This window comes from Cricetulus griseus, chromosome 3, assembly GCF_003668045.3.
Source record: "Cricetulus griseus strain 17A/GY chromosome 3, alternate assembly CriGri-PICRH-1.0, whole genome shotgun sequence".
NCBI classification, from domain to species: Eukaryota; Metazoa; Chordata; class Mammalia; order Rodentia; family Cricetidae; genus Cricetulus; species Cricetulus griseus.
Window position 1 is genome coordinate 74174989 of NC_048596.1, and position 68774 is coordinate 74243762.

General features: G+C 45.9%; 4 protein-coding genes and 1 pseudogene across 18 annotated transcripts; 4 read left to right on the forward strand and 1 right to left on the reverse strand.

The window, feature by feature from the left end:
- Positions 1-4568: 4568 nt before the first annotated feature.
- On the forward strand, positions 4569-5131 carry LOC113831636 (annotated as a pseudogene).
- A 9488-nt stretch (positions 5132-14619) lies between these two features.
- Positions 14620-19585, forward strand: Il27 (interleukin 27). Its single transcript, XM_027404665.2, has 5 exons — positions 14620-14650; positions 16187-16347; positions 16435-16533; positions 17681-17839; positions 19282-19585. The coding sequence occupies exons 1-5, from the start codon at positions 14620-14622 to the stop codon at positions 19534-19536; spliced, it is 705 nt and encodes a 234-aa protein (XP_027260466.1). The 3' UTR covers positions 19537-19585.
- On the reverse strand, positions 18508-23951 carry Apobr (apolipoprotein B receptor). Of its 4 annotated transcripts, XR_004769085.1 has the most exons (6): positions 23792-23951; positions 21006-23498; positions 20657-20922; positions 20461-20571; positions 19109-19306; positions 18508-18636 (listed from the first exon to the last, which is right to left on the reverse strand). XR_004769085.1 is itself a non-coding variant. In XM_035442217.1 (5 exons), the coding sequence occupies exons 1-4, from the start codon at positions 23846-23848 to the stop codon at positions 20502-20504; spliced, it is 2886 nt and encodes a 961-aa protein (XP_035298108.1). In that variant the 5' UTR covers positions 23849-23951; the 3' UTR covers positions 18508-19306; positions 20461-20501. The 4 variants fall into 4 exon arrangements, 3 of the variants coding, with proteins under 3 accessions (XP_035298108.1, XP_035298109.1, XP_035298107.1); XM_035442217.1 differs by having other exon boundaries at positions 18508-19306; XM_035442218.1 differs by lacking the exons at positions 18508-18636; positions 19109-19306 and adding an exon at positions 19709-20379.
- Positions 23945-39222, forward strand: Cln3 (CLN3 lysosomal/endosomal transmembrane protein, battenin). Of its 10 annotated transcripts, XM_035442219.1 has the most exons (18): positions 23945-24048; positions 24511-24665; positions 25323-25522; positions 25702-25802; positions 25948-26029; positions 26932-27028; positions 27790-27861; positions 28390-28469; positions 28574-28659; positions 29332-29404; positions 29490-29633; positions 31440-31552; positions 33140-33186; positions 33264-33332; positions 33419-33474; positions 33567-33660; positions 38668-38808; positions 38894-39222. In XM_035442219.1, the coding sequence occupies exons 4-18, from the start codon at positions 25757-25759 to the stop codon at positions 39011-39013; spliced, it is 1320 nt and encodes a 439-aa protein (XP_035298110.1). In that variant the 5' UTR covers positions 23945-24048; positions 24511-24665; positions 25323-25522; positions 25702-25756; the 3' UTR covers positions 39014-39222. The 10 variants fall into 10 exon arrangements, 9 of the variants coding, with proteins under 9 accessions (XP_035298110.1, XP_027260463.1, XP_035298112.1 ...); XM_027404662.2 differs by lacking the exon at positions 24511-24665 and having other exon boundaries at positions 23961-24048; XM_035442221.1 differs by lacking the exon at positions 24511-24665 and having other exon boundaries at positions 24047-24063.
- Positions 39223-40785: 1563 nt separating this feature from the next.
- Positions 40786-60680, forward strand: LOC100754077 (eukaryotic translation initiation factor 3 subunit C). 3 transcript variants are annotated; one of them, XM_027404666.2, is made up of 21 exons: positions 40786-40930; positions 41062-41202; positions 43026-43091; positions 43197-43386; positions 44009-44134; positions 44456-44510; positions 44603-44721; positions 45084-45211; positions 47280-47439; positions 47573-47676; positions 48347-48488; positions 48863-48988; positions 49096-49189; positions 49486-49676; positions 49922-50146; positions 51551-51914; positions 59656-59815; positions 59909-59974; positions 60061-60148; positions 60247-60409; positions 60511-60680. In XM_027404666.2, the coding sequence occupies exons 2-21, from the start codon at positions 41102-41104 to the stop codon at positions 60591-60593; spliced, it is 2751 nt and encodes a 916-aa protein (XP_027260467.1). In that variant the 5' UTR covers positions 40786-40930; positions 41062-41101; the 3' UTR covers positions 60594-60680. The 3 variants fall into 3 exon arrangements, with proteins under 3 accessions (XP_027260467.1, XP_027260468.1, XP_027260469.1); XM_027404667.2 differs by having other exon boundaries at positions 47576-47676; XM_027404668.2 differs by having other exon boundaries at positions 44603-44709.
- Positions 60681-68774: the final 8094 nt, after the last annotated feature.

Sequence of the window (68774 nt, forward strand, 5' to 3'; positions counted from 1 at the left end):
CAATACAATGAGATCCCTCACTTAAGAATAGTGAAAACAAACAAACAAGAACAGAGAAAAATTATTTTTTAGTTTTCTAGTGCTGGGAATTAAACCACATATATTTATGGGTTAGGAGTCCGGGCATGGCTTAGATGTGTGGTTCCAGTTCTCAAGCCCTCACAATCTCACAAACCTGCCAACAGGGTTCTGGGAGGTGGCTGAGTCAGTTTAAGGCTCACACCTGGAGCAAGATCTGCTTCCTCACTTGCAAGTGGCAGGCCTTCATCCCCATTGACTATGATCAGGCATCATTGGTTTTGGTTTTGATCTTTTTAAGTTTATTTATTTTTATTCTCTGTGTTTGAGTGGTTTGCCTGCATGTATGTATGTGTACCATGTGTATGCCTGCTGCCCTCAGAGGCCAGAAGATGGCATATAATCCCCTGGAGCTAGAGTTACAGTCAGTTGTGAGCTGTCTGTCACGTGGGTGCTGGGAACCAAACCCAGGTCCTCTACAAGAGCAGCACGTACTCTTAACTGCTGAGCTATCTCTCCAGCCCCAACTAATCAGTTCTTAATTCATTTTGTTTTGCTATTAAAACAAAACAAAAAGCCGAGAGATGGTGGCACATGCCTTTAATCCCAACACTCCTGAGGCAGAGGCAGGTGGATCTGTGAGTTCGAGGCCAGCCAGGTCTACATAGCGAATGAGTTCTAGGATAGCCAGGGCTACACAGAGAAAGCCTGTCTCAAAAACAAAGACAAAAAATAAACGAAAAGCCCTTTTTTGGTTTTCAGGTAAAAGAAAAGAGGATTATTTAACTCTTGATGACTAATGGCTGAGATATCCCACAGTAGGGTATCAATATCTGGTGGACAACCTCTAGTTGTGTAACAACATGAAAGTTGACATTGTGTGAGACAGACAGAGCCCCCACATGGTAAGAGAGGAGTGAAGGGATGAGGTGTAGCAGGCTCCTTCTTCCTCCTTCTTTTAAGACATTATCTCACTGTGCAGCCCAGGCCACCATTGACTTCACCTTAATCTCCATGCGGGGCTTGCAGGCACCAGACCTGCCTGGCTCACTATTGTGTAACAATTACCCTTGCAAGAGAGTCTTCGTTCTTGAAGAACCATCATGTGTGCCTTATTCTGTTTCTTAGAAGTAAGTCACTAAGTCTAGCCTGCTCCTGTCACTGTCTGCAAAGCACAGCAGTGAGGATGTGCAGTGGGCAGAGAGGATTGCAGCATAGGCCACATCAAGGCCCTTGTCACAGGAATAACTACTGGATAAAGGATGCAAATAGCCTGACTTCTGAGATGCCACCAATTGGTGCTCAAATGGTGTGGGGAAAAAGAGAGAGGGAGCCACCATGCCACTATTTGAACAGGCATGAGTCTGAAATAAATGACCTCTGACACAAAAGCAATGACTAGTAAGCCAATGAACTTTGAGCGGATAGCTGGCCAGCACAGGACACAGCAGGCATTTGGGCCCCTCTATGACACTCTGGCCATTTTTGAAGTTTGTGCACTGCAACTCACATAAACAGACAATTTAGAATAGAGTGTACGGAGTGTTGGGCTATGAAAAGTGAACCTAGTTTGTGCTGAGCACAAGGGTAATTATAGATAAAACCAGATACTACTTTCCTCATACCTCTGCCTCCTGAGTACTGGAATTATAGGTATGAGCTACCATAGCAGTTGGTCATTTAATTTAAGGGATTCCCATGAAGTAGAGACCTTGCCCAGTCTAGGTCAAGGCCAATCCAGAAGTAGGCCAATCCACAGCCTCTCAAATTACACAGTGGTCCCAGCACTACTTACAGACTTCTTATAAACTTAGAAATTGTTTCTGCAGATGTTCCTTCATTCTGAGGCAGAATAGAGAGACTAGGAAACTGTGGGGTCGTAGGAAGGAAAAGATTGTAGCCTCCTGCCAGCTGAAAATTAAGTATTCTATTAACATTAGTTGTGAAAGCTGTTGGCATAGGGAACAATATAGGTCGACAAGATGGCTCAGTAGGCAAAGGTGCTTGCTGTCATGCCTAGTGACCTGAGTTTGGTTTCCAGAACCTATGGGATGTAAGGAGAAAACTGATCTCTGTAACTTGTCCTCTGATGGACATATGTGCCCCACCCATAGATAGATAAATAGATAGATAGATAGATAGATAGATAGATAGATAGATAGATAGACAGGCAGGCAGACAGACAGACAGACAGACAGACAGACAGACAGACAGACAGATAGATAGATAGAAAAATAGCAGACACTAGTTAAAATAGTAGGATGGATTTTGTTTGTTTCCACAGTACTGGGGCTTAAACTCAGAACCTTAGAGATTCCAGGGAAATGGTTTATAACTTAGCCACATCTCAGTCCTGATAGGAACAGCTCTGAATCAATAAGAAACTATTGCAATACAGAAAATATTCCAATATGAACGGAATTCAACTCTGGTTTCTTCAGAGGAGAATGAGGGGACTGAGAAGAGGTAATAGTGAGCTCCAATTCAAAAACTAGAAAGGAAGTATTGGTTCATGTGAAACCCATTGGGGTTTGGTTAAATGGTGGTTATAAAGCTAGGTTCCTTCAAGGCTGGGAGACAGGGCACTGTCTTCAGACTGTAGACAAACGGTATTGCCCTCATGTCCAGACAAGGTCTCCTTATGTATCTCAGAATATCCTTGAACTTGTAATCCTACTGCTGGATTAATAGGAATGTACATAGATGTACCTGATGAATGTACTTGACTCCAACAAGACAGGCAGATAGATAAAATATAGGTGCCTATATCACACACACACACACACACACACACACACACACACACACACTTGAATTTTTGAATCAAACTCTTACATGTAACCAAGGTGAACTTGGAACTAGGCTTCCTCCTGTCCCAGCTTCCTGGGTGCTAGCATCACAGGTGGGTGCCTCCATGCTCAGCAACAGTAAATTCTTTTGGCTGTCTTGAGTTTTCCGGGGCAGGTACTGTAAGTAGAGATAGGGTAATCCTAAGGATCATAACTTGAGCTATTAGAAACTTAATGTTTGCTCAAATCTTTTCAAGTTTGGGTTCTAGTGGAGAAAGGACTCAGAGGTGTATGTCTCAAATTTTGACACAGACCTGAGCCCTGGTTTAGGCCATCCAGGCTCTTTCCTCCCATCTGAGGTCAAAGGCTCAGAGGTCAGGGAGTCTTCTCCTCCTCTGAGTGGCTCCGTCTTCTCACTGAACTCCAGGTCTGTGCCCTCTTTGTTCAACATGGCCTATTTTAGGGTGTTTTGTGTCCACATCTTCCCTTTTGAATGAAGAAAAAAAAAAGCTTTTTTTCCCTTTTCTTTTGTTTTTTTCCAAGACATATTTCTCTGTGTAGCTTTGGAGCCTGTCCTAGAACTTGATCTGTAGATCAGGCTGTCCTTGGAACTCAAAGAGAGCCACCTGCCTCTGCCTCCTGAGTGTTGAGATTAAAGTTGTGCTCCACCACTGCCTGGCTTAGAAAAAAAAACTATATTAGAATTGGTTTGTGGCTTCTACTGGAGTGGGCAGGGCCTGCTCTGCCCTCTTCCTCCAGTAACAAATGGTTTTCTGGAATCAGACCAGAAGGATGGCATGAGGCCACTGAAGTCCTAACTAACCAGTCCTGGATGGGGGGGGGGGTCAGTGACCAATGTTATCTGTGCCATGTGCTTTGGCCAACGTTATGACCATGATAACCAAGAGCTGCTTAGCATAGTCAATCTGAGCAATGAGTTTGGGAAAGTTACTGGCTCTGGATACCCAGCTGACTTCATGGCTCAGAGCCAGTCTATCCACAAGACCTGCAGATCTAGTGTGATCCAGGAGCTCTGTGTTCTGAGTGTGTGCATGTGTGAGAGTGTGTGTGTGTGTGTGTGTGTGTGTGTGTGTGTGTGTGTGTGTAGGAGGTGCAGAGGGGAAGATTAATGTAACTCCCTTCCCGATGGCCTGGCCCTCTTTTGCTCATCTCTTCACTCCTGGTATTTCCTGTGAAAGCATTTATGCCTTTATTTGACCAGAAGAGCAGTAGCAGAATGAGAGGGGAGGTTAAAAGAGTCCTGCCTGGTGCAGAATGAATGGGTCCCTAGGTGCTGGGAGACTTCAAGGCTCCCACAGTCTGCTTTGCCCATATTGTGTTTCTCAGTCCCCTGTATGCTCTGTCTTCTGCAGACCAGCACAGTCATGACAACCACATCTTCAGGGATGAGGGAACATGAGTGGGTCTTTTTTTGTTTGTTTGTTTTGTTTTGTTTTTCGAGACACGGTTTCTTTATATTGTTTTTGAGCCTGTCCTGGAACTCGCTCTGTAGACCAGGCTGGTCTCGAACTCACAGAGATCCACCTGCCTCTGCCTCCCGAGTGCTGGGGTTAAAGGCGTGAGCCAACAACGCCCGGACAAGTGGATCTTGCTGCTGGGCCATGGAGTGGGGTGACAGGGTGAGTAAGGGTCATGTGTTTTCAGAATAAATACAAAAAGGATCAACATGGACACCTAACAACATTGTTTAAATTTTTTTTTTTTTTTTTTTTTTTTTTTTTTTTTGGCCCGAAGACTTGAGGATTAACCAGCCTCAGACTTTCAGGTTCGAAAACCGCGGCCTCTGCTCTGGGTCCCCGAGACCATGCATGGATCGGGTCTCCCAGCTCATTCCTTCTCGGTTCCTGACACTCGGCTCATCTGGTGGTTGTCATCACTTTATTCTGGTCCCGGAAAAGCAACATCCAGGCTTGCCTGCCTCTCAAGTTCAGTCCCGAGGAATATGAGAAGCAGGACATCCAGCTGTTGGCAGCGCTCTGTCTCACGATGGGCCTCTTTGTGGCGGAACTGGCGGGCTTCCTCTCAGGAGTTTCCATGTTCAACGGCACCCAGCCTCCTCTGTATCCTTTCTGCCTGCCCAGCATTCCACCCTTTGCACTTCTTCAGACCTTAAGGGCACAAGCCTCTGCCTAGGTAGCAAACCTAATCTCTCTAGCGCCTTCTCAGCTGTCACTGAAACAGCATTATTCATCGCTGTCTTTGCGCTGAAAAAGAAATCTTTCTGATGATGACCCGGACGTGGGGACCAAGGCTGAAAAGTGATGAGCTTCCTCCTGTTGGTGGAAGAAGAAAGATATAGGCTTCAGTTTTCTCTCTCCTTACTCTTGTGCCCCTCCCAACTGCTTCTAAGCAGAGGGTGGCAGTGTTCTCAAATCTTGGATTATAATTTTATTAGAGCATTGTAATAAAATATACTTTATAATATGAAACAAATACTTGTTTGGTTTATTGGTATTTTTGAAACGGTATCTTGCTACACAGCCCAGGCTGGCCTCAAACTCATGTCAATTTTAGTGCTTTGGCCTCCTAAGTGCTGAGATTATAGGCATGAGTCATTATAGCCTGCAAGGTTATAGAAGCCAGGTGTGGTAGAGCATGCCTTTAATTCCAGAATTCAGGAGGCAGAGGCAGGCAGATTTCTGAGTTCCTGGTCTACAAAATGAATTCTAGGACAGCCAGTGCTGTTACACAGAGAAACCCTGTCTTGAAAAAAAAAATTACCACATAGGAACCAGAGAGATGGCTCAGTGGTTAAGAGCACTTACTGCTCTTGCAGAGGTCATAGTTTCATTTCCCAGCACCTACATGGTGGCTTGCAGCCATCTGTTACTCCAGTTCTAGAGGATCCAATGCCCTTTATGGACATCAAACACCCGAATAAATCTAACCAAAAAAAAAAAAAAGTAACTTGGCTGGAGAGGCGGTTCAGTGGTTAAGAGCACTTGTCTTCCAGAGTCAAACCTAGGTCTTCTGAAACAGCAACTACCACTGAGCCATCTCTCGAGTCCCATGGATTGGAAATCTTGACTCTCAACTGGCAAGATGATTCAAACAGATTTCTGGGCTTTTTTCCCCTGTGTTGCTTTAATGTTTTCTTTCTGTCCTAAGTTAACAAAGTCAGATTGCCTGGGTTAGATCCCAAAGCTACCACTTGTTAGCTCTGTGAGATTGAGAAGGTCTTTCTGAGCCTTAATATCCTCTTCCATATAAAATGAATATAAATAATAGTGCCAGAAACATAGTAATATTGGGGGGTCGTTAAATGAGGATAAAGTTGAAGTGTATGGCATGTATAAGTATTATAGTTCAGGTGAGAAAGTTATAGACCACCAAGAATATAAAGCCAAGTAGACTCTTTTATTAGTTACCAACAAAAGCAGGCTCTTGCCCTAAAGAACTCTCAACACTAATGCTCAGAAGTACAGAGATTTTTAGCAGCAAAGCTCACATTTGCACCATGTCAGGTGTAGATCCGGGAAACCTGGTAACATTTGGGTTGACTATAACTTCAGCAACTATTTTGGTTATCATCTGGGCCATGGTCAGGGTCATGAAAAGTCCCGAATGGGATGTGAGTGTGTTACCAAGGTGGATATGACTGTTCAGGGGGTTTAGAGATTGAAAATTGCCTGAGCAGACACAAAAATGGAGCCAGGGTAAGATCATGATGTCTTAGTCACTGTTCTGTTGCTGTAAAGGGACAGACACCATGACCAAGGCAACTCTTATAAAGGAAGCATTTGATTGGGGACTCGCTTACAGTTTCAGAGAGTTAGTCCATGATCATCATGATGGGGGCATGGCAGGATCGTGGTGATGCTTGGAGAAGTAGCTGAGAATTACATACTGGCCCAGAGAGAGAGAGAGAGAGAGAGAGAGAGAGAGAGAGAGAGAGAGAGAGAGAGAGAGAGAGGAGATGCTGGGGGCTGGTTGTGACTTTTGAAATCTTGTGTCACCCCCCAGTGACACATTTCCTCCAACAAGGACACGCCTCCTAATTCTTCTTAGATAGTGCCACTCCCTGATGACCAAACATTCAAATATATGAGGCTGTGTGGGAGCCATTCTTATTCAAACCACCACACAGAACAAGATGCAAACCTTGGTCACTTCATAAGCATTCAACTATATTGTAGTTATATAGTCCACTGAATTTATCATAAGAATCACTAAGGCTGGGACTGTCATTTGGTGGTAGACTGCTTACCCAGTCCAAGACCCTGGATTCAACCCCTAGAACATCAAAAATAAAATAATAGGTAAAATTTAAAAAAAAAAAGTAGAGCAATGACTGGGCCATACGTAATTGGTATTCCATAAATATTTCTATCTCCCTACCTGTCTGTGTAGCCACCCTATCTTCTGCCTCAATGCTGGGGATCATACCCCTAGACTTTATTTTTTATTCTTTCTCTTTTTTGGATAGGGTAAAGGTGGCTGAGACAGGATCTTGCCTTGTAGCACAGGCTAGCCTCAGCCTCCCAGGAGCTGGGGATAGGCATGTAGAACCATGCTCAGCTCTAAGCATTTGTTTTGTTTTTTTGTTTTTTTATTTTTTCACTTCCTGGCCAGTTGACAGGTTTTGACTTGTTTATCAAATAGGTTGAGCATTCCTAACTCAAAAATATGAAATCTAAATGTTCCCAGATCCTGAAGGTAGGTGTGTATGTGTGTGTGTGTGTGTGTGTGTGTGTGTGTGTTTGCATGTAAATGTGGGGCATGAGGAAGCACCCCACACCACAGTTCTCTTCTTCCATATGTATCCTGAGGATGAATTCCAAGTTGTCAGGCTTGATATCAGGTGCCTTAACCCACTTAGTCTTTTCTTTTCTTTTTTTTTTTTTTTTGACATTTATTTATGTGTGTGTCCTCAGAGGCCAAAGAGGGTTGTATGATTCCTTGGAGTTGCTCCAAACAAGGTCCTCTATTTAAAGCAGTAAGCATTCTCCACCACTGAGCCATCTCTATAGCTCCCAAACTCCCAAGCCATCTTTTTTTAAGTCTTCTTTTTTCATGGCATGGTTTCGCTGTGTAGTCTTGGCTGTCCTGGAATTCACTTTGTAGACCAAGTTGGTCTACTCACAGAGATTTGTCTGCCTTGGCCTCCTTAGTGCTGGGATTAAAACATGTGCCACCATTGCCCAAAGCTTTTTCGTCCCATTCTGAGTCAAAGTTTCTCTTTGTAGTCCTAGCTGTCCTGGAATGAAGAGACCCAGCAGCCTCTGCCTCTCAGGTGCTGGGATTAAATGCATGCACCACAACTGCCAGGGTTTTGGTTTTTCAAGAAAGGGTTTCTCTGTGTAGTCCTGACTGTCCTGAATTCTCTCTGGACCCAGCTGGCCTTAAACTCTTCCTCCTGGATGCTGGGATTAAAGGTGTGTGCCACCATCACCCAGCAAAAAAAATCTTTTTTATTGTTTTTATGTGTATTGGGTGGGTGTTTTGTCTGCATGTATGTCCATGTACCATGTGCATGCCTGGTATGTGTCAGAGAGGTCAGAGGAAGGCAAAGGATCATCTGGAACTGGAGATTCAAACAGTTAAATTTTGAAAAGCCATGCGGGTGCTGAGACTTTAACCTGGCCTCTGGAAGAGCCGCAAATGCTCTTAACCAATGATTTGTCTATCCAGCCCACAGTGAGCTATCTTAACAGACTCAATATAATCCTTTAAAGTGCCAACATGATGCCACAGTGGGATGTCCCACATTTGACCTTATGTGACACCAAACAAAGTGTCACAGCATTGGAAATATATAGCATTGCTTCTGGGTCTTGTGAGATTAATTGTAAAGGACATATCGAGCACGCACACGCACACGCGTGCATGCGTGTGTGTGTGTGTGTGTGTGTGTGTGTGTGAGAGAGAGAGAGAGAGAGAGAGAGAGAGAAGAGAAGAGAGAGAGAGAGAGAGATCAAGTGTAAAAGGATATAGTGTGTGTGTGTGTGTGTGTGTGTGTGTGTGTGTGTGTGTGTGTGTGTGTGTGTGTTTTGCTTTGCTTTGCTTTGCTTTGCTTTGCTTTGCTTTGCTTTGAGACAGGGTTTCTCTGTATAACAGCTCTGGTTGTCCAAGAACTCACTCTGTAGACCAAGCTGGCCTCAAACTCAGAGATCTGCCTGCCTCTGCCTCCCAAGTGCTGGAATTAAAGGTGTGTGCCACCACCACCCAGCTATGGCTGTGTGCGTATAAGGTACATAGGAAAAAAATAAATGTGTTTGGGCTTGGGTCCCTTTCCCAGGATGTCTCCTTGTGTAGCATTTTCTGTTCCCATTCTCCAAGGGAAGAAACAAGATCAGAAAGTGACTTTCAAGGGTTTCCTGGCAAGTTACAAACTGCATGCCTTGTCTGGCTCTCATCTCAAATCAGCAAAAACTGGTGTTTCTTGCTGTTTCCTGTGGGTCAGGCCTATGTAATATTCACAAATTACTAAACCCCAGTCTTACCAATGCAGGGCTCGTGCTCACCCACAGTGGCCTGATGAACCCTCCAGGTGTAACAGTTTGCATTCTTTGTCTTACATACACATGGTACAGATAGGGAATCTGACAGCCAAATAGCTTGCTACCCAGTGGCTGTGCTGACTTCATCATTCATCTTTTTCTATTTTTGAAGGGAATATACACAGTTTATTATGGAGCCTTTACGAGTGACTGTGACCCTGGAACACGTTTAGGTTACCCCAAATTCCATGTTCCAATGTGGAAGCAGTTTCATGGGGACTTTACAGTGTTATGGGAGAAGAAAGCCAGAAATTAAGCCAAGTTTAAAATACATTGGTTGCTATACCAGACAGGCAGACACATTGAGATGCAGGAAACTTTTATAAAGGCCCAAGATGCTGTCTGATGACATTCTTAGCTCCCAACAGTACTGGATTCCAACCTGTCCATCAGTCTCTTACAGACTCCTTCTAAGAGGTTTTGTTTGTTTGCTTTTAATTTTATTCATCTATTTATTTTACATGCCAGCATAGCCTCCCCTCCCAGTCCCTTCCCTGCTTCCATCCCCCCCACCTCTTCTGTCTCTGTCCAGGAAAGGGCAAGTCTCCTATGATATCTGAAACATGGCATATCAAGTTTCAGTAAAACTAAGCACATCCCCATGTATTAAGGCTGGGCAAGGTAACCCAGTATAAGGAGTAGGGTCCCAAATGCCAGTGAAAGAATCAGAGGCATCCCCTGTTCCTGCTGTTAGGAGTCCCCTAAGAGGACCAAGTTACACAACTGTAACATATATGCAGAGTGCCCTAGGTCAGTCCCATGCAGGCCCCCTGGTTGTCGGTTCAGGCTCTATGAGCCAATATGAGCCCAGGTTAGTTGATTGTGTGAGCCTTCCTGTGGTGTCCTTGACCCCTCTGACTCTTACACTCCTTTCTCTTCCTCTGCAGGATTTCTTAACTCTGCCTAATATTTGGCTGTGGGTCTCTGTATCTGCCTCCATCAGTTGCTGAATGGTGCCTCTCTGACAATTGGGCCAGGTACCAGTCTGGTCACAGGAGATGGCCAGTTCAGGCTACTTATCTGCTATTGCTGAGTCTAATCTGGAGTCCTCCTTTGAAACACTCACTATATATTCTTGGCTGTCCTGGGACTCACTATGTGCCTATTGTCCTGTGCTTAAACATGTCATCATAGAACCAACAACCTTGAAGGTTAAGAGGTAAAGTCTTCTTTCCATGTAAAAGGGCATTGTAAAGTTAGGTCTAGGAATGCAGGTCTGTTTAGGTGCAAGATGGTAGGCAGGAGAGAGCTAGACAATGAAGTCCCTTGCTCATTCTGTGAGTAGGCACTATAGGATTTCTCCTGGAGGAGGGGGCACTCAAAAAGTAGAAGCTAATCACTGTGAGTTCTAGGCTAACTTGGTCTAAACAGCAAGCTTCAGGCCAGTCAGGGCTACACAGTGAGCTGCTGTCTGAAAAGAGGGAGGGAGTTGGGGAGATGGCTCAGCAGTTAAGAGAGCTTACTGATCTTTCAGAGGACGTCAGTTCAGCTTCCAGCTGAACAGTATAATTAATTGCCTGTAACTCCAGTTCCAGGGGATAGAACATCTTCAGTTTCTGTTAATACCAACAAGCTGTACACAAACCCCAACATAGGCCGGGCGTTGGTGGCACAGCCAGGCATTGGTGGCGCAAGCCTTTAATCCCAGCACTTGGGAGGCAGGGGAGGCAGAAGCAGGCGGATCTCTGAGTTCGAGGCCAGCCTGGTCTCCCAGAGCGAGTGCCAGGATAGGCTCCAAAGCTACACAGAGAAACCCTGTCTCAAAAAAACAAAAAACAAAAAACCCACACATATATGTATAATTGAAAATAAAGCAGATGTTTAAAAAAAAAAAAAAAAAAAAAAAAAAAAAAAAAAGCAAAGCCCCCAGATAGAGTATGGCCTGACACAGCCACATCCACCCTTCCGTTGGAGGGAATGAGAGCTGTGCTACCCACCAGGGGTTCTCCAAGTGGGTTCAGAAGCCTCCACGTGAGGTCAACTCCAGGCCTCCCTACCTTCCCCACAGACCATCTTGGCACCATGGGCCTAGTTCTCAGCTTTGGCACTGACATCACACAACCTAGGGATTCCCCAGTGCAGCACAAGTTGGAAACACAGGAGCTGAATTCCGGTCTCCATGTGCCTTCGGTAAGACTTTCCTTCCCATGGCTCAGCTGAAATCAGTAAATGCTGCCCCCAAATTGAGGGTTCCCCCAGGCTCTGGAGAACCCACAGGGTGTGGGAAAGAACTAGAAACTTGGCAGATAGTCCTTTCACTCTTGCTCTAGGTTTTAATTTCTCTATGTAATATCAGTGGCTGACTTTGAAACTAGCTGTCAAGTCTCAATGAGGAAACCGAGGTCCAAGATTGGCAAGTCACACACTAAAAGCCACACCCCTGGCTTCCTAGTTTCCATTTCTCACCTCTTACCACATCCCTTCCATTTCCTGCTGGCTCCAACCTAAGCCACAGCACTTGGGACACTGAAGCAGGAGAGTTCAAGTTTGAGGCCACCCTGGGCTACATAATGAGACCATGTCTTTTGTTTTTTGGGTTTTTTTTTAAGCTTTTAGTATTTTTTAAAGACAGGGTCTCTCTTTTGTAGCCTTGACTGTCCTTGCAGACTAGGTTGACTTCACAGAGATCTGCCTGCCTCTGTTCCCCAGTACTGTGATTAAATGTGTGTGCCTCCATGCTTGGCTTGAGGCACTGTCTTATAAAACCAAGATATCAATAGATGATAGATAGATAGATAGATAGATAGATAGATAGATAGATAGATAGATAGTCAAGGCTCAAAAATAAAGTATGGAGTGGCTATAGCTTTGCCAAATAAGCCTGAGGATCTAGAATATATTCCTAAAACCTGATTAAAGGTGGAAAAAGATAACTGACTCCACAGTTTTCCTATGACTTCCACATGTGTACTTTGACACACATGCCCTACACACACACACACACACACACACACACACACACACACACACACAGGCAAATGATAAAAATAATAATGATAATTAATAACAACAATAAAGCAAGGAAATGATGGAACATGTAGATGGCTAGTTTTGGTTGGGTTTTGAGGAGAACTGTGTAACTCCTACCTGAGGGAGAATTTTACTTATTGTGTGGGTCATTCAATAAGGGGAGGCAGGAAGTAGCAGGGACCATTCAGAGAGTAAAGTCTTCAGGTATCTAAGGAAGGGAAGGAGGAACAACCAGCGCAAAGGTCCTGAAGACCTGATGTTCTAAAAGCAACAAAGAGGTTTCTGTGGCAGAAGCATGAACATGGGAGTAGAGTGAACACAATATAACAACTGCAAAGATCCATTTGAGGTAAGATTTGTGTCAGGAAGCCGGGCATTGGTGGCGCATGCCTTTAATCCCAGCACTCGGGAGGCAGAGGCAAGTGGATCTCTGTGAGTACGAGGCCAGCCTGGTTTTCAGAGCGAGTGCCGGGATAGGCTCCAAAGCTACACAGAGAAACCCTGTCTCAAAAAAAAAAAAAAAAAAAAAAAAAAAAAAAAATTCTGTCAGGAAGGAATGAGCCATGACCCCAGAAAAACCAAAAGGGAATAGGTCCAGGGCTCTGGCACTCTGATAGGTAGAGCCACTTGTGCAACACTGGGGACAGCACTCCAGTTGCTGGAGCTGGCATAAAGTGAAGATGCCTCCAACTGACCATCAGGGGAAGTGATGAAGGCCGGAGGGACTGATAGGGAACATCAGGGGTCCAGAAGGCTGTAATCAGACAGGTGGTTTATTCTTCAGAGGGACAGACAGTGGGAGGGAAAGTGGACTGAACTGAGGGAGGACCGAGGACTTCGTGCTCCATGGTGGGAGTGGGTTGATGTGCAGAAGACCAAACTGACCTCTGTCATTATCATACTCCAGTCATCATCGTCCCCCACCCCTACCCCCACCCCTCCACACATCAGAAGTGGGTGGAGGAGCTGCTTCTCCTGGGGGGACTGCAGCAGAAACCTGGGGGGACCAGGGTGCTCTGGTCCGGTTTCCCTTCCCTTCCCTGCAAGCTCTCTAAAAGCTCCCAGGACTCGGTATCTCCCTGGCACTGTGTCCCAGGCGTCCATGGCTGGGTAGGGTTCAGGCAGGGCTGAGGAGGTAGGGTGCCCGAAGGGGAAGCCCCTTTGGTTTCTGTCTCACAGCAGGAACCCAGTAGGGAAACCCCACAAGTCCCAAAAGGAAAGTGGGAGTTGGGGAAGACCAAGAAACCCCCATGCTCTCTCAGAAGATGGGAAATCAAGGGTGTGGCCGAGAGCAGGATTGTGCTAGAAGGGAGGCCGTGGTCAGGCTCTATCCCTGACCGTGATCTTAATGGTGCTGAAACACTGGGACTACTGTGGGTGGTGGCTGAGGCTTGACTCTTATACAACCCAAGCTGGCCACAGGCTGAACCTCAGTTCTGGTCATTGGTTGAGGTCTTATCCTAGCCTAAGCTTCCACCTCACCTGAGTCACAGAGCTCTGTTACTGATGGAGCCCCAAGTCTAACTGACCAGCCACAAGCAGAGGGTTCACTGATAGCTCTGGCCCCAAGCACAGAGAGAGCACACACACTGTCCCCAGACGAGGCACTGAGTTCAGCCCTAGACCAAGTTCTAACCCTTGATATGGATTGAGCCCTAATCCTATGTAACTCTGACCATAGACTGAGCCATTGTCTGAATAAAGCTGATCATGATACTATGGCCTGAAGATGGGTCTCCTTCAGCCCTAACACTTGGTTACAGACACCTGAATGCCAGCTCTCAGTGCATCAAACTAGTCCCTGCCAGCCCCATACAGACTCATTCCTCACTATGGAGCTATGACTTCCCGCACACTCTTCAGCCATCTGGTAAACCAAATGAGGGTATGGATGAGTCAACCCCACCAAGTCCCCTGTTATGGGTAATTCCCTTACCTGGCCATCTGTCATTCATGGGACAATGGACTGGCAATGACCCTTGGATGCTATTGACAGTATGAGGAGGTTAGGTCTTTTGGGTCCCACCAGTGGACAGAACTATGTGAGTGGACAGAGCCCCAGAGGTGCGGAGTTGAGGGAAGGACCAGACCTGGGAGCCCAACAGTGGGTCTGGAGCTCAGATGGGCTGAAACCCTAGCTTCCCGCCACCCCCATGCTTCCCCCTCTGGGAAGGGAAATCACATTTCCCCATTTTAGAAGGGAAGACTTAGTGAGCACAAAGCTGAAAGTACAAGCAGGACAGAAAGTGAAACTGGGCGCAGCCCCCAGTATAAGAGCCCCCTACCCAGGAGATGGCTGCACACAGAGGCTGGGCCCTGACATGGGCCAGGTGACAGGAGGCCTTGGCTGGCGTGAGTTGAAAGATGGGACTGGGAGATGGGTGGGAGGTTTGGTGGAGCCTGGGAGAGTTTAACAGGTACGGTTGGGGTAGAGGACTGAGGGGCAACATGTTGGTCAAGCTAATGGGCATAGTTGGCTGACCACGCAATGAGACTGGTGTAAGTGAGCAGGGGCTAGAGCAGTGGGATTGCAGTTTTACCCAGGCTGGGATGTGTAAGGAGGACTGGTTAAGCAATCTGGCCAGGAGTAGGACTATGTAGACAAATAAAGATGAGCTGAGAACTAAGGACAGTCAGAGGAATAGCATGGGGAGGGGGAGCTGGTAACGGGGACCAAGGGGGCAGCCCCTCTGAAGCTTCCAAGGTTGTCCAGTCTGTAGCTGGTAACTGAGGAGCCAGGAAAAGAACTGAGAGGGACAAGTGGCAGGGCTGGGTAGGACTAAGAGCTGGAGGGTGAGGGCAGGATTCACTACAAAGGGGGTCTTAGAAAGCCCAGAGCTTAGAGAGGTGGTAGGTGGGCATGAGCTAGCACAGCTTCCTCTGGGGTATAATATTTACCGGGGCCCAAGGGTATGTGTTCTGATCCTAGAGCTAGGAAGAATTCTGTTTTGCTTTAGTCTCTAGGGTGCTAGAGAGTCAGAGTGGCTCCCAAGCCAAGAAGCCTGAATACCAGAGATCTCAGGCACTGCCTACTTCTGAAAGTCCATTAACCTCTACCAAGGGCACTTAGAGGCAGGTTAGAGATTATGAATGGACAGAGACGGGGCTTGGAGAGGAGCAGGAGTGGGGGTGGATTTGGGGATTGTTTGGGTTTGGATTTAGAAAGGAATTGTTTAACTCCCAGTTGAGAGAGAAACTTCTGAAGACTGCCCTCTTCACAACTGCCCCCCACTCCGCAACCCTGCTCCCCTCTTGGGAGCCTAGGACACAGGGATAAGGAGTGACCTGCTCAAGGGAGGACTAGGAAGCTAGCCTCCTCACTCCCATCTGTGCCACCCACCAGTACCACATTGCTGATTTACCCCCAGAAGGGCTCCAGTGCACCGTGGCCTTACCATCTTCCGTCTGAGTCCCTGGAATAGAGCCAATGGCTTTGCCAGGTCTCCCCCATGGCCCTAGGTCAGTTCAAAGCACCAGAGCTACCTGGATGAGCCCAAGGAATCCTTGACAGAACACAGTGTCCCCACTTCTGGGGCAGGTGGTTACTTCGTCTGAGTTCCCCGGGGCAGGGGGAGCATACTGGCCTGTGTATGGACAGATCTGGAATCCAGCCCTGCCTCCCTGTCCCTCTCACTGTCTAGCTTTGGCTAGTCACTTTACCCAGTCTCAGGATCCTTTTCCACTGCAAAATGGAGAAAGCACTAGTGACCTTCTTACAACCGTGGCACTTGTGCACAGATGGCACAGGGCAGCCTCTGTGGTCCAAATGGTAGCTCTGAGGGGGCAGCTTGAAGACACCAGTCAAAAAGATTTGGTGCTTGTATAGATTTGTTCTCTTCTCCAGGGCTCTCAGGCCTTTGTCTTGTCCCCCTTTCCTCCTCTCTCCAGGGCTCAGCCTGCTGCTGTTACCCTTGCTTCTGGTACAAGCTGGTGCCTGGGGGTTCCCAACAGGTCCCCTGAGCTTGCAGGAGCTGCGCAGGGAATTCACAGTCAGCCTGTACCTTGCCAGGAAGCTGCTCTCTGAGGCTCAGGGCTATGTCCACAGCTTTGTGAGTCTCCCTAACAAAGCAGTCGGGTCTGGAGGTGGGGACACCCCCAAGTCTTACTGGGCCCCCCTAACAGAACTTACCCTTCAGGCTGAATCGAGACTGCCAGGAGTGAACCTGGACCTCCTGCCCCTGGGGCACCATCTCCCCAATGTTTCTCTGACCTTCCAAGCATGGCGTCACCTCTCTGTGAGTGAAGGGCAGGGGGTGGGAAGACTGGGAGTAAAGCACGGTACATGGACAAGGGCTTGAGTGAACATGGATTTGCGGGTTTATGCGGCTAATAAGCCTCTGTGTATAGAGGTAAAGCCGGAAGCTGAGGATGGTGGCACACATCTGTAATCCCAGTACTTGGAAGGCAAAGACTTCCATTTGAGAGAGAGCAAGATAGGAGAGGAACGGAGAGGGAGATGAAGCATGCTCGAATATGAAGATGGGAACAGGGAGATGATGAGAATGACTCTGGGTGGGGGAAGAGGTGGAGCCGGGATTGTAATGAGATTGGGAATGGAGGCAGTTGTGGGAAAGAGATGGGCTGGTTGGTCACTGCGACGGGAGTGGCAGGTCAGGTCAGAGCTAAGAAGACCATTGTAGATGTGGGTGAAAATTAGGCTAGGGGGTGGAAGAAGTGGGTAGAATGGGCAAACAATGAATTTGAGACTGCAGAGGGAGGGTTGGTAGTGGCAATTGGGTAGGAAAGCAGGTAGAGATGTTGGAAACGGGATGTGATTGGCAGGTTAGATTGGGTGACAAAGGAAGGAGTAAAATGAGGCTGTGGATGGAGGGAACTGAGTTGAGGCTAGAGGAGAATATGGTCTAAGAAGGAGACGGGGTAGAGCTCAAAGCAATGGTGGGGGAACACAAGAATCAATTCAAGGAGGCAGCAAGATGTCTCAGTAGATAAAGGAGCCTGCTGTCAAGCCTAACAACCTGAGTTCAACCCCTGGAACCCCCATGGTGGAAGGAGAGAACCAATTCCAACAAGTTGTCCTTTGACTTCCACGGGCATGTTCACACATACATACATGCTATAAACAAACAAAATGTAATAATTATGTTTTGTTTGGGTTTTTGAGACAGTGTCCCACTAATTGTTCTGGCTGTCCTGGAACTCACTAGGTAAAGCAGGCTGGCCTCAAATTTACATATATCTACCTGTCTCTGCCTCTCCAGTGCTGGGATTAAAGACGGGTTCCACCACAGCCAACATAATACATTTTTTAAAGAGTAAATTTGAGGATGGAATGAAAGCTGGGATTAGAAAGAGACCACATAAAGATGGAGCTGGGTTTGGTGTTCTTTGGGTGTCTGTTGATCATTCCCTTCCCTTTAATAGGACCCGGAGAGGCTCTGCTTCCTTTCCACCACACTTCGGCCCTTCCCTGCCCTGCTGGAAGGGCTGGGAAACCAGGGGACCTGGACCAGCTCAGAAAGGGGTCAGCTATGGGCCATGAGGCTGGATCTCCGGGACCTGCACAGACACTTCCGCTTCCAGGTAGAGTGCCCACTATCCCCTTGATCCCTAGGGATCTACAAGCAAAATGGGCTCACTGTGAATCAGGTTGAAGAAGCCTAATGAGGCAGTCCAGATCCTGTGTGTGAGTAGTGGCATCAGAGCCTGCCTCTGCCCAAAGGCTCTGCCTGTTCTTGGGGACTAAACTCTGAGGGAAGAAGAACCCAGGGTCACCTGGGACAGACTTTGCCATCTTCTCCCTCCAATTCTGACATCACTCAGATTCTCCTAGACACTTCAGAGGGCAATAGAAATTTTACTGTAGTAAAAGGAGAATAGAAAATGCAAGCAAGATCGGGAAGTAGTTATGTCACACCCGTTGACCCTGAAAAAATTTCTTAATAACAGAGAGGGATTTCCTAAGCAGCGACCCCCAGGGCAACCCAGGGGATTAACCCCAACCTGCTTGTAGTGCCTTGTTCTACTGGGGCCATTCTTTTTAATTAAAAAAAAAATAGGTAAGGAGCCTGGAGAGATGGCTCAGTGGTTAACAGCACTGGCTGATCTTCCAAAGGAACTGGATTCAATACTCAGCACTTACATGGCAACTCACAGCTATCAGTTCCAGGGATCTGATGCCTTTTCTCAACTCCTTGGCATCAGGCATACATGCAGGGAAAATATCCATACACATAAAAGAAATGTAAAAGTTGGTTTTTGGATTTTTTTTAATCTAGTAAGCCAAGTATAGTGATGCATTCCTGTAGTCCCAAATGCTTGACAGGCTGAGGCAGGAGGATTGTGAATTCAAGGCTATGCTGGAGTTACATAGGAAGATTCTGCAAAAACAAACACACAAGAAACAAAGAGCTGGAGAGATGGCACAGCAGTTCGGAGCACTTGCTGTGCTTGCAGAGGGTAAATGCTCACCAACATCCACCACACCAGTTTCAGGACATCTAGCACCCTCTTCTGGCCTCCGAGAACAACAGTCTTGCAGGCAATGCACATACATACATGCAGGCAAAATGCTCATACAAATAAAATAAAAATAAATAAACCATTAAAAACTTTAAAACTTGACTGGAGAGATAGCTCAGCAGTTAAGAGCACTGTTTGCTCTTGCAAAGAACCCTAGTTTGAGTCCCAGCATCCACATCATGGCTCACAACCATCCTGAACTCCAGTTCCAGGCGACCTGATGCTTCTTTTCATCTCCGAAAGCTCTGCACACATGTATTACACACGCACACACTCAGGCACACATTAAAACAAATCTAAATGATCTTAAAGAAAAAGGAAACAGAATACCAGACTCAGATAAGACATGAGATGCTGACACCAGAGGTCTGAGGTCTGAGGCAGAGACTGTCCAGAGCAATCATGGCCTGTGGTCCCGGATGTCATTAGGTGATGGGCAGCAGGAGTGAAAACTCTCCGGTTCTTGATGTGGCACCATGTGACCCACAGGTCTTTCCTCACAGGTGCTGGCTGCAGGATTTAACTGCTCTGCGGAGGAGGAGGAAGAAGAAGAAGAGGAAGAGGAAGAGGAAGAAGGGAAGGAACTGCTCCTAGGGGCTCTGGATGGCCCCAAGCAGGTGTCATCCCAGGTGTCCTGGCCCCAGCTGCTCTATACCTACCAGCTCCTACACTCCTTGGAGCTTGTCCTATCTCGGGCTGTTCGGGACCTGCTGCTGCTGACCATGTCCCCACACCCAGACCCGGCTTTGGGTTCCTAACACCTAGCTTCCAGCCCTATGGAGTGACCTTTAAGCTCCCTTCCCACACCCATTAAGACTCTAAGGCTGGAGTCTGGCCGGCAGTATAGGACAGTCTCTAGCCCATTTGCCTTAGACCAGGCAGGGCTTCACTAGTCCCCAGCCCTGACCCAATAACTTGAAAACCCAACAGTCCTCACCAGATATTTATTTCTTGGATATTTATTTATTTTTAGGAAATGATTGTTTATTTATTGTTTCATTCTTGAGTTAGGTCACCGTGCTGGTGCCTAATAAAGCCCTCTGGCCCACTTTGTGCCTCCACATCTTCACAGGAGTGTCTGACACCCAAAGAGCAAGACAGCTCGGGAACAGTTGGAAGCTTCTGCTTACCCAGAACCTCTCTCTACTCCTGTATTCTTGGAGTTCTTGCAACATTCCCCAACTCTGGCCTGGGGGTTACCATAGAAACCTGAAGAGTTGTTGTGATATTGAGCTATCATTTTGGAAACGCAAAACAACTGGTCTGCTGTCTGTGGTCATTGACTACAGGCAGTGCTCTTTCCGCCCCTTGAATTTCTTTCCTTTGGGCTGGTTTCCACCCCAGAGTTGTGTTACCTTACACAGCTCCCTGTGGGGCTCTAGCATGATGGGTAATTGGGGAGGGAGATCATACAAGGAAGATTTAGGGGAGAAGAGTCTCCCCATCACTGTCTTCCTTGTAGTCGCCTGCGTAGCCTAGATAGATGGGAAGGTCACCAGGGCAAGGATCCATGGCAGATGCCAGTGGGGCAGGTGCTCCACCAGCTTCCAATAGGAAATCAGGCTCCTTAGATTCAAGGTCTTCATAAACATCTGGTTTAGCTGAGGCCAGGAGAATGAAAAAGATGTGTTCAGGTAGCTGAGGGAGTCAAGGATAACCAGAGTCCAGTAGAGCATTCTTACCCTCCCTTAGGAGGCCTGTCTTGCAAGGGCTGTAGGCCCTGTCACTGTGGCTTTGGCCGACTCAGTCGGGCTTGCAGCTCCTGCATCATGCCAGGATGAGCAAAGCCAAACCTGTGGAAGGAACAGACCCATGGGAGCTGGATCCCAGGTGCCCACAACCTCCTCACCATCCCAAGTGCAGTGCCCCTGTGCCTACCCATGTCCCAGGACTTTTCTCCTGGCTGGCACTGGAGTCCCTTCAGGCCTTGTGGCACTTAGCTCTGAAGTTTCCTCTGGCTGAAGAGGCGGCTGCTCAGGGAGCAGCGCCTCCTGGGGTTGGGGACTGGGAGGGTCATGCTGCTGCGGCTCAGGAGCAGAGATTCGACGCAAAGAGGGCCTTGAGCGCCGCTTTGAGGAACTTCGTGAGAGAAGCACACGACTTCGAGGGACAGAGACGTCCAGGCGGGACCCAGGGAGCAGGGCCTGCAGGGCAAGGGACAGAGGACTGTGGAGAACTGATTTCCTGACTCTGCTTGTCCCTGTTGGGGTCCTGTTGGGGCTCTCACCTCACTCCAGCTGCTGTACACCTCCCCTGGGGCACTTGGTGTGGCCTCAGTCAGTTCAGGGAAGCCAGGCACAGCTAGTGTGGGGATTTGGTGTATCTGCTGCTTCTCCTGGCCTGAGGTGTCCTCTAGATCTTCTGGATCATTCTCCTGGATCTCTGTCCTCTGTGCTTCTCCCACAGCATCCTCCACACCGTGTAGCTTTTGTGTCTCTCCCTTCCACTCTCTTGATAGCCCTCCCTCAGCCTCTTTTTCCAACAGCATTGGATCTCCTAGGGGCCCCTCAGTCTCCATGATGGTTATAGACCCCTCAGCTCTCTCTGTCTGGGAGTCTAAATTCATACCATCCATTCCCCTCATTCCTTCTGCCTTTACAGATGTCTTCATCTCCTCCTGCTCTCCCTCTCCAGTCCCATCAATTTCTTGGACATCATAGCCAGTCACTTTCTCTTCTGCTGAGCCCCCTGAGCCAATTTTCTGCCCACATTGCTTCTCTGCAGCCTCTTCCAGCTCAGTGCCTCCCCCAGTCTCCTCTCTACCTTTGGAATGCCAGGCTCTCCCAAACTCCCTCTCTGGAACCATTCTGGCTTCCCATTCAGGCCCTTCCTCTGCCCCCACAGTCCTGATACCCAAGATAATCTCAGCAGCTGAAGAACGGGTCTGTGTATCTTCACTGTGCTGCAGGCTTAATGCGCCCTCCTCCAGCCTTTTCTTCCTACACAGTCTGTTTGCCTCCCAAGGCACTGCAGCCTCCCCCTCACTGGCCTTGTTTTCTGAGGGCTCAGAAGCTCCCATTGACTGGCCTGTTACTATCTCTGCTCCTTGGCTTCCTTCCAGCTGCTGGTTCACTGCTGTAGAGACCAGTCCCACCTCTGCTCCCCATCCTGGGACCTCTGGCTCTTGGGATTCCTGGCCTCCTTCAGCCAGGACCTCCACTGTCTGCCCTGTTGCAATCTCTTCCTCAGCTGCTTCTTTTACCTCCTGGGTATTTATGCTGTCCACATCCCTTCTCCAGTTTCCCTGGGCTTCTAGCTCAGGACCTGCAAACCCCACAGTCTGGGGACAGTCCTCCAAGCTTAGCATTCCCTCTGGGCTCAGGTCCGGAGCTCGCCTAATCTCTTCCTGACCCTTCTGTTCTTCCTCAAGCTGTTTAGTCAAGATCTGGGAACCTCCCATCAGCTCAGGGTCCTGTCCTTCAGTGACCTCAACTCTCAATACCTCTTGTCTCTTCTGAGCTGCCTCACTCTTCTCTCCCATAAACAATTCCTCAGGTCCAGCTTCTGCTGATTCTTCCAAGTCAGGCTCACCTTTAGCCTCCTTGTCTGGGACTAGCACAGCCTCTGCAGTCCCATGGCTTCTTTTCTCCCTGGGGGACTCTTCTGCCTGCACCCCCTCTTCTAGACTCACCCCCTTATCCCCAGTGGTTAAGCCTTGCATTTCCTCATCCTCAAAGCTTCCCTGTGTCTCCTGGTCTCCCACCTCCTCCTTCCCTGCTATCTGGCCTTCAGTCATCTCTTTGGTTTTCTCCATCTCCAGGATCTGGGTCTGATGTCTTGCTTCAGACTCTCTCTTCTCACTGATCCCATCCTGCTGGCCTCCTTTGCAAGCCTCTTCTAGGACCCAGTCTCTCCCAGTAGCTTCTGGGATGCTATCTTCTGGGTCTGACCCATATTCTGCATCCTGAATGCCTACATTATCAGCCTCCTCCCTGCCTGAGGCTGTCCAGGCCTCTCTACCCAACATGGCCCAGTCTTCAGATTCTGCCCCTGGGTTTTGTGTTCCCTGTGCCCTTGCACTTTGGCCATCCCTTGTCAGGGCTATCCTCTCTTCTTCCTTGTCAGCCCCTTTGGCTCCAAACCCCTCGGTTTCTACAGCTACCTCCTTGGCCACCCAGTCTGTCTCTCTGCCGTCCTCTGTTATGTTCTGCCATTCAGTACCAGCATCATTGCCCTCAGGCTCCTTGTGCCAGGCTGACTGTGACTCCAGCCCCCTGGCCATCTCTGGCTCTGCTGCTCTGATCACCTCTTTTTCTTCCTTTTGTTCACAGGTTCTCAGCAGCTCCCCACTGCTCACTTCCTGCTCACTATGCTCCCAGATACCCTGGGCTTTATTACTGTCCCTGTCTCTGTGAGTCCCAGGCCCTGCCTCAGGCTTCAGTGGAGCATTTGGCTCCTGGCCCTTGGCACCCTCTGCTGCCTCCCTGGACCCAGTGTCCTGCCTTTCGGCTTGGGGCCTTGAGGAGCTGTCTGCTCTCCACCCCCAGGCCCGTTCACCCGCTAAACTTCCTTCTTGGCATCTTACAGTCTCTCTAGGTGCTCCTACCCTTTCACTCTGGTCACTCCTAAATCCCTCCAATTCCTCCTGGGCTTCCTCCTCTATAACCTTCTCTGGGTTCCCAGCAGCCACTTCCCCCAGTTCCTCAGCTGCCTGTGGCTCCCTCTCTACCGTAGGGACTGTATCTCCTATGAGGTAGGACACAAAAGCACTGAAGGAATCCTAGAAGAGAAGAAAGCAGAGTGAAGACATTCAGGGGAAGTCTAGCCCTTGCCCTGGGGGCACTACACCAAAAAAGCCCAGGTAAGAAATCTGCCATTGGAAATCTGTGTAAGGGCCAAAATAGGGCCTAGCCTGGAGTACATGCATGCGCTTATGGAGGCGGGGGGGGGGGGGGGGGATTGAAACCCAGGAGAGACTGACTGTAGGAAAGGGGCCCCAAGCCTGAGGGGGGAGGAAAGGTGGCACTCCAGGGAAGGGCTGAAAGCCTCTAGTATCTCTTTGCCCTCTCTCACCAGTGCTCCCCTCAAGGCCTGATGCAGCCCAGGGAGGCGAAGCCGGAGAAAATCCATCCTGTAGGTCTCCGTGTGTCCAGAAAGCTCACAATGACCATCCGTCCCCACCCACTAATGCAAGCCAGTCCTCCCCAGCACCCAAGACACTTCCTCTTCCCCTGCCTCTCCCTGACGTATCTCCACCCCAGGCCCTGTGCACCTCCCCCACACTCATGGATGACTTCATGACAGCAGGGAAATGGCTGTACAGTGACCAGGTGACTCAGGTTCAGGTGCACATCTGGATCTAAAGGGCAGGGGATCGGGCCTGAAGAAAAAATTGCAAACAGGAGACTCAAGAGTTGGAGAGGGGGGAGGGGGCATTGTGGCAAGGGCAGTGGAGTGACTCAGGTCTTATATTCACACCTCAGCCATTTCCGTCTCCTCCAAGCCACAGTCTTCAGTGAGAGGAAGCTAGGGTTTGTGGTTCCTGATTTATCTGGGAGATGCAGTAGGAATGAGGATAAGGCTAGTGGAAGTTCTGGCTTCCCACTTCCAACCCATTAGCCCTTCTCTGAGGGGATGAAAAGCCCGGATTGGTGTCTCCAATGACCGTGTCCTCCTCACTTGTGGTTATTCTTGTATGGTGGTTATTTCTCACTCACGGCTTTCTGTGAGTTCTTTAAGAACAGAGGCTGCAGAATTTCTAGAACCTTTTTCTCATTGGTTGAGTGATCTAGGAAGAACACCGTAGGGGGGCTTATTGCAAACAGCAATCTTAATGACTGGTGGTTGAAAAGAGCTGGTAGAAGTGGGCACAGGCTGCTAGAAGCCATAACAGAGGACTGGGCTTGATGAAGAATGATCAGGATGCTGCCCCACCACCAACAGGAAGGTAAGGAAGGACACTTTATTTGGGGCTATGAATTCCAACTGCCCTCCCAGCCTCGATTTCCTCATTTCCAATGAGGACAACTGGCTGACATCACAGAACAGAAAACATTCTTGCTCAGTGAACTCAGCACCTCTGCTCTATTTCTTATTGCTAACTGGGTATCTAAAGTCACCTATAGGTCTAATGCAGGATTAACATTGGAGGAAGGGGATCTTGGTTTTCTCATCTATAAAACCAGGGGTTGTACTACTTTCGTGGTATTTGTTAGTTGTAGGATAATATGGCAAAGGGAATTTAACGCCTTGAATGTTGCCACAGTTAATTCATGAAAACCTGTTTGGTGGGTGCTATCTTTTCGCTTTCTAGGCAATTGTTCCATTCTAAGATGCCCCCAGTTGCTTATTTTAGGTCTTTACCAGTCTGTAAGGACAACAGATAAGAAGGACCTGAGGCTGGTAGCCTTTGCTCCCAAGCAGAACTAGTCCTAGGGGAGTTGGGTGGATCGTGGGACAGGAGTAGAAAAGTAGCCATATTTGTTTCAGGCAAGTGAGGGCAGTAGGAAAGAAGCTGAAGCCTCCCGCGCCATAACTAATCCTGGCAGATTTGGCGGCTTCTAGAGTGCTGCTTTTTATGGCTCTCTACTTGTGGCTCCCACAGTTCCAGTTCAAAACCAGTGCTTCCAGGATTCTTCCGAACTCTCCTTTTCTCACTCCCCGAAGACTGGAAAGACCAAAGACGAAAACAGGACCCGGAAGTGGGAGGAGACTTCTAACCACGTGATGGGAGACGCACTGGTACTGACACGTGACCCTCCAACCTGCTATTCTACCTTGGGGAGAGATCAGCTGCTCTTAAAGGTACAGGCCCGGGGGGCCGGGGGCGGGGTCCGACGGGTGGGCGTGGGTGGACAAGAGGTGGAAATCCGAGGATCTGCTGATGGACCGTCCTGTGTAGCTGACAGCCCGATCTGGGACTGACCCCTGGGCGTTGATCCTTCGCACCCACCTGTCCCAGACTTTTGTATGTTCTCTTGAAGCCAACTCGGAACACACGCTGACTCTGGGCCCTTTGGTGGACCCGAACTCGATGCTATGGAGAGCTGTGCGGGCTCGTGGAGGCGCCTTGAGCATTCCCAGAGTGAGTGCTCTTGTCAGTTGTCTTTAGAGTGACCGGCCGCCTCTGCCCCGCGACGGTCCTGAGGAGCTCGGAAACACAACACACCGGGCGGGGGGGGGGGGCTGTCGCGGAGTGAGTGGTGGGTCATGCCTTCTCTTCCCCCCAGGGGAGGAGGAGACCGACCCGGAGCCCCAAGCCCCTCCGTTGGATAGCCAGAGTGCCCAATGGAAGAACGCGATGGGCTTCTGGTAAGTGGTCTGAGAGTTGTGCAGAAGTGCGACTGGAACAAAAGGAGTGAGAGTCAAGCTGAGAAAAGCTAATGGATCCACACATACTGAGTCAACTGGTTTACCCTTGGCCACCTGTGAACTTTCCAAATACCATTAAATTACCACCATCACTTGTTGATCAGAGCCTCTTACCATCTGCAGCGTTACTAAATGTTTTCCTTCCACCAACTCAGTTGCAACTTTGTTTTTGTTTTTGTTTTTACGGAAAGGCCTTTGTATCCCACCCAGGCCAGCTTTAAACTCTGGGCAGTGGAGGCTTGTCTTTAATTTCTAACCCTCCTGCCTTTGCCTTCCAGGTGCCAGGATTACAGGCCTGTAGCATCATGCCCAGCTCCCCATTGTTTTTGTTTGTAGTGCAGGGTATTGAAAGCAGGGCCTTCCGGGTGCTCATGGAGCTCTGTCCACAGTCCGTTTGCTTTTGCCTAGCCCTGAGCACAGCTCTGGGAAATGAAAATAAAAACAAAATGCTTTATGGATCAAAAGGAGCCCTGGTATTATTTTGATTGCTCCAGCACTCTATGAGGTCAGGTGAGAACTTGCCCCCGTTTTACATAGGAGTCCACTAAGGCCACAGAAATAGGAAGCAACTGACTTGGGTTTCAAGTCCTGGATATTTCTGTTGTACCTCAGTATTGGCTGAGAAACGCCTCCAGACCTGAATCTTGGTGCCAGCATAGAAGAAAGAGTAGTCAGGGATATCTTCCTGGGAGAGGCCTTGTTGCTTAGCCATGATCTGGTCTAATCTCAAAGCCTCTATTTCTAACCCTGAGTCTGATGTTGGAGAGAGAGAAAAGAGGTTGGCATTTGAATGGTACATGTAAGGGAGGAAGCCAGAAAGTGAAGATCTCTCCTCATTCTAGGATCCTGGGCCTTTGCAACAACTTCTCATATGTGGTGATGCTGAGTGCTGCCCATGACATCCTCAAGTACAAGCAGGCATCTGGGAACCAGAGCCATGTAAGTGAGCCCTTCTCTGCCACCACCATGTGATTAGTCCCTATGGAACTGCTAGGGACTCACCCAGGGCCAGAGGTCCCCTGAAAAACTCATGAAGTAGCCATGGGTGGGCCAAGGGAGTTACAGTCCCTAGTCTCCCGTACATCAGGGCAGGAGGGATCCTGAAGAGAACAAGGGATACCAGGTTGGGGAACTCAAGTAACTGGCTGGGTAAGACCTTGTTTTTGTGGCGTGCTTTGTCACCTGGGCCCTGTTGACATTTAGGGCCAGGTGACTGTTGTGAGTTTGTCCTACACATTGTAGGTGTTTAGTAGCATCCCATTCCTCTACCCACTAACAACCAAAACTGACAGCCAAGAATGTCTCCAGATGTTTTTTACAAATGTTGCTGGCAGGTAAAGTCACCCCCTGTGTAGAACTTCTTGTCTTAATGATTGAGAAAATGCATACCCTAAGAGCAACAGCCTCCACTTTCCAAGTTCAGTAGGGAATTTGGCCCAAGACAAGATTTTCCAGAAACCCAGATTTCTATATGAATGTTCTTAAATATGTTATATACAATTTGGGGGTGGTTTCGTCAGCCTCTGGGCCAATAGTTTGAGATATTTATCAACACTCTCCTTCATTGTGCACATAAAAAAACTAAGGCCCCAAGAAGCCCATGCCTACCCAAAGCTATCTGTCAACTTATGACAGAGCTGGGACTGGGCCTTGTTTAACCTCTTGCCTCCTCATAGGAAAGATTTTCTTCTCTCCCACAGGTGGAGCCAAGCCCAACACCCATGACCCACAACAGTTCATCTCGATTTGACTGCAACTCCATCTCCACAGCTGTGAGTACCCACCTAAGGTCCTCATGATCCATGCCTTTGCACCCTCATTCCCTCTGCACCCAGTCAAGATTACAATTCATGCCTGCCAGTGATAGCGCATACCTTTAATCCCAGCACTCAGGAGGCAGAGGCAGGCGGATCTCTGTGAGTTCAAAGCCAGCCTGGTCTACAGAGTGAATTCCAGGACAGTCAAGGCTACACAGAAAAACCCTGTCTAGAAAAATAAACAAACAAACGAAAAAGACTGGGGCCTTTTCTGTGAGTGGTAAATAGCAGCTCATGGTAGCTAGCTTTCTGAATGAGGCACTGCATGCTTCTCCTTTTGGGATGAGGAAACTGAAGTTCAGAGTGTGTAAATGCCTTCACACCCATCAGAGGAGCGCAGAGCTGGGAAATCTGGGAGTAAACCCAGATCTGTCTAGCCCCAGAGCCTGAAGTTGCTGCAGGTCTCACTGGCTGACTCCACTACTGGGTTGGGAAGGTAATCTCTGGGAGGGTCAAGGCTCTTACTCTGTTCTCCTATCTCAGGCAGTGCTCCTGGCAGACATCCTTCCCACCCTCGTCATCAAACTCCTGGCTCCTTTTGGCCTTCATTTGCTGCCCTACAGGTCTGGGTCAGGGTGGCAGGAGGAAGGCAGAGAGGGGAGATAGCAGGGGGCTGGCGAGTCTCACATGGAGGTGACCTTCTAAGTTCTTCTCCATCTCTTCTCAGTCCCCGGGTCCTTGTCACTGGAGTTTTTTCTGCTGGAAGCTTTATCCTGGTTGCCTTTTCTCACTCAGTGTGGTTAAGCCTGAGTGGTGAGTATGCAGCTATGTGTGAGGTGGGTGGGAGAAGCCTCCATAGTGTGCTGTGGGGGTAGCCTCCCCAGCTTCCCAGAGTGAAAGGTATGTTTGTAACCTCAAAAGATTGCTAGTGGTGTTTGGGACACACCATACCACACACACCACACCACACACAAACACACACTTGTAATTCTAACACTTGAGAGACAGGATTGTGAATTTGAGGTTAGTCTGGGCCACATAGTGAGTTCAAGGCTACCCTAAACTTCACAGCAAAATCGTGTCTCAAAAAACAAGGAGAGTGCCAGGCCATGCTGATCTACATAGCAAGTTCCAGGCCTACCTGGACTACATAACTGAAACCTTGTCTCAAAAACAAACCTGCTAGAACTCTCCAAACAGAGTGGGCTGTAGGAACAATTTGGAGGTGTTAATAGGGCTAGATGGATGGACTGAATATAGATTGGGCTGAGCAGGGTTGAATAATTGGGAGGATGAGGATGGGATGTAGTCTCAGAGAAGACACGAGGAGGAGGGTGTGGCTCTTTCAGATGAGCCTGTCCAATCTGTTCAGTGACAAATCTGTTATTAGCCCGCTGAGCTGATGGAGAGATGAGGCTATAATCAAACGCCATAGGAGGCTGTGACTTTCAGTTAAAGTCCACCATATGCTTTTCATCCTCCCAGGAGTGGTTTTGGCCAGCATCTCATCAGGTCTAGGAGAGGTCACCTTCCTCTCACTCACCGCCTTCTACCCCAGGTAAGCAGGCTGGTCAGGAAGGAAGATGAGAGGCGGGTGCCCCCTGCTGCTCCCATCTTCCTAAATGCTCTTATGTTCTCCTCAGTGCTATGATCTCCTGGTGGTCCTCGGGTACTGGGGGTGCAGGGCTTCTTGGATCGGTGTCTTACTTGGGACTCATCCAGGCTGGCCTTTCCCCTCAGCACACCCTGCTTTCTATGTTGGTGGTCCCTGTTCTGCTGCTGGCCAGGTGAGTGTCCTTGGGCTCAAAGGACAAAACTGTGGGAGGAGGAGAGGAACTTGATCCTGATCCAATCTTCAGATCTCTTCAGCCTTGTTGTGAGGGCATGTGGATTCTGAACCCTGGACAGCCCTTAATTTTAGTACCAGAGTGGGCGTGTATTAGCTGTGTGACTCTGGACAACTTCATTCCTTACCCTCAGTTGTCTCTGTAGTATCACAGTGGTTGTCCTTTCGTGTCAGCTGATGAATGCGAAGCATCAGCACAGCGAGATTCTTGACTAGGATTGAGCGCAGTGTATTAGTTCTATGTGTATTTGTGTGTAGTAGAAAATATCATTAAGCCAGGAGTGGTGGCTCACGCCTTTAAACCCAGCACTCAGGAGGCAGAGGCAAGTGCATCTCTGTGAATTTGAGGCCAGCCTGGACTACATAATGAATCTCAGGACAGCCAGAGCTATATAGTGAGACCCTGTGTGCCCCCTACCCCCACCCCAAGGAAGCAAGAAAGAAAACATTAACTAGCCAGTTAAACCTGTAACTTTATGTTATAGCTCAAGACTGCTGTGGAGTATTCACCAAAGAGGACTGCTCAGACATGGGTTTAAGTCAATAAAAAGTATTTCTTAGCCAGTTGACAACTACACTGGGTGTTCAGGATCCTGGTGTAACACTGAGCCTTTCTCAGGGTGAGCTTTTTAGTCCAAACTATGGTCTGGGTTGACATACTTCAGTTAACAAGAACTGTTAGCCAGAAGCGAAACTACAGTAGCTAAAAATTGAGGTTAGTACATTTAGAGACTTTCCCAGAACTATGAACTTTGATGGATTAGGTCATTGTTTTAGTTTTGGCAGGCGATACTGTCTATGTGCTGAGTTTTACAGCCTAAGTGGCACTTCGGTCATAGAGTCAGTCGTGCTGAGGTCTGGGGACCTGTTCCAAGGACAAGGCCATATAGAAAAAAAGAAGTCAGGATGTGTGTAGTGTGAAAGCCTATAATCCCAACACTTGGGAGGCTAAAGCAGAGGGATCACGTGTTGGAAACCCTGGCTCAAAAATAAATATAGATAATTGGATATGATGGCAAATGCCTTTAATCCCAGTACTCGGGCAACATAGGCAGGTGGATCTCTGTGAGTTTGAGACCAGCCTGGTCTACATATCAAGCTCTTGGCCATCCAGGGCCACAGTGAGACCCTGTCTCAGAAAAGCTAAATAAAGAAGTAAAGCCCATGATGATACAGGCTCTGGTTAAACTTAGTGAGTCACACACACACACACACACACACACACACACACACACACGCGCGCGCGCGCGCGCGCGCGCGACATGAATATGAGAAAAAGAAGACATGAATATGAGAAAAGGATCTGTGAGGTAGGAGAGTTCATAGGGAAGAAGACAGGAGTGGGGTGAGGGAAACCAGAGTGCAGTATCTGTATGTATAAAAACGTCAAGGAACACATTCAATACAAATTACTATAGAATGGTACCTGTGTAAGAAGTGGTACGAGAGCGCTTGTTGGATAATGAGAACAAGGATATGGAATTGAGCTGCTACTGATATGGACCCAGTCAAATGAGGTCCCTAGGTAGAAACAAAGAGCCAACGTTGGGTTTCAAAGGATGCATTTGTCAACATTTGAAGCTTTCATAGCACAGGATTGGATAACTTAGGGAACATGTGAGTTCCCCATCTTTAGGTACATACAGATGTGAAGGAGCCCCTGGAAGGGTGTGGCCTGCAGGACTGCTGGGGCTCTTCTGTCGGAAGAAGAGCTCACACAAACTGTTGCTTTTGTGTTCTATCCCAGCTATTTCTTGTTGCTCACATCTCCTGAACCCCAGGACCCTGGAGGGAAGGATGAAGCAGAGACTGCTGCCCGGCAGCCACTCATAGGCACTGAGACCCCAGAGTCAAAGCCAGGTAGGAGACAAAGCCCCCCCCACACACACACAATCACTTCCCCCTAAATGTTTTGGTCTCAACGGTGGACACAGTTGAGAGGAACAGGCTGGGTGTACAGCTTTGGGTCAAAGCAGTCATGTATACTTACTAACCACATGCCAGACATTCCAATTGCTGAGACCAGTGGTGTTCAAGATGAATTAGTGAGAACATTTTCACAGAACATAAAACAGTGATAGGGCCTAAAGTGGTGGTGCACACCTTTAATCCCAGCACTTGGGAGGCAGACACAAGCAGATCTCCACCCTCGTCTATATAAGAGTTCCAGACCAGCCAGGGATACATAATAAGACCCTGTTTCAAAAAAGAAAGGAAAGGAGGGAGGGAGAGGACAAAACACACACCCTCAAAAGAAAAAAGGAACAAAACCAGAACATGACAGTTAAAGGGACCAGGGGATTAAGGGCTCTCTGCTTTATAGAAGGTTGTTTTAAGTTTTTGTTTGTTTGTTTTAACAGAGTCTCTCCAAGGGCGGTGGTGGCACTTGCCTTTAATCCCAGCACTCAGGAGGCAGAGGCAGGTGGATCTCTGAGTTCAAGGCCAGCCTGGACTACAGTGCAAGTTCCAAAACAGCCAGGACTACACTGAGAAACCCTGTCTCAAAGAAGCAAAAAACAAAAACAGTCTCTTTGTGTGGACCTTGCTGGCCTGGGACTCACTCTGTAGCTCAGAATGGCCTCAAATTCACATATCCACCTGCCTCTGTTTCTCAAGTGCTGGGATCAAAGGCAAGTGCCACCACACACACCTGGCTAAGATTTATTTTTGTGTATTGTGAATTTACACTATGGATATGTTGCATGCCAGCAAAGGCCAGAAGAGGGCATCTCTTGGAACTAGAATTACAGACAGTTGTGAGTTGCCATGTGGGTGCTGGGAATTGAACCCTGGTCCACTGGAAGAGCAGCCAGTGCTCTTAACCACTGAGCCATCACTCCAGCCCCCAAGAGAGCTTTTAAAAATAACAACAAACCATTTACTTACTGGGGGGTGGGGGTGAGCTGGGGAAGGGCGTGTACACAAATGTGGAAGTTCTGGGAATTAAACTCCATGCATTCAGGCTTGACAGCGTGCCCTCATCCACTGAGCCATCCTGTCAGCCTAAGAAGGGTTTTTGAAGGGCATCGTCATCGTTGGGCTGAAACTTGGCTGTCCAGGAGTCACCCTTGTGAATGTCTAGGTGACTGTGTTCCAGGCTCAGGAAACAGCTCTGGCTGAGGCCTTGTGGGAGAAAAGAGTCTATTTTAGAAACAGAAAGCACAGCCAGAGAGTTTGGGATGGGGTCAGCAGAGAAAAGTTGTACACTGATCTACGGTCTTGCTCCTTTTTAAAAATCAGTGTGTGTGTGTGTGTGTGTGTGTGTGTGTGTGTGTGTGTATACATGTGTACAAAGTATGAAATTTATCTTTTTACCCACTATTAAGTGTGCAGCTGGTGCCATTTAAATACGAAATTGATGCCTTGATGGCTGGTTGCTTGCTGTGTGATGGCGCCTCATTAAGCATTCAGTGTGTAACTTTCTCCCCCTTTCTCCCTGCTCTCTAGATTCCAGCTGGGATCTCCCGTTCCAGGAAAGGTGGACAGTGTTCAAGGTTTGAATGGTGGCCTGCGGGTGCCCTGTGAGGAGCTTCTGCCTCCTGTTTTCCACTTACATCTTCCGCTCTTCCAGGGCCTGTTGCACTATATCATCCCCTTGGTGCTGGTCTACTTTGCTGAGTATTTCATCAACCAGGGACTTGTGAGTGAGGGGTGCTGGGAAGGGGTATGGGAGGAGAAATAGAACTGAGGCTCCACAAACCTCCACTTGTCTGGTCTTTGATGCAGTTTGAGCTCCTCTTTTTCCGGAACACATCCCTGAGTCATTCTCAGCAGTACCGATGGTGAGAGAAGTTGTCAAGTGGGCAGTGGGCTAGGAGGACCCCTCGATGTTGGGGACCTGGGGTTAACCTCATCCTCCCTGCCCCTACCTCAGGTACCAAATGCTATACCAGACTGGTGTGTTTGTCTCCCGCTCTTCTCTCTACTGTTGCCGAATCCGTTTCATCTGGGTCCTAGCCCTGCTGCAGGTACTGAGCCCCTGCCCTGTTCTTCCATTCTCAACTTGTCTCCCAGCATCCCTCACTCAGCAGAATATATTAGTATACTCTGGCATTTCTACGGATAGCACCAAACACCAGCAGGGCTCCATATAAAATGTGTGGTAGCATCAGAAGCCAGTCAGACTTGTGGGCAAATACCAGTTTCTGTACTGAACAGCTGTGTGACTCAGAGCAGGTCTCTGAACCTCTAACAAGCCTCAGTTTTCCCATGGAGAAATAGATTTGTGGGGCAGGATGTGTACCTCAGTGGTAGAGTGTTTGCCTAGCCTGTGTAAGGCTGTGAGTTTCATTTCTAGTACTGCAAAACTTAAAATATTTAATAGATGTGGGCAACAACATTGAGGGAAAAAAATGGAAGAGTCGGATAATATATTTTTTTGGTTTATTTTGGTTTCATTGTTGTTTGTTTTAATTTTTGTGTTTTGTTTTGTTGTTTTTGAGACAGGATCTCACTGTGTTGCTCTGGTTGGCCCAGAATTCAATATGTAAACCAGGCTGGCTTGGAGCTCATAGATCTGCTTCACTGATGCTGGCATTAAAGACTTGGACTATCATGCCTGGCTTTTTGCTGTTTGCTTGTTTTTATGGTTCTTGTAATTGAACCTGGGGCTTTGTGCTTGCTAGGTCAGTGCTCTTATTGAGGTGTTTATTAAACCTTCAAGCTCATTACTTATTTATTTTTACAATTTAAAAAGTTGTAATTAGATTTTTACTTATTTATTTATTTTATTGCCAAATACTGTGTGTGGAGGTCAGAACAACCTGGAGGATTAGGACGCACATGTGGAAGAGAACCAGGGATTAAACTCAGGTCATGGGACTTGGAAGCAAGTGCCTTTACCCAGTGAACCATCTTGTCAGCCCAAGCTTTTTATTTAGAGGCAATTTTTTTGTGTGTTTTTTTATTTGGGTCTTTTTGTTTGTTTGTTTGTTTGTTTGTTTTGAGACAGTTTCTGTGTAACAGCCCTGACTGTCCTGGAACTCACTCTGTAGACCAGGCTGGCCTCGAACTCACAGAGAGCCATCTGCCTCTGCCTCCGGAATGCTAGGATTAAAGGCACGAACCACCACAGCCCAGCCCTGCTTATTTTTTTTTAATAAGATAATGTTTATGTATTTTATTTTGGTATGGTGTGTGTGTGTGTGTGTGTGTGTGTGTGTGTGTGTGTATACAATCAAGGGTGTGCATATACCGGCCTGAATATAGAAGCTAGGGAACAACTTTTAGTTGTCTATCCTTCTACTAGGTTTTTGGGGCTCAAATTCAGGTTGACAGACCTGCCTGGCAAATGTCTTAACTTGCTGAGGCATCTTGCCACACCCCCACCCCCTATCCCTGCCTTAGTAGGTTTTGTTTGTTTTGAGTTTGTAGGTTTTATTTGTTTCTATGTGTATGGGTGTTTTTGTATTTTTTTTTTCCTGCTTGTATATCTGTGCACTACATGCATACAGTGTCCACAAAAGCCAGAAGAGGGGACGGGATCCTCTGAAACTAGAGTTACAGATGATTGTGAGCTGCCATGTAGGTGCTGAGAACTGAACCTAGGTCCTTTAGAAGAGCAGCTTGTGTTCTTAACCACTGAGTCATCTCTCCAAGCTCGCATCTTTTTGTTGTTGTTGGGTTTTTCTGGGGGGGGGGCGGTTCTGAGACAGGGTTAATCTATATTGCTTTGGAGCCTGTTCTTGAACTCACTCTGTAGATCAGGCTGGCTTCAACCTCATAGAGATCCTCCTGCCTCTGCCTCCCGAGCGCTGGGATCATAGGCATGCTCCACCAACACCCGGCTCATCTTTTGTTTGTTTGTTTGTTTGTTTTTAAGGCAGGGTCTTACTGTGTTGCCCAGGCTGATCTTGAACTTGATGATCCTCCTGCTTCTGTTTCCAGAGTGCTGGGATTTCAGGTATATGCCCCCATGCCTGGCTTGTACCACATTTTAATCAGCCGAAATGTGTTTCTTGATGATTTGCTAACACTTTATGCAAAGAGACATTTTTAAATCAGATGGAGGCATACTGTTCGTACCTATATTCTTTCGAGTTAGGTTAGGTTATTTAGAATCAGTAGCATTTTGGTCAAGTGAGTGTTTTTATCAGTGAATAATTGCTGGGAGCAAATTCAGCTGCACTTAGCAAACAGAGATCTGTGGTTCTTGGCTCTTTGTAGCAGTCTCCCAAGAGGAGCCTCACACACCAGCACTCATCTAGAGATCTACAGCCCTAAAGTGACTTTTAAACCTCTGGCTGCAGGTTCAGCATCCCTAATATAACATCTGAATGCAAAATGCAAAATACTAATTTGCATGACATCACAAATGCAAAATCCCACACCATGAAACTTGGTTTCATGAGAAAAATTACTATATGCATAGAGTCACATGTATAGAGTATACGTGAAAAATGAGTTTCGGCCGGGCGTTGGTGGCGATTCCTTTAATCCCAGCACTCGGGAGGCAGAGGCAGGTGGATCTCTGTGAGTTCGAGGCCAGCCTGGTCTCCAGAGCAAGTACCAGGATAGGCTCCAAAGCTACACAGAGAAACCCTGTCTTGAAAAACCAAAAAAAAGAAAAAAGAAAAATGAGTTTCATAGTTAGAGTAGGCTCCTATTCCAAGATCTATCTTGTATATGCAAGTATTCCAAACATCTAAAACAAAGCACTTCTGTTCCCAAGTGTAAAGGGATGCATTCCCTGCGTTACAGGAAAGTACTTTATCCTTGAATTGAAAACCTCAGTTCATGGTGCTAAAGAGATGGCTCAGCTGGTATGGGTGCTGCCACCAAGCCTAACCACCCAAGTTTGATCCTTGGAATCCACATTGTGGAAGGAGAAAAGTGACTCCCAGAAGTTTCCTTCTATATCCACACAAGTGCCACACCTCAAAAAATATGTGTACTTAAAAATATTTTTTAAAACTTACTTGATGGGCCAGGAAGATGCTTCAGCAGGTAAGGGTACTTGTTACCACCAAGCCTAGTGACCTGAGTGCAATCCCCAGGTTCCACAGGGTGGAATGAGAGAATCAATTACTGAAAATTCTCTGATCTCCACACACATGTACACTGGCACATACACACACTTGTACACTCAAAAACAAACAAACAAAAATGCCGGGAGTTGGTGGCACACACCTTTAATCCCAGCACTCAGGAGGCAGAGACTGGTGGATCTCTGTGAGTTTGAGGCCAGCCTGGTCTACATAGTGAGTCCCAGGACAGCCAGAGCTATACCAAGAAATCCTGCCTTTAAGAAACAAAAATTAAAAAATTAAAAGGGGGGGTTGCAAAGTGTTGCACCAATGCCATCAATCCTAACAACCTGAGTTTGCTATCTGATTTTCATATAAGTGCATAAGTGCACATATACACCAAATAAATATAATAAGTTTTTAATGTAAAAAAGAACTTAATTCCATGGTGAAATACAGAATATAGATTATATTCTGAAGCTCAGACAAGAGTCCATGGCCTCTGACCCTCCTGTTGATTTGGCTGGTGCTGTTAGCCCAAGGCTAGGTCAACAGCTGTCAGCCATTTGCACCTGGAGATTCTGGATGTCTCCAAAAGCTTTAGGTTACTGTCTGAGTTGTGAGCCTGATTCCTGAATCCCTACCATTACCCATAGCACCAGGCCTCAAACCACAGGTGCAGGTTTGCAGCCCTGCCCCTTGCATCTCTATCACCAGAGTGTGTTCTTATGCAGATCTCTGAGCCTTCTCAGACTCGGTGATGACTTTAGAAAGAGGAGACCTGGTCCCTGGTTAACACATCTCCAGTTAATTCTTTGTGTGTGGAGCCTATGAGCCATCAGATGGTGACCCACACTGGAGGGAGAACACATAGTGTCCTGGAATAGCAGAACACTCCTGAAGAACTTGGGTCAGAGGAGGGCTTGTCACCCTCAAGTGGGGGATCAAAGAGGCTTTTTCAAGTGAGAACATGAAAACTATGGTTTCTCAACTCCAGCACTCTTAAAATTTTTTGACTTTTTGAGACTAGGTCTCTGTGTATCCTTGACTGTCATGGAATACATTTTGTAGACCAGGCAGGCCTCAAACTCAGAGAGATTTACCTGTCTCTGCCTCTGGAGTGCTGGGATTAAAGGCGTACTACACCACTCCTGGACCCTCTTTTTTTTTAATTTATGTATATGAATGTTTGCCTGCATGTATGTATGTAAACCACTTGTGTGCCTGGCACTTGTGGAGGCCAGAAAGGGTGTCAAAGTCCTCTGGAACTGGAATTAGAGATAGTTGTGAGCCACCACGTGGGTGCTGGGAACCAAACCCAGGTCCTCTGCAACAACAGCAGGTGCTTATTAGTCACTGAGTCATCTTTCCAAATTTTTATGGTCTTGACATTTGGAGCCTGATAATTATGTAGTGTTATTGTCTTGTACATTGTGGATGTTCAGAAGTATCCCTGGCTAGATGCAGTGACACAGCTAGGGAGTCCTATTGTCAAATGACCCATTGGTCTCAGTCCAGTAGTTCGGGGAGTATAGGGGATGTTCAGGGGAGTCCTGGGGTGTTGAAGATGAGACTCTAGTAGAGTATTTGCCTGTGAAGCACAAGGTCTGACTTAGATTTGCAGGGGGGAGGGGCAGTCTGGATATGATGGCTCAGGCCATCAGGAAAACAAACAAAGGAGGAAATGAGATGGCCAGTGACTACAGTGGGAATTACCCTGATCCAAGTGGAGAGATCACCAGTGAGGGATGCTTGAGCAGCATTCCAGGTTAGGAGTTACGGGAGAAAGGGAAGGGGAGGGACCTGTAAGATGTGTGGGGATGAGGATGGGGCCAGGAAAGGCTCACCAAGATCTCAGGGTCCTGCAGGCCCAGCTGGGCCTTGAGGTCCTACCCAGGCCTGTTAGCCGTTTCCTTCCCCAGGGTTTCCTATAACTGGCCTCTTTGGGACACGCTACCTCCATGCTGTGCTGTTGCCCAATCTGAAGCCTCTGCTTGCCACTGCCCACAGTGCCTCAACCTTGCCGTCCTACTGGCAGACGTATTTCTGAGCTTCCTGCCCAGCATCTACCTCATCTTTGCCATCGTCCTGTATGAAGGGTTCCTGGGTGGAGCTGCCTATGTGAATACCTACCACAACGTTGCTCTTGAGGTCTGTATCTGTTGGGCATGGGCTGTGGCTTTGGCCTCAAGAGTCTTGTGAATGGAAGCCTAACCCTTGTTCTTTGCTCTCCTAGACCAGTGACAAGCACCGAGAATTTGCCATGGAGGCTGCCTGTATCTCTGACACCTTGGGAATCTCCATGTCAGGGTTCCTGGCCTTGCCTCTGCATGACTTCCTCTGCCGTTTCCCTTGACACGGGCTGCTCAGGACACACTGACCTGCAGGCAGAGGAGTTCCCATCTGTGAGCTACAGACCTTCCTAGCTAGGCTGGAGAGTGAGAAGAGCTACAGGCCTGCCCTGCTTCAGCAAGGAGCCTCCATTGTTTCCCACTCCTGAGCTGGTCTCTGGAAGTTTTCCCTCAGCCTTATGCTCTTCTAATAAATGCTTTTTTTATTAATTTACTTTTTGTGCAGTGTACCAAACTTTCTTGTCAGACTATATTTGGATTCCCCAGGCCCCAAATAACAACAGGGAGATTTATTAATTATGAAAGCTTGGCCTTAGCGTAGGCTTTGTCCCAACTAACTCTTACAACTCAATTGACCGGCTTCTATTAATCTACCTCCCATTGCATGGTTCACTGTTTACCTCTCTTCTGTACTGTGTGTCCCACTTGTGTATTATTCCTGGTGTTTCTGCCTTTTTTCTTCCCAGCATTCTCTCTCTTCCTGGAAATCCTATTCTTTCCTGCCTAGCTATTGGCCATTCAGCTCTCTATCCAACCAATCACAATGATGTGTCTTCACATTGTATACAAATATTCCACAACAGTGCAGTCTATCTGAAAGTGAAAAATTATGTTAGCCCATTTTGGAATATATGTTTATGAGTGTACAAAGCATTTCAGCACAGGTGTTGTGGCACACACCAGTAACTCCAGCACTTGGAAGGCAGGAGAATACAAACTCATGACTGACCTGGGATTTGCAGTGGGACCCTGATGACTAAGGCTATATAGTTCAATGGCAGCGCACTTGCCTACGGTGCTCAGGGCCTTCTGTTTTATCCCCGGAAAACAATAAAAGTACCAGGGTGTGCTGATATGTCTATAATCCCAGCACTAGGGAGGTAGAGGCAGGAGGAGCAGGAGTTCATGGTCTTTTGCTACATAGAAAGCCAAGGCCAGCCTGGCCTACTTGAGATCTTACTTTAAAATAAATAAGCCAGGCAGTGGTGTGCACACCTTTAATCCCAGCAACCTGGAAGCAGAGGAAGATTGGCAGCTTGGCCTCTGTGAGTTCGAGGCCTACAAAGTGAGTTCCAGGACAGCCGGGCAATGTCTTGAAAAACCAAAATAAAATTAATAATTTTTATAACGGTATAATCCTGGTTCAACAACAGCCAGAAGTACATGGCATGTGCCTTTAATCCTGGCACTCATGACACCAGCCAGGGTTACAAACACCTTGTCTAAAAGAAGAGAGGAAGGAAGGAAGGAAGGAAGGAAGGAAGGAAGGAAGGAAGGAAGGAAGGAAGGGGAAGGATAGAAAGAAGGAAAAGAAAATAAGGATAGATGAGCATCTAACTGGACACAGAGGCACTCCTATAGTCCCCTCTGGAAGTTGAGGCAGAAGATCTGGTTGATCCATCATCTTGAGGCCATCTGAAGTTCAGATAGACAGCCAGAGCATTTTTTTTTTCTAGACAGGGTTTCTCTGTGGCTTTGGGGGCTGTCCTGGAACTAGCTCTTGTAGACCAGGCTGGTCTCAAACTCACAAAGATCCGCCTGCCTCTGCCTCCCAAATGCTGGGATTAAAGGCGGGTGCCACCACCGCCCTGACAAGAGCATTTTTCTGAGTCTAGTATGGCCTCGAACCCAAGACCTTCCTGCTTCAGTCTCGCTAGTCTGGGGATTACAAACGTGCACCATCCGGAGGCCACCATAATCTATTTTTCCTGTCTTGCAGCCTAGTTGTGGCAGTCCTAAAATACAGCAACTCAAAACCTTTACAACAAATTTGTCCCAAGGCCCCGGATGGCGCAAAGACCACTGGGAATTGTAGTTATTTAGCGCGTTCTTTAGCCCTTCCAGGAACTGACGCACCACCCATTTCCTCTTCCGGCGTGGCGCCTGTCTTGCCGCTTCTGCGTGCCTTCGGAGCACTGCTGGTTAGTTAGTATTTCTTGCCCCTGGTGGTCCGCGGAGGACAAGGGGAGGGCGTGCAGGCGGGAAAAGGGGTCGGGGTGGGGAGGTGGTCCCCGCGGTTGTCCCCAGACCCTGACGCCGCGGTCTGACTCAGGTTCCAGCCGCGCGCGCCTCAGCCCTTAAGCGCCGTCGCCATGTCGCGGTTTTTCACCACCGGCTCGGACAGTGAGTCCGAGTCATCCTTGTCCGGGGAGGAGTTGGACACCAAGCCCGTCTCGGGGAACTACGGCAGACGGTGAGTTCGGGACGCTTAGAGGACGGGTTTGGCAGTTCGCGGGGGCTCGAGTGGGCTGGGGGCGTCAGAGGGAGGCAGCGAATTGGGAGTCCTCGACGTGGTCTAAGACCGAGGACCGGAGGTTTCCCGCTGCTGGGTGTTGTCTCAGAAGCCTGGTCCTTCCCCACATTGCCTCTCCGTGTCCCTCTCTTCTCCCTGTAAACCTCTTCGCACCAAGCTGCCATCAGTGACATTTTTGTATTCATGGAAGGAAACATTGAGAGATTGATAGTGTCTGGTCTGTTGTGGCTCTGAAGTCCTGTCGTTTGGCCCTGCGTGACAGTTGTTACTCACTACTGAAAGATTTGTATACCCTGATATTAAGTCTCTCCGCCCGCGCAGCCAATAAAGCCAAGCCGAATTAAGAATTAAAAATCCAGGTTTAATGACTAAAACTCTCCAGGATGATCTCCCAGCGGCCAAAGAGGAGACTGGGGGAAGGAACCTGAAAATCACGTAGCTTTTCTTTAGGAGGCCATTTAAATACCCTGTAGGTCTGGAGGATGTCCGGGGAGGAGATGCCTTTGTCAGGTTTTCAGACACTGAGCAGGGCTTGGAGTGAAGGGGAGCCCAAGGCAATGCTGAGCTCACCGGAAGGACTGCTGTGTTCACTTTTTTTTTTTTTTTTAACTGTCTTTCCATCCCTGCAAGCTAAAATATTTTAAATTCCGAAACAGTTCTCAAAACTAATTATGTTTGCTGTGAGCCTATAGTACTTTAATACTATATGTACCTCCACAGAGACTTACAGAAAATTGTAGATGAGAATATATATTGTATAATATATAATACCACATATAACATTATATATATATATACATATATATCCATGTGAATACAATTCTGTAACACTCTCCAAAGTGAAAAACCATTATTTGTATAATAAATTATCAGGGAAAATTTTTAAGAATTAACTGTTGCTAACTGAATGTTTTGGCCCATCACATTTAAAAGAAATTTAAGCAAATGGTTGTTAAAATTCACTAAAACTTTCTTTTAAAGATTTATTTGTTTGTTTATTTATTATGTACACACTGTTGTCTGCATGGTTGCCTGTACACCGGAATAGGGCATCAGATCTCATTACAGAGGTTGTGAGCTGCCATGTGGTTGCTGGCAATTTAACTCTGGACCTTTGGAAAAGCAGTCAGTGTTCTTGACCTCTGAGCCATCTCTACAGCCCAGTTTGTTTGTTTCTTTCTGTCTTTCTTCCCTCCCTCCATCCATCCATCTATTTCCCCAGACAGGGTTTCTTCTCAGTGTAACCCTGGATGTCCTGGAACTTGCTCTGTAGACCAGGCTGGCCTTGAACTCAGAGATCCACCTGCCTCTGCCTCCTGAGTGTTGTTATTAAAGGCATGTGCTACCAACACCCTAGAATTCACTAAAACTTTTCTTGACTAGTGGCCTCTCCTATTTTGGGAAATGTTTCTTTTTAGGAACCAGTTCAGGTTCCTGCTCCATGAAGACTTTTCCATTTGTTAGCGTCGAAAGTGCCTTTTCTCTGCTTCTTTCTTAGTTACTTCTATAGCCATATGTGCCATTTTGTAATTAGCTGTTTCATATAGTAAATAAGCTCTCCAGTTGTTTGTTTGGGGGGATACTTCTGTATATACTGTCAGGGTTTATCAAAAGGCCATCTTCAAAGTTGTGGCTGATGAGTATGAAGAATGGGATCAGAAAAGAGGATGGTATGGATGCCCCAGTCCTTTACCTGCTTCATCTAAGAAGAGGAATCACAATAAGTAAAGAATGAAGGCTGATGGTCTGTTTTTTCCATACAGGCCTTTGTTACTGAGTGAAGATGAGGAGGATACAAAGAGAGTTGTCCGAAGTGCAAAGGACAAGAGGTGAGGCCACTGGAGGCTGGATGATGAGGGAGTGATGATGTTACTTTCTTCATGATAGACACAACCAACCTGATATTGAATTCCCACCCCACCCCCAACCCCCAGGTTTGAGGAGCTGACCAACCTTATACGAACCATCCGTAATGCCATGAAGATTCGAGATGTCACCAAGTGTCTAGAAGAGTTTGAGCTCCTGGGAAAAGCATATGGGAAAGCCAAGAGTATTGTGGATAAGGAGGGTGTCCCCCGATTCTATATCCGAATCCTGGCTGACCTGGAGGACTATCTTAATGAGGTGTGACTCCGTGAGGATACAGAAGGATGTGGACCCAGCTGTGCTCCTTTCCTGTAGCCAGGGTCCTCCTGGGGTTTTTTGCCTTATTATATATCGTGTGCCCTAGAAAATGAGATAAAGATAAAGCAAGGAGGGAAATTTTCTTTTTCTTTTTCTTTCTTTTTTTTCAATTACTTGATTATATTTATCGGGTGTTTTGTTTTTCTGTGTCAGGGTTTCTCTGTGTAACCCTGGCTGTCCTGGAACTCACTCTGTAGACCAGGCTGGCCTTGCCTTCAGAGATCCACCTGCCTCTGCCTCTGAGTGCTGGGATTGGAGGGGTGCACCACCACTGCCCAGCTTGTATTTTATGTTTTTAGTCACCTTTTACTTACAGTTTTGTATTTGTAGTAGTAATATATAAAGGATCTTCAAAAAGTAAGTTAGGGTTTGGAGATACAGGTCAGTTGTAGGGTGCTTGCCTTGGCTCAGTCCTCAGCATTGCAAATAAAAAGTCACAATCTGTTGATAGGTAGTTTGGATGGTGTCTAGATGGCGAGACCCCAAAAGGTGATTATAAAGCTTGAGTTTTGGAGAGTGCCGCTTAGTCTTGATCACTATTCCTCCTTTCTTACTGTGTTAGCTGTGGGAAGATAAGGAAGGGAAAAAGAAGATGAACAAGAACAATGCCAAGGCTCTGAGTACCTTGCGCCAGAAGATCCGAAAATACAACCGAGATTTTGAGTCACATATCACAAACTACAAACAGGTGAGTCAACTAGAGGCTAACTTTTCAAACTAGGAAAATGATCCTATGACAAAATCCAAAGAGTACTAGTACATGATAGCATGACTAGAGAAAGAACCATAACAAATGGTCTGGGTTTGAGAAGGAAGATTGGTTATATTTAGCAGGCATTTTTGGATGTCTCACTATGTAGCTCTGACTCTCCAGGAAATCACTCTGTAGACCAGACTGGCCTTGAACTCAGAAATCTGCCTGCCTCTGCCTCCCGAGTGCTGGGATTGAAGGTGTGACCATTCCTAGCTTATGGTAGGCATCCCAATTCTCTGATTTCCCTCAATGCAGAACCCTGAGCAGTCTGCAGATGAAGATGCAGAGAAAAATGAAGAAGATTCAGAAGGTGAGAGAAGAGACCTTTATTGCAGATAGTTAGAAAGTTATGGGTTTTTCAGTCTAGCCCTGTAATGTCTTTTTCCTCCCATTTCCTGCCAGGCTCTTCAGACGAAGATGAAGATGATGATGGAGTCAGTGCTGCAGCTTTCTTGAAGAAGAAACCAGAATCTTCTGGGGACAGCCGAAAGTTCTTAAAAAAGATGGACGTAAGATCCAGGGTTAGACTGGGAGATGATTTGTTTCCAGAGTCTATTTGGGTCCTGGGAAGCAGAAATTTGATCTAAGAGAATCTTGCAATTTGGAGAGTGAAAGGTAGAGAATTGACAACCGGCTTTCTGTTGTATTGGAAAACTGGGTGAATTGGGATCTAACTGCCAGGCCCTGCACTGTGATGTGGAGCTATATGGCACTTCCCTTGGGGTAATTTGTAATCCCTGAGTTTTAGTGGTCTGTTTCACATAGTACTTTGATTCCATGATATGTGCTCTTGTTTTGTCAATGGTAATGCCTGGAGTGTGTGTCAGCAGGAGGAGCAAAGAAAGTCTCTTTGTCTTCCTCCTGGTCCTCTCTTTCCTCAAAGGATGATGATGAGGACTCCGAAGATTCTGAAGATGATGAAGAATGGGACACCAGTTCTACATCTTCTGACTCAGACTCAGAGGAAGAAGAAGGAAAGCAAACTGTTCTGGCCTCAAAGTTCCTTAAAAAGTAAGGAAGTGATGGGTTTGGGAGTTACAGTGAGAGGATAGAAAAGCTTTCAATCATTTTGAAAGCTGTTGCTCTTTGTTTTCATGGAGTCTTTTGGTAGAAAAGACTCCTTTTATAGCTGGATTTTAGAATCAAGTATAAGGTCATAAAGCTTGACTTGAAAATACAGGATTTGAAGACTTCAGAGTTCAAATGTTTAACCACATTCTCAGTACAAATCTCACTTTTTGGCATGTATTGGTTATGCGATAGTGGGCAAGCAGCACCTTTTCAGTCTTCAGTTTTGCCTCCTAGGAAAGCTGTTAGAGTGAGCATGGGAGGTGGCTCAGTCCAGGACTACTGTGTGGTAGGCACTCAGTGGTTAGTGGTAGTTAGTTATTCCTATGTTTGCCCTTCCTGATAATCAGCTTTTTAGTGCATAGTATATAAAGTATAAAGATAATTATCTTAATTATCTTTAACTCTCAACTTTACTTAATCATGAAGCTCATTTTTAAACTTGTTCACGTCTAGTAATGTTATTATTGGTTCATATTCTTTATTTTACATTTTTGTTCTTGGATAACTATGTATTGTATCTGGTATTCTATATGCAGTATGCATTGCACATTCATAGACTCTTGGCTGAGGAAAAATGTGAGCCAAAATTTTGGAACTCAGAAGGCTGAGGCAGGATGGTGGTAGCACAGCCCTTTAATTCCAGCACTCGGGAGGCAGAGGCAGGCAGATCTCTCTGAGGCCAGCCTGGTCTACAGAGTAAGTTTCAGGATAGGTTCCAAGCTACACAGAAAAACGCTGTCTTGAAAAACCAAAAATAAAAGTTTGAGGGCAGCTTGGGCATGTAGCAAAAACCTGTCTCAAGCAGAGGCAGGTGGGTTTCTGTGAGTTCAAAGCCAATCTGGTCTACAGAGCGAGTGCCGGGACAGGCTCCAAAGCTACATAATGAAACCCTGTCTCAAAAAAAAAAAGACCTGTCTCAATTTTTTGTTAATCTTTGTGTGTGTGTGTGTGTGTGTGTGTGTGTGTGTGTGTGTGTGTGTGTGTATGTATGTGTATGTGTAATGTGTATGTATGTATGTATGTATGTATGTATGTATATGTGTAACACATTTGTGCCCTGCCCCTGGAGACCAGAAGGTAGTGTTGGATCCCTTGAGACTGGAATTCCATGTGGGTGCTGGGAATCAGACCTGGGTCCTATGGAAGAGCAACCAGTGCTCTTAATTGCTATCTTTTCAGACCCTCAAAATTTATTTTTGTGTGGAATATATTTGTGTGGGAACATGTATCTATATGGAAGTCAGAGGTGTACTTTGGGAAGTATTCCTAAGGAACTACCCACCTTTGTTAGTTGTTTTGTTTAAGACAGGATCTCACTGTAAAGATGAGGCTGGCCAGGAACTCAAAGAGGTCTGCCACTATCTGCTTCCTAGTGCTGCAATTAAAGCCTAATGGTGTGTCACCATGACCAGCCTTGCCTTATTTTTTTAGACAAGGGCTTCTGTTGTTCTGTAGCTTACTGAGTAGGTTAGGCTGTCTAGGCTGTGAGCACCAGGGATCCATCTATCTCTGGGATGGATACTAAGCTTATAGTATAACAACACACCTGGCTTGTTTTTATGTGTGTTGGGGGGTGGTGGATTATAACATAATTACATAATTTACCTCTTTCCTTTCTTTCCAAATCCTCACCTCTATCTACCCTTGCTCTCTTTCCATTATTATTTTTTCATTAGTTACTGTTACATAGGGATAGGGGTATGTCTGTTAGGGATCAAACTCAGGTCTCATACTTGCACAAACATGTTACTGAGCTATTTTCTATTTTCCAACCCTCAAAAAATATTTAAAATTAGAGAAAAATTAAGTATAGAGCATAAAGGATTTTCTTCCTTATTAATTCTTTTTGGTTTGTTTGCTTGGTTTTTTTGTTTTTTTGAGACAGTCTTTCTCTGTAGCTTTGGAGCCTATCCTTGAACTCGCATAGATCTGCCTCCCGAGTTGCTGGGATTAAAGCCATGCACCACCACTGCCTGGCTTATTAAACTTCTCCCTCATCTCTTATCAGAGCACCCACTACAGAGGAGGACAAAAAAGCAGCTGAGAAGAAACGGGAAGACAAAGCCAAGAAGAAGCATGATAGGAAATCTAAGCGCCTGGATGAGGAAGAGGAGGACAATGAAGGCGGGGAGTGGGAAAGGGTCCGTGGTGGCGTACCACTTGTTAAGGTGAGGGTTTCAGAGTAAAGGAGATTGATTTTTTAGCAGAGTGCAAAGGTCCCACTTGGTTGGAGTGGGAATGAGCCTAAAGCAAGAACAGGTTTCTGTTGACATGAATATGACAGAATATGTTTTTGCCCAGGAGAAGCCAAAAATGTTTGCTAAGGGTACTGAGATTACTCATGCTGTTGTCATCAAGAAGCTGAATGAGATTCTGCAGGCCAGAGGCAAGAAGGGAACAGACCGGTGAGAATCGTGGGCTTGGGCCATGGTAAAGTTTTCATAGTTTGAAAGCTTTCTTCACAACACAAGTAAACATTGATGTGGAGATCATTCTCTTTTGATAGAATATTATCTATGGTTGTATACTAGGGACATATCAGTCCATTTGCTGCTGGGTACTCCTTTTATAACTTTGAACTACTGAACTTCTGTTACAGTTAGTGGAAATATTTGTGTTTAGTTATTAAGTAACCAAATAGGATTGAAAGAATGAAGACCTTTTATAAGTAGTACTTTAGGATGGCTAGCATTACGTTGTTTTTGATTGGGGGTTTAAAAGAGAAGCAAGGAATGGGGGTGTAGTTCAGTTGGTAGAGTGCTTGCCTAGCATACATGAAGCCCTGGGATGAGTCCTGACATCACATAAAACCAGCAGTAGTCCCAGCACTTGAGTGGTGAAGGTATAAGAATCAGAAGTTGAAGGTTTTCCTTAGGTACATAATATGCTCAAGGCCTGCCTGGGCTAAATGGGACCTTGTCTCAAAAGAATTAATAGAAAAACAAGAAACACATATACAGATAGTAAAGATATGTGGAATTGGTTGCTTTGCTGTTCTGAAGAGGACATCATGCATAACAGGGAGAGACTGGCAGATTTATCTTCAAAGCCTTACCCAGTTCTGTGTCCCTTCAGTGCCACCCAGATTGAATTGCTACAGCTGCTGGTTCAGATTGCTTCTGAAAACAACCTGGGGGAAGGTGTCATTGTCAAAATCAAGTTCAATATCATTGCCTCTCTCTACGACTACAACCCTAACCTGGCCACATACATGAAGGTGAGAACAACAGAAGAGTATCACAGTTAAGTTGGGGGTGGGTATTCAGGAGAAAATACCTAATTGTCGTTGCATTTTGTTTTGTTTTTCAAGACAGGGTTTCTCTGTGTAGCTTTGGAATCTGTCCTGGTACTCACTCTGTAGACCAGGCTGGCCCTGAACTCACATAGATCCGCCTGCCTCTGTTTCTAGAGTGCTGGGATTAAAAGCATGCGCTCCTGCCACCGCATCCCCCGCCCCCTGGCTAATACCTAATGTTTTAAGGCTTGGGGCCCACAACAGCCTTGCGAGTTGAAAGCCCAGTGATTCTTAGTGAAAGAGTTCCTCAAAAACACTATTCCATTCTTTAACTTTGTTGTTTCATCTCTTGACAGCCAGAGATGTGGCAGATGTGCCTAGATTGCATCAATGAACTGATGGATATCTTGGTTGCACATTCCAACATCTTTGTTGGAGAGAACATTTTGGAAGAGAGTGAGAACTTACACAATTTTGATCAGGTAAAGGGAGGGATTGGCAGGAAATCCAGGAAGTCATATAGAGAGAAGAATTGAGATTAGGATAGAAACCTGAGTTAATTGTGTTCCTTCTTTGCATACTTCCTCAGCCACTGCGTGTACGCGGCTGCATCCTAACTCTGGTGGAACGAATGGATGAAGAATTTACCAAAATAATGCAAAATACTGATCCTCACTCCCAAGGTAAGCCTAAGTAAACAGGGACTTTGATGAGAAGAACACTACAGGAGGTAATACTAACTTAGGGACTTTATAAGCATTAAGCAAAGTCAGAGTGAAAGGACAGCCCTGGGGAGGCAAGTGCTAGATTTGTAGGCCTTGTTGACCAAGTTGGTAATTCAGATACTTTCCTAGGCAGTGAGATGGTAAGCCAATGGGAGAGGATGGTGTTTTTAGGGTGTAACTGTAGAGGGCAAACCAAAGTGGCTGGGAAAGCTGGTAGTCACATCTGAAATGAGAGTGGATGTCCTCCCTACCAGAGTACGTGGAGCACCTGAAAGATGAAGCACAAGTATGTGCCATCATTGAACGTGTGCAGCGCTACCTGGAGGAGAAAGGTACCACTGAGGAAATCTGCCAAATCTACTTGAGGCGCATCCTGCACACTTACTACAAGTTCGACTACAAGGCCCATCAGCGTCAGCTTACTCCTCCTGAAGGGTCCTCAAAGGTAAGAGTACTTGGCAATCATGTGAGGAGTGAGAAAAGTGCGAATTTGTCCTCATTATCTGTTAGGCCTTGATGGTAGGGTAAATATTCTATCTCCAAGGGACTTCTGAAGTAGAACAGGGAGGCAATCCGAGGGATTGATTGCACTGAGGTTGGAAAGAATCCCATGTTTCATTGCTGGTGCCTAAGCCATTTAAAGCCATGGTCTTTGCTGATAGCCATCACTAAGATCTTCCATTTTTCTAGTCTGAGCAAGACCAAGCAGAAAATGAGGGTGAGGACTCAGCTGTGTTGATGGAAAGACTCTGCAAATACATCTATGCCAAGGACCGTACAGACCGGATCCGTACCTGTGCCATCCTCTGCCATATCTACCATCATGCTCTCCACTCACGCTGGTATCAGGCCCGTGACCTCATGCTCATGAGCCACCTACAAGACAACATTCAGCATGCGGATCCACCAGTACAGGTAGGTGGAGGAGACATCTCGCCTTCATGGCGAAGGAGAAGCCAGGCCTTGGGCCCCTGTCCTCTATTTTAGGTAAATGGACTCAACAAGAATTACCACCTGTTTAGCTAGTGCAGTAGACTCAGATAAGTGTTTGGTCTTTTCCAGATTCCAACATTCTTTGATGTTTTCCTACATGGACATAAAATGTGCACTATCCTACAACATTAAAATCCACTTAGAGTTTTGGGTTCAGCCATCATTTATTTATCTGTATTTAGGCTGTAGTTTGCATCTTTTGTCTTAGTTGTACCTTTTTGTTAGATTGCTTTATTGTTTTGGTTTTTTTTTTTTTTTTTTTTGAGACAGTTTCACTGTTTAACAGCCTTGGCTGTCGTGGAACTAGGTCTGTAGACAGGCTGGCCTCTGCCTCCCAAGTGCAGGGATTGCCAGTGTGTGTCACCTTGGCTGGCTGGTGCCTGGTTCTTTTCTTTCATGTTACTTTTTTTTTTTTTTTGTTTTTTTTGTTTTTTTTGTAGTCTGTGTCTGGTCATTTCTTTCTTTTTTTAATATTTATGTGTCAATGTGCTGGAATCTCCTTAAATAGGAGTTACAGACAGTTGTGAGCTGTCATGTAGGTTCTGAGGGTTCTGGGAACTGAATCCAGGTCCTTTGGAAGATCAGTCTTAACCATTGAGCTGCCATGTGGGTGCCCGTGATTGAACCTGGGTCCTCTGGAAGAACAACCAGTGCTCTTAACCCCTGAGCCATCTCTCCAGCTCAGCCCTTGGTTTCTTTGATCACTTTTTTTAGTTTTGTTTTTTTGTTTTTCGAGACAGGGTTTCTCTGTAGCTTTGGAGGCTGACCTGGACCTAGCTCTTGTAGACCAGGCTGGTCTCGAACTCACAGAGATCCACCTGCCTCTGCCTCCTGAGTGCTGGGATTAAAGGCTCAGAACTTTCCCATGGTTTCCCGTCTTTAAATCCTGCTTTATACATGCCCACTCCCTGATTTATGGTAAGGTCTTTGACCAGTCTCAGCTACTGACTCTTGTTCTTCAAGTATACTTAGTTCAGTTACTCATCTAGACCATTGCATTTCCTTTTCCTAGTGTGGACTTTATCCTTGTTTATCTGTATGGCTTTAGTTTTTAGCTATTCTTCACAATGAAGCCTTTACCAAATTGCCGGCCTCTATCATCATACAAACTCAACTTTCGAAATCTTCCCCTCAGATTATTTTTCTTCTTAACATAAATTACCACTCATAGTAATTTTGTTCTGCACACTCCACCTCTAGAATGGAAGGTGGACCTAATTTGTTCTCTGGCCTAGCCTACAGCTCAAAACAGTAGATGCTTTAAGTGTATTTGCTGAATAAATGAACGGTTTGCCTGTGGCTATCACCTATGTCCTTTGTGCTTAGATCCTGTATAACCGTACCATGGTGCAGCTGGGCATCTGTGCCTTCCGCCAAGGCCTGACAAAGGATGCACACAATGCCCTTCTGGATATCCAGTCAAGTGGTCGTGCCAAGGAACTTCTGGGCCAGGGTCTGCTGCTGCGCAGTCTACAGGAGCGCAACCAGGAACAGGAGAAGGTAGAGCGACGCCGACAGGTGCCCTTTCATCTGCACATCAACCTGGAACTTCTGGAGTGTGTTTATCTGGTGTCTGCCATGCTCCTGGAGATCCCCTACATGGCTGCCCATGAGAGTGATGCCCGACGACGCATGATCAGCAAGCAGTTCCATCACCAACTGCGGGTAGGCGAGCGGCAGCCCCTGCTAGGTGAGTATGGCGTTTTGTAGTCCCATATATACACTTATTGCATCTTTGCTTTTGGACATCTTTGCTTGCCCATAGCATTAAGAGAAGTTGATGGAATAACTTCCTTACAAGATGATTACATTTGATTTATATTTTATATTGATGCCTCCTCTGCCTGGCATGGTCTCTGAGAATAATAATTTATTATTCAAGACATGCTGAGTTTGAGATAAGTGTAGTCTACAAAGAAAGTTTCGGGCTATCCAGGACTACTTAGTAATCCTGTCTAAATAGAAAAAAAAATTATTAAATTTGCATTAATAATAAAACATGATGTGTGAGTACTCTTGTTACCTTTCACCCAATGATCAAACTACACTACAAAGAATTTAAACGACAGTTAACTGGTACCTCTTTTTTTTTTTTTTTTTAAACTTCATGCTCATTGTCTTTCAGCCAAAACAAACATAATAGAGTTTTATCATCCAAGAACCTTAACATTTGCTTCTTAGATGAATGTTTTGTTTGTTTGTTTGTTTCATGCATGGTCTTACCCATGCATGAAACAAATGTAGCCCTGCCCAGCCTAAAACTTACAGTGTAGAACAGGCTGGCCTTAAACTCAAGAAGAATTACTTGCCTTTCTCCATGGTTCCAGAATTAAAGGTGTGTACCCTGGTAGTTTTTTGTTTTGTTTAAGTGATGCTTGGGTCCTGGAGAGATGGCTCAGTGGTTAAAAGTGCTTGTTCTGCATTCATGACGACTAGATTTGGATCCTAGCACCTATGTAACAAGCTGGGAATCCCTGAAAACACTGTAACTCCAGTTTCAGGTAAGCAGAGACAGGGGGACCATTAAGATTTGATGGCTTTCAACCTAACCAGACTCAAGTAGTGAGTGAGAGAAACCCTCTGTGTGATTCTGCCTCTTAAGTAGTGGCTTAAAGACATGCACCACCACTACAGGCAAAAAATGTTTAGAAAAATAAATGATGATAAAGATGGAATCTAGGGCCTTTGTGCTAGACTATACTCTACCACTGAGATACACTGCCAGTCATACTTTGGTCACTTTTGAAAGGCTGTCATACAGAGGCTGAGTAAATGAGTCACTAGGACAGGAAATGACTATACAGTGTTCCGTAGTCAATTCCCCTTACATGTTGGTTCTTTGGTCCTTTGGCCATGCTCAAATGCAGATGCCCCTTAAATCAAATTGTGTTTGTCTTACATAGTGTTTTATTTTCTAGGAAAACTTCCAAAGATAATCTAAATTTCCATGTGTCTTAATAGAATTTTGTCCGATCTAGTTGCCCTAGGCTTGCCTTCCTATGGAGCTAGCTTTGAGAACTGAAGTAACAGCTATAAGGAAGAAGGGTTTTCTGGTTCATCACAATCCTGAAATGGCAGTTTCTTTCTTTTTTTTTTTTTTTTTTATCTCTGACTCTGTTTCTTTTTTATTATTGTTTTACATGTCAATCCCAGGTCCTTCTCCCTCCCCCCCTCGCCTGCCCCTCCAACTAATGCCCTACCTATCCCATACCCTTTCTGCTCAGAAGGAAGGGTGAGGCCTTCCATAGGGGATATTCAAAGTCTGTCATATTCTTTGGGATAGGGACTAGGCCAACCCCCTTGTATCTAGGCTCAGGGAGTATCCCCCCCATGTGGGATGGGCTCCTAAATTCCAGTGCTATGGTAGCGTTAAGTATTGATCCACTACAAGAGGCCGCATAGATTTCCAAGGTCTCCTCGCTAAATGACAGTTTCTAAACCTGGTCTGATTACACACACTTGTAATCTTAGTGCTTGGGAAACTGAGACAGAAGGACCTCAAGTTTGAGGCTATTCTTGGCTACATAACCAAACTGCCTCAAAAAAACAAACAAAAAAAATTTCCATTTAGTCTTGCACTATTGTTTGATTTGTAGAGATATTCTTTGAGCCTCTATCCTTGTTATTGTGTGTGTGTGCATATATACTTGGGAGTCAGAGGACAACTTGTAGGAGTGAGTTCTGACAGGTCTCCATGTTTAGACCAGGTTGGTCTTGAATGAATGCATAGATATCCACCTGCCTCTTTGAACCAGTGCTGGGTTCAAAGGCATATTGTCGCCATGCCTGGCTAATGTTGCTTTTTTTTTTTTTTTTTTAAACAAGGTTTACCAAAAGTGGTAAAGTGGAGGCTAATCCAAGAAAGTGGGTGTTTTTTATTTGGGCCTGATCATAACCCATGTTTGTCCCAGTGTCTGCCATATTGGTATATGCCACCCATTTGTAGAGCTGGAACGTTTTTGTTTTTGTTCCCTAAATGCCAGTTAGATTCTGACTTGTTCTTCAAGATAGTTTTTGGGAGCCTGGTCCCTAATCAGTATATAAAACCTGTGTTTTCATTTTTTGTTTAGTTTATTGTTTGGGGAGTGGGGTCACTTGTCTCCCAAAGAGTACATGTAGAGATCAGAGGACAATTGGCAAATTGGTTCTTTCCTTCTACCATGTGGGTACTGGAAATTGAATTCAGGGCATCAGGCTTGGCTTCAAACACTTTATACACTGAGCCATCTCTCCAGTGCAAGGCAAAACTTTTTAAAGAAAATAAATGAGCCACTTTCAGGAGTAAAACATGCTAATAACAATGCATGGATATAGTGGAAAGCATAAAGGTAATTGTAATGAGTCTTTCTCTGTCCCACCAGCCAACTCCCAAATAATGACACAGAGACATCTAATTAATTATGGGAGCTTCGACTTTAGCTTAGGCTTGTTTTCAGCTAGCTCTTATCACTTAAATTAACCGATTTCTATTCATCTGTATTTTGACATGTACCATTCATCCTGCTTCTTCCATCTCCTGTTATCTAAATTCATCAAGAGTTTCCTGTCTTCCCAGAAGTCCCACTTAGCTCTTCTGACTAGCTATTGGCCATTCAACTCTTTATTAAATCAATCACAGCAATATATCTTCATATAGTGTACAAATAGCCCATAAAATTTCCCCTTTTTTGTCTAAAAAGGAAAGGTTTTCACTCTAACATGGTAAAACTATACACAATAAGAACAATTATCAGGTATAAATTATATTTACAATGTCCAGTCCATTTGTATTTGGCAAATTTGGAGAGGTTACTATATTATCTATCATTTCTTGATGTGTTCAGAGTTTTATACCTAATTTACATTTTAGCATAACTAAAGAAAACTATCTATTCTTTAATCCCATCTTAGACCCAAGAGGGATTAATATTACCTGAGTAAACAGGAAATGCAGAGCAAGCAACTTCCAAAACTATAGTAATGACAGAAGCAGCTGGCTGCCTAGAGAGTCACCCAAGATTCCTCTGTAATGTTGGGGCATCCATCTTTGACCCACAGGCCTAGAATATCTGAGACTTTTCTGTGTAGCAGGAATTTTGAAGTACTGTCCTACTTTGTTTTGGCAAAGTTCAGCAATCACCTTTTTTGTATCTTGCTCATCCAATTTGGACGGCATACTGTCAGAAGTGGAGGCAAGGGCAGTTTCTTGCTTAGCTTTGCCATGTTGAAAACACTCCATATGGAGGTTCTTCAGTGCCTGTCATCCTCTTCTGAAGTAAACTGGTACTGCCAGTTTACTTTTCACTGTCATGAGAAGCCTTATGCTATTAAAACATTTTAAATGCCACATTCTGTATGTCTTTGAAGACCATTTGTCTATTTAAAATATCTGTTTGACCTTGAAAACATACCTAACATGACTATAAGTTTGATTGTTATAGAGAACTACTATTTTTTTTTTTCTTCTTTCAAGACAGGGTTTTCTGTGGCTTTGGAGGCTGTCCTGGAACTAGCTGTTATAGACCAGGTTGGTCTCGAACTCACAGAGATCCACCTGCCTCTGCCTCCCAAGTGCTGGGATTAAAGGCATGCGCCACCACCGCCCGGCTTATAGAGAACTACTAATCTGTCTTTATCCTAAATAGCTTTTAAGAACTAGATCTTTACATTTTTTTAGTGAGCTACATAGGTACAATACCTAAACAAGAGTAGAAATGATATATTTATAACAAAATAACCTTAAATTTGTATCAATATACAAAAATCCATACCAGTGTAAAATATTTGAGACTAGTTAGTTCAAAAGTAGACTTGATAATCTACCCCTTTATCCCACCATTTATATAGTTCTATGTATTTGTTCAGCTTTCTCCCTGACCATGACCAGTAACAAATAATAACCATCACCACCCCAATGATGGCAAAGATCCATAACCCACCAGATGACCAAAAGCCACCCACCCTTATATCTTGAGAATGTGGGCTTTGTGTTCTCTAGTCTGCTTCCTGTTGTCTGAGGGTAATGGCAACATTAGGGGACCCAGAGAAAATTAAGATAATTGTGAAGTCCTGGGAGAGTGGCTTTTGTCTAGTCTCACTATGGTAGGAAAATGTAGGACTTATCTGAAGTCTGACTGGAGTAGTCTATGAGGCTACACCATCTCAGCTAGCAGCTTTGAAGTTGTTCTGGATGTAGATTTTTGAGGAAACTGCAACAGAGGAATTCTCAGAAGCTGGATCACCTGGGCTGTTTGTCTTTATTGGTGTCTAGTACTTTTGGTCTCATGTCTCATTCGGTCTCAAAGCTGTTTCCATAATTAGCATATATACATCACCTGTCCTGTAGTCTTTCTTGGCTTTATCCCTCATGTCTGTAGCCAAGATCCTCAGGAGGTCTCCACCAATCAAATCTGATCTTTATTAATTTTGAAGAGAACCATAACTTTTTGTTTCCTGCAGAAACAAAGGCATAATCTCTCCCTCAACACATTTTTACTTCCATTCTGAAGTGAAGACATTTTTTTTATAACAATATTTAACTTTATATGCATTGGTATGAAGGTGTCAGATCCTCTGGAACCAGAGCTATAGACAGGTGGGTGCTGGGAATTGAACCCAGCCCCTCTGGAAGAGCAGCCATTGCTCTTAACCGCTGAGCCATCTCTCCAGCCCCTGAAGTGAAGACATTCTTAAAATACATAGATAGAGTCAGGTGATGGTGGTGCACGCCTTTAATCCCAGCAGAGGTAGGTGGATCTCTGAGTTTGAGGTCAGCCTGGTCTACAGAGCTAATTCCAGGACAGCCAAAGCTGTAACACAGAGAAACCCTGTCTTGAAAAACCAAAAAGTATAGCGATGGATGGATGGATGGATAGATGGTTAATTTAGCAGTTTCCATAATCCTATGTCTCAGCAGCTATTGTCTTTTGTACATTAGCATTTTAAAAAATCAAAGTCAACAAAACATACAGGATCCAAACACTCTTGTGTATTTCCCATCCTGTGTGGCTTATTCTCTTTATACTACTTTATTCCTTTTTTGGTTTTTCGAGACAGGGTTTCTCTTAGCTTTGGAGCCTATCCTGGCACTCTGGAGACCTGGCTGGCATCGAACTCACAGAGATCCACCTGCCTCTGCCTCCCGAGTGCTGGGATTAAAGGCGTGCACCACCAACACCTGGCTTTACTTTATTCCTTCTTTAAAGACTTTATTTTTAAACTATTTTTCCTATGACTCCACATACCTATTTTCTTTCTTTCTTTTTTCTTTTTTTTAATTCAGCATTTAAGTACATTTTTAAACAACTGTTCCTTTTTAGGGGCTTTTTTGTGTTTGGACCTGGCTTCACTAAGCGCCTGCAGCATTTTCAGATCAAATGAGACAAGTCTTAAACTATCATGACTGTCATGCAAGCTGCCATGCAGCTGAGTTTAGCATATGGTACTGGCACATGACCCTGGCAGCTGGCTTCATCCTGCAGGCAACAGCCAGTAGACACGCCTCTGTATGCTGAGCACTCACCAGCCTTTGAAACTGCAGGACTAGGAAGCCACAATTGGCTCCTTGTCCAAAACTTTTGTTGGTCTCTCAGGCCCTGTGTTTGGATATTTGAGCCCTACATTGGGCACCATATATATCGAGTCTTTGTATGTCCCAGCAGCCTCACTCCCCAGTAATGACACAGAGACTTCTTATTAATTATGAAACCTTGGCCTTTAGTTTAGGCTTGTTTTAAATTAGCTCTTAAAACTTAAATTGCCTGGTGGTGGTATCGAAAGCATTTAATCCCAGCATTTGGGAGGCAGAGGCAGGCAGGTCTCTGAGGCCAGCCTGGCCTACAGAATGAGTTCCAGGACAGCCAGAGCTACACAGAGAAATCCTGTCTTACGAAACAAAACAAAAAGAAACTTAAATTAACCTATTTTTATTCATCTATATTCTGTCACACCTAGATTCATCAAGAGTTTCCTCTCTTTGCCCAGAAGTCCCACTTATCTCTCCTGCCTAGCTATTGGCCTTTCAGCTCTTTATTAAGTCAGTCTCAGCAGTATATCTTCACACAGTGTCGTATATCCCCTAACAGGGAATACAAGTACGGTTGAGTGTGTGTCCTAACATTCAGAAGCCAGCGACAGGAGGATTATTAAGAACTTGAGGCCAGGGGCCAGAGAGATGGCTCAGCGGTTAAGAGCACTGGCTGTTCTTCCAGAGGTCCTGAGTTCAATTCCCAGCTGATATCTGGTGCCCTCTGCTGGTGTGCAGGCAGAAGACTGTATACATAATAAATCAAAAAAAATAGAATCTAAAAAAAAAAAAAAAAGAACATGAGGCCAGCCTTGTACTACACATAATGGTTTCTAAGCTACCTTGTTCTTCAGTGTAAGACTATCATTTGGTAAATAGTATCCTATTTGAAATATTTTAAACTTTGTTTTGATTTTGAGGCAGGATTTCTGTGTAACAGCCCTGGCTGTCCTGGAGCTCACTTTGTAGACCAGGCTAACCTCAAACTCAAAGATCCCCCTGCCTCTTTACCTCCCCCAAGTGCTGGGATTAAAGGCGTGAACCACCACGCCCAGGTCAAACTTTTTTTTTAATGTGTGTGTGTGTGTGTGTTTGCATGCACCATATGCATGCAGGTGCCAGCAAAGGCCATAATAGGGTATCAGATTTTCTGGAATTAATAGATGCTTTTGGATCCTGACAACCAAATCTGGGTCCCCTTCAAGTGCAGTAAGGACTCTGAAGAGTCATCTGTCCAGCCTCAAGATCTTAGGCCTTCTTTATTTAATGTATTTTATGTGTAAGTGTTTTGCCTGCATGTATGCCCGAAAATCCAGAGGCAAAAAGGTGTTGGATCTGCTGAGACTTGAGTACAGAGGGTTGTGAGCCACCGTGTAGGTACTGAAAATTGAATCTAGGTCCTCTGGAAGAGCAGCCAAGTGCCCTTGACTACTGAGCCATCTCTCCAGCCCCTAGACTTTTGTTTTTCAAGACAGGGTTTCTCTGTGTATCTCTGGATATCCTGGAATTTATTCTGTAGAGCAGGTTGGCTTCACACCTAGGTCTGCTGCCTCTGTTGGGATCAAAGGTACACTTTACTACCACCCAGTAACTTTTTTTAATGTCAAGGAACTTTAAGAGAATCTGATGAAAAGCTGTGAACCTTTTTCGTAGAAAGATACACATGAGGATATACACAACAACCATTTGTCAACAGTTTCAAGGAATTCCGCAATCCCTTGAAACGTCTTTAGGGACTGGTTCACACCAAAGTCAGTGTCTTCAGCTATTAAGTGACTTGTACAGTCTTGTGGCAGTGGAGAGTTGGGAGAGTCTCTAGTATGGTTATTTGCCCTCCTGGCCTGTGTTTCTCCTTAAACAGTACTCACAAGGGCAGGAATCATGGTCTCAAGTTTCTTTCAGTCCTGCCTTATTCTTGCCCTTTCAGGTCCTCCTGAGTCAATGAGGGAGCATGTGGTTGCTGCCTCCAAGGCCATGAAGATGGGTGACTGGAAGACCTGCCACAGTTTCATCATTAATGAAAAGATGAATGGGAAAGTGTGGGACCTTTTCCCTGAGGCTGACAAAGTTCGCACCATGCTAGTTCGGTGAGCAGTAAGGGAAACCATGGTGAGTGGGAAAGAAAAGATTGTCTGGTCTCCTTCCCTTAGGACCTCACCTTTTCTGTTGTCTCCTCACAGGAAGATCCAGGAAGAGTCACTGAGGACCTACCTCTTTACCTACAGCAGTGTCTATGACTCAATCAGGTAGGCTGCACTTTTGGGGTACAGAGAATCCCAGCTTTGTAATCAGGGTTCCTAACTGCCCTCTTTTTCCTGCCTTATTTCCCCAGTATGGAGACACTGTCAGATATGTTTGAGCTGGATCTACCTACTGTTCACTCCATCATCAGCAAGATGATCATTAATGAAGAATTGATGGTGAGGGCGAGAGGAGGTGGTTGAGCAGGTAGAGTCACAAAGAAGCCAGTATAGTATAGTCTGATCTGTACCCTGTCTGTCCCTCTCACTCCCATCAGGCTTCCCTGGACCAGCCGACACAGACAGTGGTGATGCACCGAACTGAGCCCACTGCCCAGCAGAACTTGGCTCTGCAGCTGGCTGAGAAGCTTGGCAGCCTAGTCGAGAATAATGAACGGGTGTTTGACCATAAGCAGGGAACCTATGGTGGCTATTTCCGAGGTAAGTGGTCCTGCCTCTTCATTCATTCTCCCAGGTTCCTGGCACCTTTGTCTCTCCCCAGGCACTCAGCTCCTCCTCTCTCCTATGCACCTTTCCTGCAGATCAAAAGGATGGTTACCGGAAAAACGAAGGCTACATGCGCCGTGGTGGCTACCGCCAGCAGCAGTCTCAGACAGCCTACTGAGTTCTCCATTTCTGTCCCTGTGATCGGACTAACTTAGCTTTTCATTCCTAAGCCCACCCCAGTCATTAAAGGTCTGTTGCGAATTTATATACTTGTGCATTGTTTGCTTATTACCACAGAACTATGTCAGACTCATTTGCCAAACATTTCTGGGTTTCCACCACATGACAGGTGCAAGGTTCAGATGCAGGATGAAGTTTGCATTCCCCTCAATTCAGAGGGCTACCCTTCAACATTAGCAGGAAATGTCATAACACCTTATAAAGAATATGAACTGGGCCATGGTGGTGCACACCTTTACTCTCGGCACTTGGGAGCCAGAGACAAGTGGATTTCTGAGTTCGAGGCCAGCCTGGACTACAGAGTTAGTTCCAGGACTACACAAAGAGACCCTGTCTGAGTGGGGGGAGGTGTGAAGGAGGTAATTATATTGAACAGGATATGATTAATGGGGTGTAGTATATGGAAGGTTTAATGAACCTTGAAGTGGAGTGGGTAGTGATTTGCCTGGCAGGGAGAATTAAATTAGTCCAGTCTCTGTGGTCCAGTGGTCAGCACAGATTCACTGTTAACTGGTGCAGGCCAATTGCCATGATCACAAGTGAGCATTAAGAAACTGAGAGACTATTTATTAATGAAACATCTAAACTTGTTATTTTTCTATGAGTTTGCATGATTCCTGATTGTATTTCAGAAATGTTTTTGTCCCCGGTAGATAGGAAATTTTGTTTTTTGGGTTGTTTGTTTTCAAGACAAGGTTTCTCTATTGCCCTGCTGTCCTGGGACTCGATCTGTCCTCAAACTCAACAGTGATCAGCTTGCCTCTGCCCCCCAAGTGCTGGAACCAAAGGCGTGCAGTGCGTCACCAATGCTGGCTTGGGGAAGTTTTGTTGTTTGTTTTTGTCCCCCAACCCAGACAGTTCCCTATGTAGCCTTGGCTTCAGAGCTGGACTTTTTCTTAAAGGTATTCTTTCAAAAGATTGAGATAAACAAGGTCACTGGACTTTGACCTGAGCATCCAGTCACTCTTCCTAGCTGGTCACAGAAATCAGACCATTTGCATGAGGCCTCCAGATTTTCTGGAGAAACAAATGTATTCAGGCTAAAACTAAAAATAAGGATGGGATATACATGTGTAACAAAAAGATTTTATTTATTATGTATACAACATTCTGCTTCCATGTAGAATCACACTGTATGAAGTTCAAGCTGTCCTGGAACTTACTGTGTATCCAAACTCAGCAATCCTCCTGCCTAAGCTTCCTGAATAGTTGGGATTACAGGTGTGAACCACCACATTTAGCTGTGTCTTTAATTTATTTATTTACTTTTTAAAGATTTTATTTATTTATTATGTATACAACATTCTGCTTCCATGTATATCTGCACACCAGAAGAGGGCACCAGATCTCATAACAGATGGTTGTGAGCCACCATGTGGTTGCTGGGAATTGAACTCAGGACCTCTGGAAGAGCAGCCAGTGCTCTTAACCTCTGAGCCATCTCTCCAGCCCGTGGTCCGCTTTTTATGAGACCAATCAGGTGCCTTAGGCAGGCAAAGCAGCACATCCTTACATAATGAAACATGCAGCATGAGCAAATGTAGTGCATCTTTACCTGGTTAAAGTAATATTCCACAGCAAGCAACTAATCAATAAATCTTTAATTCTAATTCAGTTGAGTCTATAGTCTTTTCCCAGGAGTCACAGACTCCACAACAGTTGAAGTCAGGGAATCTGGAAATGGTGGCCTATATTGAGGGGCAGAAGCAAGAGACACTCAAGTTCTAAGCAAGCCTGGGCTATAGCAAGATCATATGTCAGAGGGGTGATCAGACTAACATAGTGGCAGAAGCTTTCATCCTAGCATTCAGGAGGTAGATGTAGGCAAACCTCTGTTCAAGGCCATCCTGGCTTGCACAGTGAATAGTGAGACCCTGTCAAACAAAAACTGCCCAGGGATATAATTTAATATTCCAGTGTTTACCAACTGGGGTCTCAGGTTGCCTAAGCTTGACCATTTTTATTTTTCCACACTTTATATACTAGCTAGCAAAAACCAAAGAGCTTTGCAAGCAGAGCTTGAGCAGTCTCTGACCCTGTATCAGATTTTCTTGCTTCCCTAACTTTGTGGCCTGGTTTTGCCCCAAAGACATTCCTCCTAGGCATTATGTCATGCCTGCAGTTTGAGCTTGTGCCCAGAAAGAACTGGAGACCATCTTGATGGACCCCCCAACACCAGATTGTTAGATCCCTGGCACCTCAATTATTTGAAAAGGACACAATAAACTTGGATACTTATTTTTGTGTAAAAACAAACAAACCAAAAAGCTTTTTTGTAGTGAACACTTTTTTCTGAGCACCTCACTTGTGTCAGTTATCCCTTAGAATTGCCTCTCAGTTTCAAACCTGCTTGCTACTAGACACAGCACTAGTGAGTACTTAACTGCCAGTAAAAGGTGTGGGGGGAACACTGCAAAAGAAAGGCTTCTTGGTGTCTCCTTGTTTCCACTGCAAACTCCTACACCTATGGCAGGCCAGGACTACACAGTTTAGAAACCCTGTCTCAAACAAAACAAACATCCAAAAAGAGAAGAGACAATGTCTTTAGTGAGCTCTGCACTGACCCCTAGAAGCCTTTCTACTGCAGTTTGCCAGTGTTGTTTTGCATGGAAGAATTAGGGTCAGTCAGAATGAATTTTGGCTTAGCAAAGCAGCAGGGTGAATCAGCTTCTGGTGGGCTGACTATATACACATTCTTCCCAAAAGGCCTTTTCATTGTTACATAATTTACATCTTAGGAAGTCAATTCCGAATACCAAAACCTCTTATCTGGAGTTCCTTGAAGGAACCAAATGCTAAAGCAATTCTCAGTCACAAGACCTCTTGGTTTTCCAAGTACTCATAACCAAGTTTTGCAAAGGCTTTGAACCCTTCAGGAAGAACTCAGATAAGAATCAAACACTTCAAACAAAAGGTAGGGGCTCGAGAGATAGCTCATTGGTTAAGAGTACTGGCTGCTCTTCCAGAGGACCCTGGTTCAATTCCCAGCACCCACATGGTAGCTCACACTGTCTGTAACTCCAGTTCCAGGGGATGAAATACCCTCATGCAGGCAAGACTCCAATGCACATGAAATAAAAATAAATTGTTAATATATATTTATAAAAAAAAAAAAAACAGTAACAAAAGGTAGCATCACAAAGGCAGCTGAACGCCCAGGTGCTAACACTGGGGTAACAAGCCAGCTGCACAGTTGTTTACAGACATTGACTCATTAGGTTGCTCTCTAGGTTCTGGTACATTCTCAGATGCTTTCTTGATTTCTAACTAAAACAACATGACTTTGTCCTCCCCATTTTTCTCCCAGAAGCTTATCTGCAGTGTTTGTTTGTTTGTTTGTTTTTCCTCTCAAACTACAATAAAATTGGCCTTAAGTTTCCATCTAAGACCATTTTCATTTTTTGTTTAAACATTTATTGTTTTGAGACAGGGTCTCACTACGTAGACTTGGCTATTCTGGACCTGGCCATGTAGATCGGGCTAGCCTCAGATTCATGGAGATTCACCTGCCTTTTCCTCCCAAGTGGTGGAGCTAAAGTGTGCACCACCACACCCAGATTTTAAGGTTTATTTCTAGTGTGGGTGTGTTTATGTTCAAGTTCATGCAGATACTCAAGGCAGCCAGGTCAGAGCCCCACTTCACCCATGTGGGTGCTGGGACCCAAACTCAGGTCCTCTGCAAGAGCAATATAACTCTTTGCTGCTGAGCTATCTCCCCTGTCCCCAACCCTACAACACACTTTTTTGGAGGGTGGGGAGGTTTGAGACAGGGGTTTTCTATGTAACAGGCCTGGCTGTCCTGGAACTTGCTTTGTAGACCAGGCTGGCCTGACACTCAGAGATCTGCTTCCCAAGTGCTACAATTACAGGTATGCGCCACCACAGCCCAGCAACAAACTTTTTTTTTTTTTTTTAAGACAAGGTTTCAAGGCCTCTGTAGCTCAGGCTTGCCTAGAGCTGCCTCCGACTTCGGTTTCCTAAGTAATGGGATTATAAATGTGCAACACTAATAAACTGGAGAGCTCCGCTCTGTTCGTTAAGCTTAAACTTACCTGTTTTAATTACTATGTGGAGCCAGACATAAATGATTAATAGTGTTGGTTTAAGATCATGTTGACAGTAATGAGGTTTGAGGCAGCTAGTCTGGCTCACAGGCTAAAACAAGCAAAAGTATCTACATTCCCTGGTGAGGATGGGGAAAATTGTAAAGAAGTTGATGCTTTCTGACCAGTGCTACACTCTGGCACTGCTTGATGCCTTTCTTGCCAGATCCTATTTCTGACAGCCAGATGAGTGTCAGACAAAGGAACCTTGTTGCTGTTTTATTGGTTCCAAGGTGATATTTATCACACAAGGTCAGACAGAAGCCTGAAAGCAGTGCTGCTTTTTTTTTTTTTCCTTGAGACAGGGTTTCTCTGTATTGCTTTAGAGCCTATCCTGGAACTCACTCTGTAGACCAGACTGGCCTGGAACTCACAGAGATCCACCTGCCTCTGCCTCCCGAGTGCTGGGATTAAAGGTGTGTGCCACTACCACCCAGCTGAGCAGTGCTTCTTAATCTTTCTAATGCTGTGACCCTTTAATCCAGTTCCTCATGTGGTGGTGACCCAACCATAAAATTATTACTATAATTTTATTATTGTTATGAATTGTAATGTTAATATATGTTTTTCAATTGTCTTAGGCAACCACTGTGATAAGGTCATTTGACTCTCACAGGGGTCATAACCACTGACTTAGAGCTTCTGGTCTAAGACTTACTATGGAGACCTTTGCTTTCCAAATGCTGGGATTAAAGGCACATGCCACCATGTCCACCCTTCAGCCATATCTGAAAAAAAGCTCTTACAGGCAGGTGAGATGGCTCAAAGGATAAAGGCGCCAAACCTGACAACCTGACTTTGAGCCCTGGGACCAACATGGTGGGAGGAGAAAAACAATCTTTCATCTTTTCCTCTGATTTCCACAAGTGCACACACACTCACACACCCTTTAAAGGCCAATACAAAAGAGCTGCCACTCCAGCAGATTGCCTAAGGTCCTTCAGCCAAAACTCAACCTCCCAAAGCCTAAAACAAAAGCAGAAAAGCACTGTGCCTTGCTGACCAGATCCTAGCCTCCCAGCAGGTGGCAGCACTAGGCCAGCTCCTTTTGGAGTTCACACATCTTCACGAGGAACCAAAAGTGACAGTTTTAACTTTAATTTGGCACAATCTAGTATTACTTTTTATTTGCTTTTCTGGAGGGCGTGTGTAGGCCACAGGACATGTGTGGAAGTCAGAGAACAGCCTGCAAGAGTTGGTTTTCTCCTTCCACCAAGTAGATTCCAGGGATCTAATTCAGGTATCAGGCTTGGTGGTTACTGAAGTTACCTGCTGAGCATCTCACTGGTCCCTGATCCTATCTTCATCCCGACTCTCTACAGTGACATGCTATCTCTACATCACCTGCCTTGATTCATTGACTCTCTTTTCTGAGAGAACAAGATCACTTCTTGGCTTGTATTGTGGAACTGACTGGCAGGCAATTCTTTTTTGGGGGGCGGGGGTCGAGACAGGGTTTCTCTGTGTAGCTTTTGGCGCCTATCCTGGAACTCTCAATAGACCAGGCTGGCCCCGAACTCACAGAGATCCACCTGCCTCTGCCTCCCGAGTGCTGGGATTAAAGGCGTGCGCCACCAATGCACGGCTCCTTTTTCTTTTTTTTTAATTTATTTTTGTTTTATTTGCATTGGTGTTTTGCCTGCATGTTTGTCTGTGTGAGGGTGTCAGATCTTGGAGTTACAGGCAATTATTAGCTGCCATGTGGGTGCTGGGAATTTAACCTGGGTCCTCTGGAAGTGTGGTCAGTGCTCTTAATCACTGAGCCATCTCTCCAGCCCCAGGATTCTCCTTTTTAAACACACAGACAGAATAAGAGATTTAGAATAGATAGCATATTTTCTTAGGCCCTCCCTCTTTCCCTCACCTGTGACAGTCCCTCTGGTGTGATGATATATTGTTTATGGTTTCTTAAAGTCACTGTAGATCAAAATAGCAAAGCAGCCTTACTAGTTAGCTATAGAAACCAGGCAGTGGTGGTACACACTTTTAATTCCAGGACTCAGGAGACAAAGGCAGATGGATCTCACTGAGTTCAAGGCCACCCAGGGCTAAACGAGATTAAGTCAGTCTAAAAGAGTACAGAGCTCACTGCCTTTAATCCCAGCATAAGGAGGTGGAGACAGGACTGATGGCTGGGCAGAGAAAGGAATAAAAGGAGGGAGAGGAGACAAGAACTGAGAGCCTTTTGCCTCTGAGGATTCATGGAGACAGGACTGCCATTTCAGCTTGGCAGAGCTAAGATCTACTGGCCTGGCTGTTTTGCATCTCTGACCTTCATCTTGAAGCTTGAACCCCAACATCTGTCTCTGGGTCTTTTATTACTCGTGTTATACTCTGGCTAGATCCTGGAGAATGATTATGAGAAAGGAATGCACACTCACCCTGTCTGGAAAGCCCCCCTCCCCTTTTCTAATTGCAGTAAAGGGGATAAGAATATTCCTCCCTGACTTTAACTACCATCTCTTTAGGCACTGCAATTATTCTGTGGCTAAATTTTGTGTTAGGCATCCTACCAGGTTAATTGTGGGGCATTGGCCTCAGAAAGAGCAAAGGACATCTCAGGGAAGAAGGGAAGATGCCAGCCCGCATAAACCTAAGCACTCCCATTGGCTTCCCCACCACCAGTGAGGACAGTGATGCATCAGTGCACACCTGCTCTGGGGGAAAGCTTCGAAGGTTTACAGAGGTCACCTCACCTCTTTCAGCATGTCTAACAAGCCTGCACTTGCTTGCTGTCTTAGTCAGGGTTAGTATTACTTTGGTGAAACGCCATGACCAAAAGCAACTCGGGGAGGAAAGTGGTTTGTTTGTTTTGGGGGGGCTCGAGGCAGGGTTTCTCTGTAACTTTGGAGGCTGTCCTGGAACTAGTAGACCAGGCTGGTCTTGAACTCACAGAGATCCGCTTGTCTCTGCCTCCTAAGTGCTGGGATTAAAGGCGTGCACCACCACTGCCTAGTCAGGAAAGTGTTTTTTTATATTTTTTTCGAGACAGGGTTTCTCTGTAGCTTTGGAGGCTGTCCTGGAACTAGTAGACCAGGCTGGTCTTGAACTCACAGAGATCCGCTTGTCTCTGCCTCCTAAGTGCTGGGATTAAAGGCGTTCACCACCACTGCCTAGTCAGGAAAGTTTTTTTATATTTTTTTCGAGACAGGGTTTCTCTGTAGCTTTGGAGGCTGTCCTGAAACTCCCTCTGTAGATCAGGATGGCCTCAAACTCACAGAGATCTGTCTGTCTCTGCCTCCCAAGTGCTGGGATTAAAGATGTATGCCACCACTGCTGGACAAAGTTTTTTTTTTAATAATTTTATTTTATTTTAAGTGCATTGGTGTTTTGCCTGAATGTATGTCTGTGTGAAGGTGTGGGAACCTCTAAAACTAGAGTTACAGACAGTTATTAGCTGCCATGTGGTTGCTGTGAACAGCCTCTAAGCAAGCTCTCCAGCCTTTGTTTTGTTCTTTTCTTTCTTTTTTTTTTTTTTTTAATTATTTATTTAATGCATATGGTGCTCTATCTGCAGGTACACCTGCAGGCCAGAAGAGGGCATCAGATTCCATTATAAAAGCTGTGAACCTTTATGTGGTTGCTGGGAACTGAACTCAGGACCTCTGGAAGAGCTGCCAATGCTGTTAACCTCTGAGCCATCTCTCCAACCCCTGTTTAGTTTTTTTCATTCACAGTTCCATATAACAGTTCATCATCAAAAGCAGTGAGGGCGGGAACCTGGAGGCAGAGGCCATGGAGTGCTGTCTACTGGCTGCTTGCTCCTCATGGCTTGCTCAGCCTGCTGTCTTAGAGAACCCAGGACCACCAGCTAGGGATGACTCCACCCACCATGGGCTGGGCCCTCCCCCATCAATCACTAATTAAGAAAATGCTCAGCCGGGCGTTGGTGGCGAATGCCTTTAATCCCAGCACTCTGGAGGCAGAGGCTAGGTGGATCTCTGTGAGTTCGAGACCAGCCTGGTCTACAAGAGCTAGTTCCAGGACAGAGAAAACCCTGTCTCGAAAAACCAAAA

Coding starts and splice junctions, on each gene's coding strand:
- Il27 (XM_027404665.2), top strand. CDS start 14,620: ATGGGCCAGGTGACAGGAGGCCTTGGCTGGC. Junction 16,348..16,434: donor AGGGCTATGTCCACAGCTTT/GTGAGTCTCCCT, acceptor CTTACCCTTCAG/GCTGAATCGAGACTGCCAGG. Junction 17,840..19,281: donor ACAGACACTTCCGCTTCCAG/GTAGAGTGCCCA, acceptor CTTTCCTCACAG/GTGCTGGCTGCAGGATTTAA.
- Apobr (XM_035442217.1), bottom strand. CDS start 23,848: ATGGATTTTCTCCGGCTTCGCCTCCCTGGGCTGCATCAGGCCTTGAGG. Junction 20,923..21,005: donor TGTACAGCAGCTGGAGTGAG/GTGAGAGCCCCA, acceptor CTTGCCCTGCAG/GCCCTGCTCCCTGGGTCCCG. Junction 20,572..20,656: donor AGAAAAGTCCTGGGACATGG/GTAGGCACAGGG, acceptor TTCCTTCCACAG/GTTTGGCTTTGCTCATCCTG.
- Cln3 (XM_035442219.1), top strand. CDS start 25,757: ATGGAGAGCTGTGCGGGCTCGTGGAGGCGCCTTGAGCATTCCCAGA. Junction 28,660..29,331: donor AGTGTGGTTAAGCCTGAGTG/GTGAGTATGCAG, acceptor TCATCCTCCCAG/GAGTGGTTTTGGCCAGCATC. Junction 31,553..33,139: donor GACCCCAGAGTCAAAGCCAG/GTAGGAGACAAA, acceptor CCTGCTCTCTAG/ATTCCAGCTGGGATCTCCCG.
- LOC100754077 (XM_027404666.2), top strand. CDS start 41,102: ATGTCGCGGTTTTTCACCACCGGCTCGGACAGTGAGTCCGAGTCATCC. Junction 43,387..44,008: donor TGGAGGACTATCTTAATGAG/GTGTGACTCCGT, acceptor TTACTGTGTTAG/CTGTGGGAAGATAAGGAAGG. Junction 48,989..49,095: donor ACTTACACAATTTTGATCAG/GTAAAGGGAGGG, acceptor ATACTTCCTCAG/CCACTGCGTGTACGCGGCTG.